Raw genomic sequence first — 72,089 nt, 5'->3', positions numbered from 1 at the left:
CTACAATGCTGATCTGAAAACTTTCCGCAAACAACGCAAAGTTTTCCTATCGTTGCCGCCAAGCATACAACTTGTATCTCTGTATTTTAGATTTTTTTAAATTAGCCTACTGATTCATCATGCAAGAGTGTGACACACAAATATTGGAAAACAGGTGATCTATAAGCTCAAGTCACCTGTAACATGCATTGTGATGTGTTGTGATCTTGTAGATCCTCTAATTTCACTATCTTAACCTATTCAAACCGTGAAAGTGATTTTTGCGTTATAAAAAAAGCAGATGTACAAGCTCACAGCCGCTAAAAATAAAAAAAAATTGAAAGTGTTTGAAAAATGTTTGAATTACGAAGACGTTTGAGAACTACTGATTTAGAAGGCATTCATAGAATCGGCCTCAGGCCTTAAAGGAGCAGTTCACCCCCAGAATGACTTTCTTTCTATTGATTACTCACGCCATGGAGACTTGAGTTCAATAATATTTTGGGTTCTTTGTTGCATTCCTAAGACAATAATTTGATTACAATAAATTTACCCCCATTGACACCCGGAATCAATGGGGGTGAATTAACTTTTTTTGTTTTTGGAATGCGACAAAAAACAAAAAAATATGAATGAACTCAAGTCTCCATGGCGTGAGTAATCAATAGAAAAAAAGTCACTTTGAGGGTGAACTACTCCTTTATGTGTTTTAAATAATGATAAAGTTTACAGTTTACAGTTTAGGCATTTAGCAGACGCTTTTAATCCAAAGCGACTTACAATAAGCAGATAAAACCTCACAATAATAAACAAGATAATATGTCAGTACATCAACAGCAATATAACAAATGCAAATGAATATCTATCTAGAAAACAAAATTAATCAGTCAATACTAAAAATTCTAAAAAAACTAATCCTAACTAGCTTCATGTATGGTCATTGAGTGTTTCAGTAGTGCTAAGGGTTTAGGTGGAGTCTGAAAAGGTGAGTCTTCAGTCCACTCCATAAAGAGTTACGGTTTTGGACATACAAGGTTTCCGCCCGACTAGCGACTATAATATAAAACAAACAGAGAGAGGACCAACTAGCAGCATGTGTTGTTGTGATGGATGTGTGTAGAAACGTCAGGGCTGTGATGGTAGCCTGCAGAAGGTGCTATAGTGTGGACGGTACCAGGGACGTGCTGGGCCCCTGATTCAGCCCGGGAAAAAGAGTTGTAGAGGCCCTCGTTGCACGCTATGGAGAGAGATCTCTCTCTATAGCGCTGCTGCTACTCAAAGATTTGCCATTTCAGATCATGACAAGTGACAAGCCAGTGGGCCAATTACATGAGTTATATTTCGTCGTTGTCGGGTGGAAACCTTATGTCCAAAACCGTTTGTTTTGTATTTATCATTTTAAAAAATGATTTAAACTAGTGAAAACAGCCGATCTACAAGCACACAAAAAATGATTTAAACTAGTGAAAACAGCCGATCTACAAGCACACAACGCCTCGCACCGCGAGGCGTTGTGTGCTTGTAGATCTGCTGTTTTCACTACTTTTGTGCAAACAGTTTAATTTTTACTTTTGTGCAAACCTGGACCGGCCGGGAATGAACCGGCCGTTCGGGAGTTGTCCCGCTTTTCCCAATGGCCAGCACGTCCCTGGACGGTACTGTAGAGATAAGCTCTACTCTCCGCTGTTTGTTTTTCACAAGCGGCCCACTCACTCACCGCTGGTCAACTGTCTAATCTGCGGCAGCTGCAATGACTTTAATCTGTGTTTACTCTGGTAATTAGGGGCCCCTCCAATTGCCGTGGATGTTTACCTATTAAGTCCTCTGGAGAGCAAACAGTGATTACCAAGTTAAGGAGAGCGAAAACAAGCCCCGTTTTCACTTCGCCGAGACGCAGACCATGTTAGTGGGGATGTTTGATTGCCGTGTCATTAGATAAAGCATGAGGGGTCTGCAGCATTTCTTTTAGGCCAAGGTGCCCTTATAGCTCAGTGGTTCTCAAGCTGAGGGTCGGGGCCCCCAGGGGGGTCCTCAAATTATTCAAGGGGGGCCCCCCAGATGATTAGCTTAATGTGTAACAATGTTTTCTCATGCACTCAACAGTAAACAAACCAACATACAGTTTAAGTGTATACTATACAGGGTGTCTGCACATTTCTAAAGTGACAATTTAATGACCTTTAAGACCTTTTTAATTCAATTTGGCCAAATATTAATTCCAATATTTGGCCAAATTGTCAAATATTAGAGGCAGAAATTGTGAAAATTGCAGATCTCATGCTCACAACGCCTCACAACGCGTTGTAGATCTGCATGTAGAAAGTAGAAAGCATGTAGAGCTGCAATTTTCACAAAAGAACCGAGTTAACGAAATGTTATGCCTCAACTCTTACAACTCCAACTCAAATAAAAAATAGCCAATACTCTCAAAACGCATCGCACTGTGACACGTTTTGAGCTTGTAGGGCATTAATTTACCAAAAAAGTTAAAATACGGAGATATGTGCAACGTGGCCCTCTGGTGAGTATGGAAATATAGTGGCCCTGTCATCAAAGTTGCCCACCCCTGGTATAAATTGTCAAATATTAGAGGCAGAAATTTTGAAAATAGGCGATCTACATGCTCACAATGCCTCGTTGTGAGCTATATTCACAATAGAACCGTGTTATACAAAATGTAATGCCTCAACTCTTAGTGCTCGTCAGGGTGGGGGGGCAGTTAAAATATGGTTATTTTGGGGGTCGTGGCCTGAAAAGGTTGAGAACCACTGTTGTAGTCCATTGTTTGGGGACCAATGGCCTACAACACAGGTGTTCTGTCCGTCCTGCAGGTACACGCTGCCTCCTGAAGGGGGCCCCACCCCATCACAATGCCCCATGTCACCTTTCATTTGATAGGCATCAGTGGTGGAAATTAACCTTCACTCAATATTGTACTGAAGCACTTTAACTTTATCTGATTTACATTTTCCACATCGATATGCAGCCTTCAAATCTAGTCTTATATTTAACTGATCACCCAGAGCCATGTTCAGTGAGTTAAGGCCATTTCAAGTGTTAAACAGTGCTTTATGCACTGCTGTAGTTCACCCCCAAAATTACTTTGTTTTCCATTGATTCCTCACACCATGAAGATGTGAGTTGAATAGTATTTTTGTCACAATCCTATATATTCATTACAATAAATGTACCACCATTGATTCCGCATGCATTTGGGTCCTCATCTGGAATCAAAGGGGGGCACATTTACTTGTCTTAGGAATGCAATAAATACAACAAAATATTATTGAACTTGAAAGTCCCCATGGTGTGTAATCAATAGGGGATTTTTTTCATTTTGGGGGTACTTTTTCTTATTTCCAACTCAAAGGTATATTAATGACATAGTTCAATGCTGAAAATAGGTGGTTCTCCCCTTTAACTTTTGGTAATTAAGTATAGGTATATTTTGATGCTAACACTTTTGTACTTCATATATTTGAATATACATTTTGACTTTTACTTTGTCACAAAGATTTTCCACACCGCATGTTGCTACATTCTCTTTAGTTAAACAAGTTAAACAAGCACCTTCTCCCCTCACTGCGTATACGTGTGCTAATCATTGACCCGGCGGTGAAACAAAAGCAACACCTCGAGTGTTGGACTTGTTACAGACGAGACAAAAGCTTCCAAACGTGTCTTCTATCAGAGAAACCCCAGAACGCTGCTACCTCACACAGATCCCGTTACTGATTAACAGGGCCTTAGAAAAGAGCTCTGCGACCTGGAACTTTCCAGAGCAAACAAAACAATTCAAAGTCTTTTATCTTGTTTACATATCTAGATAAGGATTTTCTTTTTTTCATTCATGTGGAGTAAATATGTTCCCTATTGAGTGAAGGTGTGAGGTGGAGTGGAGGACTGCTATTACATGATCGGGGGGTCATTAATAAATATTGAGTTTTAAACCACAAGCTCACGTTTCCACACTTAGACGAACACATGGAAAAGTACTGCATTCAACCGGTGCAATAAGGCACCTTATTGATACGCAGACCACCATCCTTATAATGTAGTTTTATTTGATTTAATACAAAAAACCCACATGATTTTGTTTGGTTTGCAGATGGATAGATAGACTATGCAAGGCGTTGTGAGCATGTAGATTGGCCGTTCACCTCTCACAGGTCACAGACAAGGTCAGAGAGAGAAGGATGAGGCTGGCAGGACACTGTGTCAGGCACCCGGAACCGTCTGGTGGAGAGCAAACTGACACTGTAGGAGCCAACCCAGTGCATAGATCGATCGTCTATTTTGCGATAAACGCTTTCCCCAGAATATGTACGCTATGGTTCAAGTGATGGCTCGTTAGGATGAGTCTGGTACGAATCTATTCTCTTTCACCGCAAGAACCAAAAGTTTGTTGTACACACATTCACATATATACATTCACATACACCCTACGCACGCATGGACACATAACACGCACCCCACAACATGGACGTGCAGAGAATGTTAGAGAGGCAGGGGCTGAACTTCCTAAAAGGGCCTTTTGGGGAAAATAGCAGACCTCCAAGCTCACAACACGTCGCAGCGCTGCGACGTGTTGTGAGCTTGGAGGTCGCCTATTTTGGATGCTTGATATCTACACATTTCTTGATTTCAACATAAGACGCTGCATTCAAGTTCAGGAGAGTTTGGACAAGGCAATTCTCTTGAATGCTGCCTTCAGGTATGGCATGGAAAGAGGGGCATTTGCATTTCTTTCACCATATGTAACTTGTGGTCTGGAGAGGGCACTTTTTACAGAAGGATAAAAGGGCAGGGGCTCAAGCCCCCTCTGATGTCTATGAGTGTACGTGCCTGCACCACGCACGCACGCACGCACGCACGCACGCACGCACGCACGCACGCACGCACGCACGCAACACACACACACACACACACACACACACACACACACACACACACACACACACACACACACACACACACACACACACACACCCTGGGAACGGCCTTCACGGTGCGTCCCATCTGCCAACAGAGCACAAAGTGAAAACAGTCTTGAATCACAGATGATTGTGATGATGACAAAAAAAATGTTCATTTCTTAAAAACCTTCCCCTCCTCCGTGGAACACAGATAATTAGTGCATTAAAACCATCCCACAACAAAGCTCAATGTCCTTCCTAGCGACTAGAAACACCACCCAAGAATGTGTTTGAGCCATGCCAGACTCACTAACCGCTGGACAAAGTACTCACTAACCGCTGGACAAAGTACTCACTAACCGCTGGACAAAGTACTCAAAGCCATGCAGTTTAGTCAAATGATTACTCCACTACCAGTGACAGTTAGGCTATACTCAGTCAGTTACATACATGTGTACTTGAGTTAAAGTGCTGCAGTAGTACTTGCTTTAAAAAGGTACTTAAGTATTCAAACATTAAAGGGACTACACCATGATTTTTTCCAATTTTTATGTATTTCTTTGGTGTCCCACCAGCACTTTCTATCCTCACAAAGTCCTATTTCTGACCATTGTGTCTTTCTCAGTTTACGGGCAGATCTATGTAAGCAGGTCTCAGAACGGGCTGTCTGATTTTAGGTCCGATTTTGCCATCTCAATCGTGACCTACTGCTAGCTACTGCTCTGCTGAGTGGGGGTTGGGGAGGGGTGGGCAGGCCTGAGAAGGAGGCAGGAGGAGCTGGGAGGGGGTTGGGGAGGGGTGGGCAGGCCTGAGGAGTGTTTGATTGATTGAAGACTTTATTAGAAGTTTGCATAGAAAAAGGTACAGTTTCATGACAGTACAGTTCACTGGTACAAGGTCAACTAAAAGGAGATCCTAGAAAAGCACTTGGCTTATTTCCACAGGAAACCATTGAAGTGTGGGGCCAAAACTGGCTCAATAGCGCAGTCCTCCCACTCAGGACAAGGTGGTGCTGCAGCTGAAAATGCTCTGAAAGCCAGGCAGAAATGACAGGGGCTCATCTGTATTCAGGAGTGGTAATTTAGCATCAAACCTTTTGAAAAAAACGTTTTTTTTTGGGACACAAACAATGTTATTTTTAAATGCATGGTGTAGAACCTTTAAGTCACAGTTTGCATTGCAGAATTACGGCCCTTTCCCACTGGATGCGATAACCTTAACGATTATGTTGTCGACGGCGTTCACATCAATTATGACTGCTTTATCTTCGTGGTGTGGACTCTACCATCCACTTCAATTGAAAAGCAATATTTTCTATCGTTATCGCGTCCAGTGGGAAAGTGCCATTAGACTATTATCACAAAACAGCCATGAACCAATCTAGCACTCGAGAATAGCAGATCTACAAGCTCACAATGCGTCACATCACAACGCGCTGTGACTGAGCTACTGTGTTTGTGAGCTATTTGTGAGGGAAAGAAATTAACTATTTTAAATATAAATGAGCTTTGTAACATTTTGAATACAGCCCTTTTACAGTCTCTGTCGGGTGTAAACCTCATATGTCCAAAATAGTTACTTTTCAAGTCTCAACAGTAGCAGATCTACAAGCTCAAAACACCTTGCTTTGGGCCATGTTCAAGCTTTTGGATCTGCTACTTTTGATGCTTTTGTGTGACAGTGACACTCAAGTAGGGCTTATATTATGAAAAACACAAAACAATTGAGATAATAGGATTCTGCTGACCAACAACTATTTCTACCTTGTGACGTTGCTACTGATACTTAACCCATTTAGGGCTCCATCCTTGGCATCAAAAGTGTTTTTTGGAGAATGGACATCAAAGATGAGAAAGACCGTTGGCTTCCATGTTAAGGGATCACTATTGTGTTGCACGTGGATGGGCAATGATGATGAATCGGCGAGTCCACCCGTGCCAGCACTTTCCAACGGACGGTACGTAGCCCTTGCCAGCTTTACTGTATATACAGTAAATATCGCGCGTATACTCGGGATCGGCACTATAAATACTCGAGTATATAGTGCCATGCATTTGGGTCCCCATCCAGAATAAATGGAGGTAAATTTATCATAATCACATTGTTGTCTTTGACAAATACAACAAAAAATATATATATATTATTGAACTCAAGTCTCCATGGCATGAGTAATCAATAGAAAAAAAGTCATTTTGGGGTGAACTACTCCTTTAAGTAAAAAAGGACAAATAAAAGTACTTCTTGTGCCACTAAAACATCTCAGTGAAAGGGTGGAGCTCTCATGAACTGCCTTACATCACTGCTAAAGGATTTGGGAGCTTTTTTCTTCATGTGATCTGGCAATTTGATACGGCACAGCCAGGGCTGCGGGAAGAAGCCAGCTTTCTATCATGTTGTTGAAAAGGCCAGGGTTTTCACTGTGAGAAGAAGAACATTCACACGAGACACAGAGAGAGAGAGAGAGAAAGTTCCTCAGAAACACAGCCTAGATGTACTGTACAGGGGAGGGAGGGAGGGAGGGATGGATGGATGGATGGATGGAGGGAGGGAGGGAGGGATGGATGGAGGGAGGGAGGGAGGGAGGGAGGGATGGAGGGATGGATGGATGGATGGATGGATGGAGGGAGGGAGGGAGGGATGGATGGATGGAGGGAGGGAGGGAGGGAGGGAGGGATGGATGGATGGATGGATGGATGGGTACTAGGTAGGGATCGAACGATAAGCGATATTATCATTTATCGTGAAAAAAAAAACCCACTCACGATAATCGTATCGTGGAGATTTAATTTATCATGATTTCATGCACTGGGATCAATTCACCTTTTATTTGCCGAGCTACGTATCCGGTACCACTTAAACCCTCTATTGGTAAAACGTACTTATAATATACCGTCCGTACGTACTTGATACAGTCTTTTTTTCACTCTCTACCAAATCTCTTTTGCCAAAAATAGCCGATCTACACGCTCACGACGCGTTGTGAGCTTGTAGATCTGCTATTTTTTGGCAAATGTTCTGCCCCAGGATAATGGATGTTGGGGATATTTCCATTATCGTGATAATATCGTAAATCCCAATTTCTTTGGTCACAACAATCGTGATATGACATTTTCATATCGTCCCATCCCTAGTAGTAGTATAGGTGTGTAACGATATAGTAACTGCATCGAAAAATTAAGGCAGACAAGCGGGCAAGTAGTCAGGTGGGCAGACAGGACAGGTAGGCAGGTGGGCAAGCGGGCAGGCAGGCAGACACGGACGGCTGGACGGACGGAGACGGAAGCAAGTGGTTTTCTATTGTCGTAGATATAGAGTTTATCATGATTGAGTATGTGTGACGTTATAGAGTAGATCATGTGTTCATTGATTATATTAACATCTATGTCTGTATGATGATACTAATACTTGATAGTTAGGAGTAGAGAGGCCTTCAGTAGGCCTCAGTAACTGTTGTTTTGGTAAAGCCTATCTTGTTATGGTACAGCTCGTTCCAGAGGCATTGAAGCCAAAGTATAACTCTAGTGTCTGACCATTGTTCTTGGCAGAACTACCTAGAGTGATAATTGTACTTCTGTCCATGATATCATGTTACATAAACTTGACCACACCACCACCTAATATAATTGTCTTGTCTCCTCTGTTTCTCATGATTATTGATTGATCTGAATTCCACCACACTATCATGCTGTTGAAAAGGCCAGAGTGTCAGGGTTTTTGTGTGAGAAACAACAGTTTCAAACGACATTCATTGGAAAACATCCTGCGTTGTTGAGGGAGGGAGAGAGCCTGGTCCATGCATGGTGACTGATGCTTGTGGGCGTTCAGAGGAAAAGCATGATGATGATACACAGGATGGGAGATCTACTGATGTCATCATCATTACGAAACCACACATCTCCATATTTCAAAAGATATTTTGTTTCATACGTCTACTTAAAATGTGCTGATCTACAAGCTGACAGCATTTTTCTTTTTTGTGAATAAGTGTATCTTGTGGGTTTTATACATATATCAAACCAATGGCAATAAGTATTACCAAGAGCTTGAGACTAAACATCTAGATTTGGATCCTTTGGAAACAGAGGTTCTTTCTTCCATTTCCTGAAGGGTTTTCGTCAGGGACGTGCAGAGAATGTTAGAGAGGCAGGTAGGGTGACCAGATCCAAACTGTTCATTTGAGGGACAGAAGTACCACTTGTGGGGGACAATGTGGGACGGGCGTGCGGGGGGACTGTCCCTCACAAATTATTAATTTGCTAATAAATGCTTTGATGTCATATTCGACCATAGGCCTAATAGTAATACTGCCTATTAATTTGTTATTTACCCCCCTATATGGGATATTTCTCATGTTATTTTATTAACAGGCTTAAAGGAGTAGTTCACCCCCAAAATGACTTTTTTTCTATTGATTACTCATGCCATGGAGAGTAGAGTTCAATAATATTTTTAGTTTTTTGTCACATTCCTAAGACATAAATTTGATAACAATAAATTTACCCCCATTCATTTCGGATGGTGACCCGTTTCGAAACGGGTCACCATCCGGAATCAATGGGGGTAAATTTACTCAAATCAAATTGTCTTAGGAATGTGACAAAAACAAATATTATTGAACTCTACTCTCCATGGCATGAGTAATCAATGGAAAAAAGTCATTTTGGGGTGAACTACTCCTTTAAAACATATCTTGCAGGGAAAAGAGACAATGAGAGAGATTTACATTACAATGGAATACTCTGCCCTATAATGTATTCCAGTAGTCCAGTGTGGTCCAGTCTAGCTTGCTGTGAGCTCACGTTAAGAGCTTCAGCAACAATCAGTGCACCTATATCAACACCTGCCAGTCACAATGTGGGACAGAGTCTCAATTTGGGGGACGCCTGAAAAGTCATTGAAATGAGGGACTGTCCCTCACAAAGGGGGACATCTGGTCACCCTAGAGGCAGGGGCTGACATTTCTAAAAGGGACTTTTGGTGAAAATATCGAAAATAGCAGACCTCCAAGCTCACAACGCATCGTAGCGCGACGCGTTGTGAGCATGGAGGTCGGCTATTTTCGGTACTTGATACCACACTAAATTAAGTATAAAAAGGCAATACTGGAGAGGTGGCGAACAGCGAGGGCAATTATTTTAACATAAGACGCTGTATTCAAGTTCAGGAAAGTTTGGACAAGGCGATTCTCTTGAACGCTGCCATCAGGTATGGCATGGAAAGAGGGGGCATATGCATTTCTTTCACCATAGTAAAAACTGCATTCATGGTCTGGAGAGGGCACTTTTTACAGACGGGTAAAAAGATGTTTGATGTCTATGTGTGCACGTGCCTGGTTTTTGCACATACAAGGTTTCCATCTGACAGCCACAGTGAGCTGTTCAGGATGAGAAGCCTACAGTACAGGATGGGAGAAGGGGAAGAGTGGGCTTGATGATGAGGGCTGATTTTCAAGTGCTTACCTCCTATTATTACAACATGTTTAGGACACGTTGTTCTCTGGTGAGCCTGCTGTCATCAGGCTGATAATCACATTATAGAAGCTGTCATAAGAGCAGCGCAGTGGCCTTGTGGGTAGAGTGTCCGCCCTGAAGCCCTGGGACTGGGAGGTCACAGGGTTCGATTCCCCCATTACGAATCATCACACCAAAGACTGTAAACAACATGTAATCCAATGACTCCCCGCTTGGCCCTCAGCATCAAGGGTTGGATTGGGTGTAAGGCTGGGCAATACATCGAAAATGTACCTTCATCTAGGTATCAGCATGCACGATATACATACCGACGAAGACGGCTTGAAATTAGGTATTAGTGTATGTGTCAAATTAATTAACAGACACACCATGCACCTGTAACCAGGTGTGGTTATTTCAATAAAACCATTGTTGGAAAATGGAAATAAGGCATTTCATGTCTTTATTCTATGTGTACTGTGTGTGCAGTGTGCATGCATGGATAAGCTATTCATTATTTGCGTTAGGCAGGTGGTGGACCTGAAGCAGAAAAAACTATATAACTATATATATATACTTGTTTTTTCTTGTTGTTGTTTTTTTTGTTGTTGTTTCTTCTTCTCTTTTTCTTTGTTCCTTTTTTCTTTCTTTTGTTTTCTTTTTATGTGTGATGTTATCAAGTTGTGCTTTACAATACAAACCCCAAAATCAATCCTCCAGTTCTAGGCAACACAGAAGGGGGGGAACTTTTTTTCTATTTCCACACAACTCCTCTAAGGTATATTAACCAGTAAGACTCCCTAATCGGGAGGCCAAAAGTTTGTTTTACCAATTATCAAGACATACGGACAGTTGACAGTTTGCCATGGTTACTCATTGAAGTTGAATCTCCATATATGGAGATAACCTACGCATCACACTAAGTCTAACCTCACCAGCCCATATTTGGGCATGAGCAACTTATGTCTCCATATATGGAGATATGATGACATCACACAGTCCTCAGCCGATGATGTGGCGTGATGTCATACAATACACAAACGAGCCCTACAGTATAAAGGGGCAATTCTTGCCAGGAAAGAAGCATTTCTTCGACTCAGACCTTATCGCCAGGGTTGGCTTATAGCAGCTGTCGGTAGATAATGCCGGTCTTATATAAGGGTCATTTGTGTACGGTGTGATGTCATACTGATGTCAGCAGTGTGATGTCATACTGATGCGGAGATATGAGCAGGGCAAAGGTGTGACGTGTGACCGACGGACGGACGGACGGCCGGTGGAGGTTTTGATACTAAACTGCGACCTGACGGTCGCAATGACACAGTTCAATATTGAAAATGGGTGGTCTTCTCCTTTAATGACTCCACTGCAAGGCCTGTACGCACAGCAAATGGTCATCATCCAAAACAACTGGCTGTACAATGACCATCAGCTAGTTACGGAGACTGAGTGTGTGTGGTAGAGAGAGACAGACAGACAGACAGACAGACAGACAGACAGACAGACAGACAGACAGACAGACAGACAGACAGACAGACAGACAGGCAGGCAGGCAGGCAGACAGACAGACAGACAGACAGACAGACAGACAGACAGACAGACAGACCTCGCCGTTGCAATTATATCAAGTTAACCTAAGAGCTGGCACAACACAGACGCAATTATTTTATGGAACACTAAACTGCTGCCAAAAAGAACTTCATGTTTAATATCAAAGTCAATGTTGCAGACATCCCCCCATCTCATCTCCCGTCTGTGGCCTAGTACAGGGGTCTTCAACGCTTTCAGGGCAAGGACCCCTTAGTTGAGAGAGAGCTGAAGCAGGGACCACCAGATTCCATATAGTTTCATTGTTTGACAGCACAATCATCAGTGTATTTTGGATTAATGTCGATTTGTGTTGTCAGATATTTAAAGCTATACTGTGTAAGATGCTCAACTAGTGGTCAGTAGCCCTATAGCAAACCGCGGTCGCGTTCGCGTCTTTCGGCCGTTTTTCGTACCTTCACACCCCCGCGTCTGCCTCCACCTCGCCGAGAGCTATCTTTAGAGGGGTCCCTGGTTCCTGTGCGTTCAGGCATTCCGGAGAAACGGACTCCTTCACCCTGCCTGGTAGGCGAGATTACCTTTTGAGTATAGAGACACACGGGCGACTACAAATATGGCCGCCATAGCGACCCCACTTCAAGATGCGCTGTGATTGGCCGGCAGTGTATAACCCTCGCTGTGATTGGCCGGTAGTGTGATGACGTAATTTTGCCGCAAAATCAGGTCCCCGGTCAGAATCATAGAAAACATATTTACAGAAGGCTTTAGGGGATGAAATTTACGGAGTTGGTGTTCTAAAACTTTAGCGATTTAACAGTTAGGACAATTTTATGATTTGTTTTATAAAAAAAGTTACATGGTATAACTTACTTACGTACTTTGTCTGCTCTTTTCACCCTACACCAAACCTCTTTGCCGAAAATAGCCGATCTACAATACAAGCTCACAACGCCTCGCAAAAAAATATTTCATAAATTAATGAAACAATCAATTAATAATCACTATTTTGGGGCCTGTCATTATAGGTGAAACGTTTCCAAACATTCCAAACAAAATAGCCGATCTATAAGCTCACAATGGTGGCGCCATCCAACATGTTGTGATCCTTTAGTTGGGCAATTTTCACACTGCTGCGTGACAAAGTAGCCTTTAAGTGGCTAATCCATTTGTTTCTCTGTTATTCATTGACCAGAAATAAAAAGTAATCGATAGACTAATGGCTACGAGAAGAATTAACAGTTACAGACCTACACTGATGACTTTCAGCGTAATTTAGTTTCCTCAGCTTAAAAAAACAATGGCTGACTTTTTGGCTGCCAATCCTCTGTAAGAAACCTGAATGGGATTTTGATGGCTGGTTGATAGCTGCGATTTATAAAGTAATAACATTAATGTGTAATGGAATGAGCTGCTGGCCACAAGAGTTGGCCCAATGCAGTCTAGTACCAGGCAGATAGCTACCAGTTGTACACGCATGCTATATTATAGCATACCGTCGTTGTCGAGTGGAAACATTGTATGTCCAAAACCGTCCGTTTTGTATTTATCATTTAAAAAGATGACCTAAACTAGTGAAACTAGCCGATCTACAAGCACACAACATGTGTGCTTTTAGATCTGCTATTTTCATTAGTTTTGTACGACAGTTCAATCAGGTAACTCACGATATATTGAACAATGTTTATTATTAATGAGTATACAAGTGTGTATGTCACATTTAATTTGGCGTTTGGCTCTGCTACATTTTCTCCCTGCTCAGCAGCAGCACAGAAGAAGATCATCATTAACCTTTAGGAGCAGGGACATATATAGATAAACAACCCCCCCCCCCCAGAATTAGCAGAGGCTACTGGTGGTGCTGGGGAGGCGGTGGGGGCAAGCAAACACAAGAAACAGTCCGGGCAAGAGCAGCAGGAAGAATGACAGACTGGGCGGGCTTAACTCATCCAGTGCCAGGAATCTCCACTAGAGGGTGCCCAATGGCCAGAGAATCCACCATAGACATATGCTGTATATGCACAAGCCGTGCGCAGCCATGTCGCGCCTGAACACTTTCCTTTGGGTCATGAACAGGAACAGGATGAAGTTAGCTTGAAGTTAGCTATTGGCTACCAAGCATTTTAGAAGCCCTATTTTCGGGGGGATTTAGCCGTGATTAAACCTTGCGCACCTCATGGATATGCATGGAACAAAGAAAATGAGCTCCAAAGATCCTGGATTGCATTGGAGTGGACGGCAAATATCGGCGGCGCGATGCTCTCGCGGGCCGATGTAAACAGATCGCGGCCGGCTCAAAAATTTAGCCCGGTGCTTCGGTAAGGCCTCTGGATGTTTTTTTTTCTTTTTATATAAAAAGCCGGACTAGTTCGGGATCGGCACCCCGAACCCTGAAAACGCAGAAATAAAGCCGAACTAGTTCGGGATAGGCACAGTAAGAGTTAAGTAGTTGGCAAATGATCAGCTGACTGCCATGTTAGCGAATGACGTACTGTAGGGTCTGGCTTAATAGTAAGTATTAGTGTCCTTATACAACTGCAACGCAGTGTAACCTCTCGAGTATACCTGCCTGAACTAACTTTGCAGGCTTCGCATGCTACGTATCATTCTTGCATGGTGAAGCAGGGCTTTACCTTACGAAAAAAAAAAAATTGAAACTTGGAGAGACAGTACGAGGTTTCTACCCGACCGTGGCGATATGTTTACAACTGGTCCTCAACCTGTGGTCCGGGGACCACTAGTGGGACAAAAAGCCAGGGTACAGAGGCTGCTTGTGTCTTATAGCGTTATCCTAATAGCACAATTGGCCGAGTCGTATTTTTAAGGTTTTCAGAAAAGAAGAAAAGAAAAATGGCTATCAGCATTCCATTCTGGACAAGCATGTAACAAGCATGCTGAGGGCACAGGCAATAAGGCACAATGAAGCTAGCCTGACTGCAAGCGTCAGACTCAACACACCACACTACGTGGGGGAGAGAGTCTGAGATTTCGAGCAGACATTCTACTTCAGCGGGGGCGGGCTAAAGCCTATTGACGTCACACACACACACACACACACACACACACACATACACACACACACACACACACGCTTAGAGCCTCCGACGGCGACGTGGCGTGTCATTGCAAAAATACGTTATTTCTCATAACATATTTATATGACTGCATGTTTACGTTAGTGCAAAATGGTATTAAAACGTAATGAAACGGCACAATTGTATAGTTTATTAAAATAATTCGAGTCGAGTCTGACTCCGCCATGACAGTTTTCACGGACCAATCAGAGTCCACTAGACTCTCACGTGGGCAGAGGACACCAATCAGAGTCCACTAGTGAATCTCACGTGGGCCTACACTGCTCTGACGTGGGCAGAAGAGCTCTGTTTGGAGGGGGCTGAGACCGGAGCAGCCAAACCACGTGCCCCAAGCATACAACCCTGATTGGCCCATTCAATTCGCCCGCTCTTCAGGCGAGCCTGAAATAAAATAAAATATATGCGGGTTCAGTCCACACTACACACCACCCACCAACAGGGGGTGGTGATGTGCGGACTGAAGTATCAGGCTACAATGAAGCAGCAGCGTTAGGACGGAGTATAGAGTTACCGTGGGCAGAAATCTCAATTTGGTCAAAAACACTTATAGGCAATTATGCTATGAGGCTAACAATAGATAACTAAGGTCACAGATATTCTGATGTCATAGATATCTATCTATCTGGTGTCAAGAAGAAGAAAAAAAAACTATATGAATAAATCATATTATTATTATATTGCTGGATAATGGTTTTCTTAACCACTGAACCATGGATGGAGACGTAAGAGATTCATTTGGACGTGGGTGGGTGACGTGACGTAACGTTTTCGCTGTCCTCGGTGTCAAACATGTATAAATAAAAAATATATTTGTCAAAAACCTTCTGAATATTGTGCAGGACATTAAGCTTTATGTGAACTTACTCAAGATTAAAACATTTCATTCCTCATTTCTTCAGAATCTTCAACCAAACATGGCAAAACTCATATGGTGTGACTGTCCTGACCTTGTTTCTCAAAGTGGGAACTTGAATAAAACTAAGAAAAAGAATTGCTAAAAATCATTTGAAAATGAATTTAGGCTAAAAAAAAATGTCTATTTTGAGCCTATATCTTTTCAAAGTCAAAGCATAATGTTTTCAGTCATTTCTGATCAAAAACATTTTGTCCCCCAACCCAAAATCATTTGGTGTGACACTAGTTTGGAAAAATTAAACAGGCAATTATTTGGACACCTATTGGCTAGAGAGGTCCTTCTTCTGTAAGGCTATTCAGCACTCCCAGCACAACTGCAAGACAGGTGTCTGAGGTGAGTTATGATTTTAACATTTTCATGAAATGCCATCTTGTTGAAACGTTCACAAACTCACCATTCTGGATGTCTTTTGGTGTGACACCTTTTCTTTAAAAAAAGCTTAAGTTATTTGAAGTTTTGGTCATATTTCCATGTAGATCTAGGCTGCTTTGTTATAGCTAGCATGCTGTTAGCATGCTAATGTGTACATAGTAGCCTCAAGGTAAACCTAAATGCAGAAAACAGTAATATGGTGTGACACTTAATCATATGGTGTGACAGGTCTGCTTGTCACGCCATATGACTTGATTGTCACACCATATGATTTATACTGTATTTAACTACAGATATAACAATAAATAACAAAGTTCCATGTTTCTTTTGTACATTTAAACATTTGTTTTAAACATTTTTACATAAAATGTAATTTAGCTTCATTCAGTGATACTTCAAATTCATCAGACAGAGCAGAAACCCCTTCACAGAAACCTTAACATATTGTTTCAATCTAAACAATATTTTCTCTTTGTCTTAAACTATACATTCCATTTTCTTTTGTCAGCTGGGAAATGACAAGTGCTGAGAGAACGAGAAAGTACAGGGAGAAACTAAACAATGACCCAGCAAGGAGAGAGGAGCCAAAGGGGCGAGACTGCATTTTCTAAGAAGAGCAGGAGGTTGTCTGTGGCATAGCAGAACCACAACAAGGCAGCCGGTTTGCTACCCTCACCAAATACGACTGGCTGATGTACAATACAGTCTAAATGTATAATCTAATCTGATCTAATACTTTTGTACTTTCACTCACTGGACTGGACAGTGGACAGTGTTAAGGTAGGACCCGAGACAAAACTAGCGAAAATAGCTGATCTACAAGCGCTCAACACGTTGTGCTTGTAGATCAGCTATTTTTGGAGTTGCGCAACCCAGCACTCTTTAGCTAGTGGAGATGTGGTGTAATGTCATGATTCCTAATTACATTTGTTCAACACAAAATGCTGTGTTCAAGTTCAGGAGACTTCGGAAAAAAGCAATTTACCTGAATGCTGAGTTCTGTTTCCACTAATTGGTGTTAATAAAATGTTGCCTTGGCTCCAAGTGTGGCTATGCGCCTTATTGTCTCTTTAGGATCCTTCTGCCGTGGGCCGGCAGAAGACTTAGGTGTGTGTAGCATTCCTGTGCACATCCTCATCATCCATCTACTACTACAATTCTTTCTTATCCCATGTTAAAGCCCTACAATAATATCCTGTTCAGAAATATTAAGGCCATGTTATCCTGGGTAATTGTTTAATCAATCAGTAAAGTTCAGTACTCACTAATAGGTAGGTTAAACACAGTTTGTTTTGACACATGAAGATATGATCATACGGTGTGACACTAAATCATTTGGTGTGACATTCCAAATAGTGAAAAATCATACCTTTATTAATGATTAAACCAAAAAAATGTTTATGCATTACATAGAGAATATTATCAGGAAGAGTCACAAATATTTGTGTAATTTTAGAGAAAGTTTTGACAGAATACATTTAAAATATGTTGTAAGATCATGAACATGGGCCTCACACAGAGTGTCGATTATGAAAAAAACATACAGATATAATTAATTTTCAAAAAACTATAGTGGATCACTGGTTAGTTATGATAAAGGACTTTGATAAAGTGAGTAACTTAAGAAAGATGTACTCCATTTTCATTTTATGAACAATTATTTTCATGTCACACCATATGACGATTTTAGGCACAAGTACAACAAACTGCTGAATAAAGTCTGATTCCAATAAAATATCTAAAAACAGAATGTATTTCCATAAGGTTGAGAGTGAGTAGAACAAAAGTAAATAACTTTTATGCCTGCAATTTAAAGTTTTTTTAAAAACACATTTTTTGGGGCGTCACGTCACTGACCCACATATTTTGTGGTTCAATATTTGGAGCAGTGACCTCAGAGCAGAGGTTATAGAGAGGTCTGTTTCTGAATACTGGAGTTTCTCACAGAGTATCATGAAATGCACTTCATCCTGTGATCTAATGCAGTGGTTCTCAACCTTTTCAGGCCGGGACCCCCAAATAATCAGATTTTAACTGGAACCTCCCAAGCCCACTGTGCTTGTAGATTGGCTGTTTTCAAAACATACATTAAACATTTTGAAAATGAACTATTTAAATGCTAAAACCTATACAGGTCTTTTACTTCTAACAGAGTATAGCACTACATTGTGGTATTGCTACTTTTACCAAAGTAAAAGCATGCTGAGTACTTCTTCCATCAGTGCAACACATTCATCTGCAGTAGTAAAAAGTGTGCGGGCGGTCAGGGTAAAGCTAACTGCAGAGGGCGGTCAGGGTAAAGCTAACTGCAGAGGGCGGTCAGGGTAAAGCTAACTGCAGAGGGCGGTCAGGGTAAAGCTAACTGCAGAGGGCGGTCAGGGTAAAGCTAACTGCAGAGGGCGGTCAGGGTAAAGCTAACTGCAGAGGGCGGTCAGGGTAAAGCTAACTGCAGAGGGCGGTCAGGGTAAAGCTAACTGCAGAGGGCGGTCAGGGTAAAGCTAACTGCAGAGGGCGGTCAGGGTAAAGCTAACTGCAGAGGGCGGTCAGGGTAAAGCTAACTGCAGAGGGCGGTCAGGGTAAAGCTAACTGCAGAGGGCGGTCAGGGTAAAGCTAACTGCAGAGGGCGGTCAGGGTAAAGCTAACTGCAGAGCAGCAGTATTGTGTTTAAGCTCCAGCCTTTGGCAGGAAGGTCTGACATTGAAACCATGCTTCTAAACCCAGCTCTGTCATCATGTCCCATGGACTACCTCATCACTGCACCGCCAGCGCTGCACTGTTACCCAGTATATCGCAAACAAATATATACATAACCAAAGCTGATCGTGTTTCTCAACCTTTTTTCTGCATGGGCACACTTTTCATGTCCCAAGAATCCATGGGCACACCAACATAATACGGGGGTGTAAATATCGTCACTGTCGGGAAGAAACCTTGTATCTCCAAGTTTCAAATTTGTACGTTTCTTCGCAAAGTAAAGCACACAACGCCTCGCGGTGCGAGGCGTTGTGTGCTTGCAGATCGGCTGTTTTCAAAAGTTTAAATAATTTTTAAAATGATAAATACAATACTGGCTTTCAAGCAGTTTCAAGGGGCACACTTGACCCTTCTCAGGGGCACACCAAAGGTCCCCATGCACAGTGGTTGAGAAACACTGGTGTAGTTGGATACCAGTCTGTTCACGCTCCCGGCCGTTCGCTCCGGGCGTCTATCCGGCATAATAGTCTAGTAGCCAGCCCATAGAGCCCCATTGTGAACCCGGACATTTTGAGTACCCTAAGGTTTTATGTTAGAAATGTTGAGTATGGGTCCCCAGCATGTAGAAACTGCCGGATGCTAACTTGCATATGTTGAGCAATTTTCATAATTCGCATAATAAGCTTTAATTAGCATAATCACCTATAATAATGGATAATATGTCAAAAACTGATTGGCTGATTTGAACAATATTGGAGTGGTTTTGGGGGTTAATGAGGATGCTGAATCCATTTCTGACATTTTCTAAATTTAAAATGGCTGTTTTAAACCGGAAATGGCCATATACCAACTTAAATTGGGATGATTCAGCAGGGGCGAGATCCACTACCGACACTGACGCGGCAGTGACAGGTCAATGGCGCGTCAGTGACGGCCGTTTATTCTACCGACCGTCGGTCAATAAAACGACCGTCAATATTTTTACTGGCTGTCGGAAAATTAAATGACGGCCGGGAAAAAAAAACCGACGGAGGCAGTTTTTTTTTGCCAGCGTCGGTGAATTATTATTCGTGTGGCTTCAAACGCTTACCTGTAGTTCCATTGGAGAGCTGGATCGATGGAGCGTCTGGAGCAGTGCTTTTGCACTCTCCCGCACCCACGCATGCACGCACGCACGTGTGAAACAGTTTGTTTAATTTCAGGGAAGCAAATATATTCCCAACTAGGCTTATACTTCTCGAGATCAAATGGCTCCTGAGTCCTGGGCAATCATTATTTAATGCATTAATGAATGACAAGCCCAATATATATATATTAAATACTGTACATTCCCTCTCGGCCTGAGCCATGCACAGAGCTGGACATGTTTTCTTTTTTTTTTTTCATCATAACATTTACATATTAAAACAGCGAAATAAAACAAATGTGTTTAGCTAAGCATCAACTATTGACCTTCAGTTAACTTAGCATTTGTTTAATACCTTGGCAAAATTATAGTATTATCCATGAGGACATTTTTCTAGGGTAAATCTCTCTCCAAATGTCGGCTAAATAATTTGTGTGTCATCTTTCCTGCAGCTGGCAGCTGCTGATCTCTCTAAACACTTATTAACTTATTGTTCACTCCATTAACGTCAAGTACATTTGTTGTTCATAGTGTCCAAAGCTACAGGCTTAGTAAAAAATAAAATATTAAAATGAAATGACGACACGCCATGATGCGGTGCATTCACTGGTGTCCGTCTTTTTTTCTTTTTCTTCATTTATTAGGCTACACCCAACAAATTACATCTGTAGCTGTAATGCCCACCAGTGCTTCATTTGTTAATTATTAGGAGAAATGAATAAAATACATAGAGTAGGTCCATAATATGCCTTCTTAGGCTCTGCCAAATCACAATATAAGGGTCCCCGTGACATGGCTTATTTAATCAGATCTTATTTAATCAAAGCGTTATAGGCAGCTCACCGAAAATAGCAGATCTGTTGTGTAAATCTGTGCTTGTGGATCGGCTATTTTTCGCTGTTTGGCGACCAATCCCGGTGGGAACAGGCCTACCAATATCAGGTCTGATCTGTCTGTAGCCTATACATCCATCACGGATAGCGCATCTCCAACTTGTTAACCAGCTGGGAATCATCAAACAAAGAATTGACGATGGCCTATTAAGCTACACGCCTGTACCTATTGGCCAATTTAGACATCAAAGGAGTGGAGATTACCCAAGGGAGTCGCGTGGGCGGTGGTTTAAAAACTTGTGCAGACACAGTGCAGACACCAGACAGACATAAGTGACCATGCTTTGTCTTGGAATTATAATAACTGCATGCACTTATTGCACTATAGAGCCTTTTCAGCAGAACCATCTGGCACTGGACAACACACACAGCTGACCAGGCCGCTATAGAGGAAAACGTCTTCAAAGGGGTCCCGATACTTTTACTTCTACTCCACTACATCTCGGAGCTAAATATTCTACTTCAACTCCCTACAACTATTTGAAAACTTTACTAGGCCTAGTCACTTTGCAGATATAAATGATTAAGCCTATTTTAGGCTGTTTGAATCTACGGACTTTTATTTAGGCCTATAACAAACGATTTGTACATAAGTTAGCCTATACTGGACACTTACTTTGGGACAAAATGTACTTTTTTGTTTTTCACCACTGATTAAATGCACTATTTGAAGGAAACCGAAGCCTATAAAGACAGTCCATGTTTTTTGTCTTATCTGAGTTTTATTTTATTTTATTATATGGTGGTTAACGTCTTGTTTTATTGGGGGAGCGTGGGCTGCGTGGCTGCATCTGCACAAAGCACTCAAAGTTTGTTATAATGGGCTTCAGTAGGCTGAGGACTGAGTAAAACAAACAAACAATTATGTTACAAAAAAACCTAATGGTCCAATTATGACTTCAAAGGAATAGAATCCACCGCAGACAATAGCAGACACTCACTTTCTGTCTCTCTCTCTCTCTCTCTCTCTCTCTCTCTCTCTCTCTCTCCCTCTCCCCCCCTCTCTCTCTCTCTCTCTCTCTCTCTCTCTCTCTCTCTCTCTCTCTTTTGATGCGACGTTCGCGAACGAATCTTTTGAACGGCTCTTTGAAGTGAATGACTGTATTATGTCCATGTAAATATTTAAATGTTGGCTATTTTAAAATAGCCAACATTTAAATATTTATTTATTTGCTCACATGCCCACCCACATTGTGCCAGGCCTAGCCAGTTGGTAAATCCTGGCTATATACGCCGCTAGGGAGGAGCCTGCTTGCCTGCTTGTTAGGTGTTGCATGAATAACATTAAGGTAGCTTAATACACACATGTTTTATAAAAAGGGTAAATACAAAATTGTGATCTCAACTGTCAGCGATGCTTCTGCTTCTGTGTTATCCAATTCTCTCTCTGTGTTTGGCTCTCAGCAGCTGGTGTTGAGACGCGCATCGTAGCCAAAAGCCAATTTGCTAAACATAATTCACCCGGTGCGCCTAGAATATCTGACTTACAAGCTCACATCGCATTGCGGAGGCTATCGTTGTGAGCTTTGAAGTCTACCGTTCTCTGATTGAACAAAGTATTCATAGCTGTAGGAAATTATGGATCTTAATAATTGATCATAATTATGGATCATATCCATTATTATTATGACTGATATTAAATAATGTATTTATTTAACAAATATTTATATTCGGGTTGACGTCTCGAGAGCGTAACATGAAAGATGCTTAACAATAATTACACGCACGAACGCGCGCGCACACACACACACACACACACACACACACACACACACACACACACACACACACACACACACACACACACACACACACACACACACACACACACACACACAGAGAGAGAGAGAGAGAGAGAGAGAGAGAGAGAGAGAGGGGAGAGTAGGAGAGAGGGGGAGAGAGAGAGAGAGAAAAAACCGACTGTCAGAACTATTAGGCTACTGACGGTCTTTTGGGCAGTTGGTCAATAATAATTCACCGACGCTGGCAAAAAAAAACTGCCTCCGTCGGTTTTTTTTTTCCGGCCGTCATTTAATTTTCCGACAGCCAGTAAAAATATTGACGGTCGTTTTATTGACCGACGGTCGGTAGAATAAACGGCCGTCACTGACGCGCCATTGACCTGTCACTGCCGCGTCAGTGTCGGTAGTGGATCTCGCTGGCTCTCTGATTTTGATACTTTTTTGTTGATTTTCCAAATGATGAAGTGACTATTTTTGCTATAGGCTATTGTGGCAGTCATTGTTCTAATCATTTCGTGTGGATTGTCTATATTTGGCTTTTGAAATGCAGATAATGTACAAGCATATAAATAACCACATTTATAATTTAATTCATAATCAAAATCAACAAAAAAGTATCAAAATCATCCCAATTTAAGTTGGTATATGGCCATTTACGGTTTAAAGCGGCCATTTTGAATTTAGAAAATGTCAGAAATAGATTCAGCATCTTCAATAACCCCCAAAACCACTCCAATATTGTTCAAATCGTCCTATCAGTTTTTGACATATTATCCATATAGGTGATTATGCTAATTAAAGCTTATTATGCAAATTATGCAAATTGCTCAACATATACAAGTTAGCATCCGGCAGTTTCTACATGCTGGGGACCCATACTCAACATTTCTAACATAAAACTTTAGGGTACTCAAAATGTCCGGGTTCACATTTTGGCTACTAGACTATAATGGCACACGGTCTCTGAAACCTACGTTTTCAAATAATTGTAGTGTAGTAAGAGTACAATATTTGGATCCGAGATGTAGTGGAGTAGAAGCAAAAGTATTGGAAATTGGAAATACTCAAGTAAATTACAAAAATGCCACGAAATTGTACTTGGCACAGTGCTTCAGTAGACGTACTTAGTTACTTTACACCACTCTTCGTGTTATCTATTTTATATATAGTTACTTACTACTATCTATACTATATAGTTTAGGTCCTATTCTGCAGTGGCTGGCTGCCTGGCTCGCTTGGCTAGTAACTCTAAACCAGGGGTCTTCAATGTTTTCAGGCCAAGGACCCCTTAGCTGAGAGAGAGATGAAGCAGGGACCCCCACTACATATTGTAAAAATGTGTGATGCAGATTTTCATCGATTTCTTAGATAGATTCAATAGACTTGTTTGACAGCACTGTCATCAGTCTATGTTGGATTCATGTTAATGTGGGATGGCATAGCTCAGGGGTAGAGAAACCGCTATTAGAACACGAAGGATTCCCAAAGGGTTCCAAGTTCGAATCCGGGCTCCCCCTGAGTTAATGTCGAAGGGTCCTTGGGCAAGACTCTGAACCCCTAGTTGCTCCCGGTGAGCAGGTTGGTGCCTTGCATGGTTTCCTCTGCCATGAATGTGTGTGTGAATGGGTGAATGTAATACACAATCTATGTAAAGCGCCTTCGATAAAAGCGCTATATAAATGCACCATTTACAATGTGTATTTTCAGACATTTAACCACTTAAATCGTCAATATTGTGTAAACCTGACCTTTCACTATGTACTTGGTCTGCTTTTTTACCTCTACACCAAACCTATTTGCCAAAAATAGCTTATATATCTGCTATTTTTGGCTAAAGTTCTCCTCGGAATAGGGATGCGAAGGTTCAAGTTGTTAATCTAAAAGAATTATCCTATCACACAAGGATTTGGCTGCCCCCCTGTAGTAACTCTAAGGACCCCCTAGGGGTCTCGGACCACCTGTTTAAGACCCCTGCTCTAAATTGTCAAATAGCCAAAAACAAATAGCCTACAAGTATAGAAAAACCGCCCCACCGAGCGCTCAGCGCAGTGAGGTCGGCGGAAAGAATTAGGGCGAACAGCCGGGAGGGCGAACTTTAGGTCGACATACCATGTCGTACAATAGGCTAAAATGTAAACAAGAAAACCTAAAACGAGACAAAATCCTCACTTATCTGTCAGAAAACCTAACAGGGAAAAACAGAACCATCCCAGAACCTTGTGATTCCAACACACCTCTTTCCGTGACCACGATTCTTAGAAAACAAAAAAAAAACTAATTGGACTTTTTGTTATTTTTCTTTGCCGTATTTCAATTCAGATTTATGTCGCATACTGATGCGCTTGGTCGAGATTTCCACGACTGGACGGGCGAGGGAAAACACGGGAGCGGCCACCAAAACAAACTTTGAGGTCATTGTTGCTGTTGGATGCGGCGGCGGCGTCAGGAGCGCTTAATATACGGGATTATGAAGTGCTCCGCAAAGTGAGCTCCATGGTGGCGCTGGGTTGTCTTGTGCACAGGCTTAATTTATCATGGCCAGAACCTCGCTCTACACATGTCGTAAAACAAAGAGTGCTCCGTTTTCCATTTGTTTAAAAAGAGAACGGGGGGCAGATGCGCAAGGCTAGTGCCTTTTTTACAGCCCTAGGACACACACAGGCTACTCTGAATATATATTGGCCTATATATAGCCTACAGTTACTTCTTGTTACTTTTACTTTAATTATTGAGTTTTTTTTTTTTTTTTTCTTTTTTACATCTGGCATGCTTGTACTTGCAGCGACAATTCACCCTTTGTTAGCCTCTTGGTTGGTCCCTGACTGACCAACCAGCAGGCTCTATCTGCCTTGTCCCGCCCTGGTTCCGCCTTTTTTATGTTGAATTAGCTAAAACATAATTTTTGGAGAAATGAAAACATTTAAAAACATGCTGATTCACTATGCTGCCACTGAGCAGCTCCAATTGACTGAAACAAAGTTTGAAATTAGAATTGAGCACACAGAATAACAATATGAAGCAACTGAATTAACATGGCAGTGGATGGAATGTCCCACTGAATGTCCCACCATGACACAGCAACCAATGGGTGTGGAGAGAGGCAGGACAATGGGCGGGACTTGACAAAGGGTGAATTAAAACCCTTCTTGACTCTTGAATCTCCTGAATCAACCTAGTTGTTTGTGACACTATTGGAGCGCACAGGACGAACAAACAGCACACACACACACTTGAAATGTTCATTTATGTCCACATACTGTAAGCAGAAGTACAAGAATGCCTTGTACAAAGGACATAAACAATATCTGTGCAGTCAAATAATTAGGAGTTACAAAGTGCATGTAGGGCAAGAACATTGTTACATACAATACTGTTGGCATACAGTAGCCTGGCTCCAGCCAATAGACCCGCCCACTCTCTGAGTGAACTACTTCTCTTGGTCTGGATGTGTCATATGACGCGTCCCTTGATACGGTATCTTGGCTTACCGACCAATGAAATCAAAGCAATACGGAGGAGGGGTGCGTCTAACTTTTGAAAATCAACAGAAACAGTGGAGGGAGGGGTGGCTCACCAGCGTTCTTAATTGCCTCCTTTGATCTTCAGAAGAGCTGCAACTACAAGTGTCGATAGCTCGTTAGTGATTCTCTCTAATCAATGAAACATCAAAGACAATGACCTGTTTGGTGCATGTCATAGAGGGGAGGGGAGGAGGGAATGTTTTGTGTGCAAAAGTCAAACACAACCCCTCCCACTAGATCTCTTGTGATTGGGAATTTCAAATTTTAAATCCCCTCCCCTTTTCAATCAAATAGAATGGGGACAAGTTCAGACTCAAGCCCCCAGCGTAGAGTCTGAAATCAGGCTAGGCATACAGTTACATGTCAAACATAGCAGACAGAAATCATGGGTAAAGGAAAACAACGCCTCCTCCAAATGGAGCATCTTCCTATAATAGCTGATAGAGCAGTACCTTGCTAACTTTTTGAACCTCCTTTTGGAGAGGCCGGCCATGCATTTGAAGGCCCCTCACAACCAACTTGTGTACGTGCCCTAGGCTGCCTAGCAGCAATTTCAATACTGTATATACATCTGATGCAAGTTTGGGTTGATCATTTTCATTGTGACCAGCTGTATCAGTGGACAGTTTGACACCTCCAAACATGTGTCTTTGTGCCAGTGACTAAGAGGCTGAGCCCCCCCTTAATCGCTGGAACACCAGCATCCATCAAAGCTGATCTACAAGCTCACAACACGTCGCAACGCAACACGTTGTGAAGCTGCTACCGCTACTGTAGTTCAGACACGTGGTTGCTATGTCTGTCTTGTCTCCCTCGTCGGAGAGAGACGTAAAACTTAACGGACTGAAGCTTTAACAGCAAATCAATCTCTCACAGCCGACTCCGTGTCTCAAATTGACTGGAGGATCCAGGAGATTCCTTTGTTTCCTTAGTTCCAACCTTTCTCTCTCAGTTCATATCCACCTGCACATTATTATATTTTGATAATGCATCCTTCCTTAAAGGTCACTTTAGATTATCAATGGTCATTGTGAAGTTATCTACATCTCTGACTGAGATTAAAGAGATCAAATGTTGGAGTATCAGTAGTATCAGTGATGTCAGCATGCAGATGGTCAGACGGACGGACGGACGGACGGACAGACAGACATTCGCTAAATTAATAGTTAGATAACCTCACATCACCTCTTTCCACCTCGGAGGAAAGCCTGGTATTCGTTTGCAACAGGCCGTCTGAACCGGATGTCAGAAGAAGCGGCGTCGCTTTGTTTTGGTCTCCCCTGTTTGTTTCCCCAATCCCTGTTTAAATGCTAGAGAGGTGTAGTCTTGCCAGTCGCTGCGAGTTGGACTAAAAGATGGATATACCAAACAAACTTTTCAAAAAGCAAAACTACGCCTCAAGGGTTTTATTGGTTACGTAAAAGTATGTCGGGGAATTGTTTTGGGTCAAAACTGTTTCCGGTTTGGTAGTTCCGACCAAAGTGTTGTCCGTTTTGGCTACAAAATGACGTAGGACGCCATCCACTCCCGACCGGATCAGAAGCCCGACATTGGAAGTGATCCCATATCAAATAGCCTATCCTATTGGGGGTCCTTGACATGAACATGTTTGTTGTACAGCACCATGGTTTTGGCCAGGGGTCCCATACAGTAATGAGTGTGGCTGAACGATCATTAAAGCAACATTCATACCTTGCAGTGAAGGAGCTGCGCTGATGACATGTCCTTACGAGACCCTGGGCCATGGTAAGCACGAGGGGGTTAGAGAGAATTAAACCATTTAGGCAAGAATTATTCAATGCTTTAACTGTTGAAAAATAGCAGATATACAAGCTCACAGCGCGGCATATTCCAAGAACACAAACCGTGTTCTTGGAATATATCTTTTTAAAAGCGAACATTTGTAACTCAAATATTTGCTTCTGGGGGGTCCCTGGAACAACATGTTTTGAGATGTGGGGGTCCGCGACCAAACATATGTAATTTTGGGGGTCCTTGACATGAAAAAGTTTGAGAACCACTGATTTAGAAGAAGGATTCAGAAGACACATAGAATCGGGTCAAAAGTAAATAGCAGATATACAAGCTCGCAGTGGGGCACTCGGTGCCCGCGCTGCAAGCTTGTATATCTGCTATTTTTCAATAGCGAAATCATAAAATAATGGTTAAAGTGGTTTGAATCTAACGTGACACAGATTTGCGTTCCGGTCTAAACGCCTTAATGGGGTTCCCACATGCGTGCAACCAACCATCAAAAACACGGAAGGAACCATTTCTTTCCATTACTGAATCAAACGCCGGCGCTCTCATCGCTCTCTCTCTCTCTCTCTCTCTCTCTCTCTCTCTCTCTCTCCTCTCTCTCTCTCTCTCTCTCTCTCTCTGGCCCCATCCTCACGTGAATCTCACAAAAAAGACACACTTCATGGCACCGTGACTTTCACTCAGTGCTCCCATTCCAGTTTGCACTTTTCTCTCTCTCTCTCTCGCTCTCTCTCGCTATAGCGAGCAGAACGAGGGCGAGGAGAGGGAGAGAGAGAGAGACTACTGTAAAGGAGCCGCCGCTGTAAGGAACCCAAATTGGAAGCGCTTTAAATATTTGTCCTGCCAAAGACATTAGTGCTAATGTTGATGAGCATATTGGCCCCATGTGCAGCGCGCACACATTGCTCAGTTCCACACCATAGTGCTGGAGGTCTCCCACGTGTGTTGAGAGTAGCAATACTGTAATGTAGAAATACTAGTCCTGCATTAAGAGGAAAAGTGCAAACGTATCGCCACCGATATATAGGGAGGTATGCGTTGTGACATTGTCATCATACCCGGAGGTTATGCAGGAACGCCTACCGAGTGGCAAAAAAATACTTTCTGGCCTTGACAGCCTATACATCCAAACAGAAAAGTGTTTGCATGAAACAGCGTTTAAAGGACGTTAAACGACGTTAAACTCACTTTGCCCTCTATACCCTCTATTGTGCCAAAAGTAAAAGTACTTGTTAGGCAGACTATGTATCAGTTTCACAAGCTTTCAAAGGGTTTTCAAAATGTGTCAAAATCATTCAAACATAGCCGACCTACAATTATTGTACAGGCTCACAACGCAATGTGACGTTCGATTTGTGAACTTGTTGATCATCTATTTCAGAATAAAATTAAATAACATTTTGTTTTGTAATAATCCAAACTGGGAACCCATTCGTAAAAAACAAAAACGATGTTTTTTTTCTTTTTGCGTCCTTTCTCCCCACTCTCAGTCCTCCCGGGTGCTTCCGTGTTTATTCCCACTAACATGTTTAAGGCATGCGTGTGATGCCGTTAGCACAATCTGCCTTGAGAGATTAGTCATAATGTAACGCTACAACATAACTTGTATCTAAAGGAGTGGAAGTAGAGAATTCAATATAACATAAAGGAGTAGTTCACCCCAAAATGACTTTTTTCTATTCATTACTCCATGCCATGGAGACGTGAGTTCAATAATATGTTTTTGTCGTAAAATGTGATTATAGTAAATCTACCCCTATTGATTCTAGATGGGGGACCCAAATGCATGGCCCTGGACGATTTTTTTTTTTCTTTTTTTAATTGCGACAAAAACTAAAAAAATATGGAACTCAAGTCTCCATACATGAGTAATCAATAGAAAAAAAGTCATTTTGGGGTGAACTACTCCTTTACAGTACAGTAACTTGAGTAAATGTTAGTTTACTTTGCTCCTCTGCATGTTGGCTCCATCGTGTTCCACTCCAAATGACGACAGCGGCCGTCAGCCGTGATGGAGGCCAGCTCTGATCATCTCTGATCATCTCTGATCCCCATCGGAGGCAGAGCGACGCAGGCACCACAGCAGGGGTGTCGCACCAAATTCTGGGCCCTGGGTACAAGGATTCACTGCAATTATTTTGTGCTTTAACTATTGAAAAATAGCAGATATACAAGCTCACAGCGCGGCACCGAGTGCCGTGCTGCGAGCTTGTAGATCTGCTATTTTTGAAAAATTGTGAAAATGTGTGCAAGTCTTTGAATATTTCAAATCCGTTTTCTTTTTTTTTTTAAACCTGTTTCTATGTCAGTGGTGCTCAAACTTTTTCATGTGAAGGACCCCCAAAATGATATGGCCACGGACCCCCATCTCAAAATATTTAGTTCCAGGGACCCCCCAGAAGCAAAATTTGAGTTACAAATGTTTGCTTAAAAAATACATATATTCAAAGATTTGCACACATTTTCACAACTTTTTCAAAAATAGCAGATCTACAAGCTTGATTTCCGCGCTGTGAGCTTGTATATCTGCTATTTTTCAATAGCCAAAGTATAAAACAATTCCAGGCCCCTACACTTTGGGCCCTATAGTAACTCAGTCCCACTCCCCCCCCCCCCCCCCCCCCCCCCCCCCCCCGTGTGACGCCCCTGACAGTAAGACAATAATGGCAGTGTAATGATTACAACAGATATTACTGGGTTTGCTTTGCTGGAGATCCACGGCTTTAGGAGTGCATGGACTTGAACATAATAGCCTTGATGGCGACGGTAGCCAGAGATTCAATAAGCCAGCCATGATGAGCAGGGACGTGCTGGCCATTGGGAAAAGCTGGACAACTCCCGAACGGCCGGTTCATTCCCGGCCAGTCCAGGCCGGCCATTAGGAAAAAAATAAAAAATAAAATGTCGGCCTTCGTTCCATTTTGGGGGCTTGGGCGGCCAACAAAGTAAATCGTCACTGTCGAGCAGAAACCTTGTATCTCCAAGTTTCAAATTTATAATTTTTTTTCGCAAAGCAAATCCCTGCTTCATCATACAAGGCCGTTGCACAAACGTAGTGAAAACAGCAGATCTACAACGCCTTGCGGTGCGAGGCGTTGTGTGCTTGGAGATCGGCTGTTTTCACTAGTTTAAATCATTTTTAAAATGATAAATACAAAACAAACGGTTTTGGACACACAAGGTTTCCACCCGACAACGACGAAATATAACTCATGTAATTGGCCCACTGGCCACTTTGTCACAAATCTTTGAGTAGCAGCAGCGCTATAGAGAGAGATCTCTCTCTACAGCGCGCAATGAGGGCCTCTCCAACTCTTTTTCCCGGGCTGAATCAGGGGCCCAGCACGTCCCTGATGATGAGAATGACAGAATTGCAGGGTGATTTACCAGAGTCTGCAGAAAATAAAATAATAATAAATTGCCAACATTCTTTTACATTCCAGTTATAGCTTTGTGTTATTTCTAGAGATGGGACGTTCGTGAACGAATCCAGTCTTTTGAACGGCTCTTTGAAATGAACGATGGGATCCGGTTCGCAGTAGGGAGCCGTTCCTTTCTAAATAAACAGTTGTGGAAAAAGTACAAACATTCACACAGTAGAAGTTTGGAATTAAAATGTACTTGAGTAAATGTACAAAAGTATTGGTATCAAAATGCACTTAAAGTACCAATAGTAGAAAGTACTCATTATGCAGAATGTCCCATTTCACAAGTTTACCAATGAATGAATACAAATAAAATGTAAGGAAAAAAAAAAAAAAAAAACATTTGAAAATAGCAGATCTACAAGCTCCGAAATGAATAAATGGCCGAAATGTATATAGGGTTGAAGTAATTTGTAATTATAATCAAAATCTACAAAGTGACAAGTAACTAAAATTAGTCTTTTGAACGGCTCTTTGAAAGGAACGGATCCCAGGGATCTGGCTCACTTCAAAGAACGTTATAATTCCCATCTTTAGTTATTTCACAGCTGCAGTTGCATGTATTTTTGTGCAGTCAGGATGTAGTTTCTGGACCGAGAAGCGGACGGACACATCAGGTTCAAGGTTAAGCAGGGTTTTAATCGCTCATAGCAGGTAGAACAGCAGGTGGAAGCAAATAGTCCATGAACACTTTCTCAAAAACCCTGGCAAACACATCCAATAGGCCTGGCCTATCCAGCAGGCAGAAAGGGAGGTCAAAATTAGGGGTGTAACGATACATTTTAACAGTGATACGATGCATCACAATACGATACATAGATAGATAGATAGATAGATAGATAGATAGATAGATAGATAGATAGATAGATACCTTTATTATCCCAAGGGGGAAATTCAGTTTAACGATACGATACATGGACGATATTGGTTCATTCATGGCGACATCGCGCTGTGAGCTTGTATATCTGCTATTTTTCAATAGCTAAAGTATAAAATAATTAAGGCCCCTTCACCTTGGGCCCTAGTAACTCAGTCCCACTTCCCCCCTCCCCCCTTGTGACGCCCCTGCACAAGACAGACACAGCGTGTTCTAGCGGTAGAGAGACCGTTCTCTTGTCTTTCTGTCCGGATGCGTCCCATCACTCTTTAGTGGAAGAAAACCATTTCAAATGGAGCTTCCTGTGCTGGGTGACCCGATCCTGTAAATCTCCTCCGTCGCCGTGTTTAGACTGAAAACACGTTGGAAGGTTTGCAGCGCTGCGTCCGCGCCGAGGCTGACGCGCTGCGCTCTCTGCTACCGTCAGGACATACATCCTCCCTGAGCCACTGTCTCTGGCTTCTCTTAACCAGGCTCTCACTTATCATCACACAGAGAGACACTTCCTCCTTTCTGCTACCATTTGGCCTTTGTTTAAAAATAACCAGTGGCGGCGGAAGGAGAGCTCACATTTTTTGTACTTAAATAAATAACAAGTAGCAGTCCTGTAGATGTAGACATAGTCTGTACTCTGTGGTGAAAGTTCTGCATTCAAAGTTTGCATCCAGTCTGTATGGTAGGGCATTAACGACTCGTGATTTTTGCAAGTCGACTCAACTCAGTAAAAGAGTTGAAGTCGACTTTATGGTTTGATGACGTCATCACATTGACGGGGGAGTGTGTGAACGGGGGACATCCTAATCCAATACGATAATTGTCTGTTCATCCATTGAAGAAACACAGTTGGAAAAGGAGAGAATCATTATGTCTTTGGCAATAAGCAATCCTACTGTTTCAAGGCTATACACAAGCACACATGGAGCAAAAATTATTGAAGAAAATTTGAAGAGATTATTATTGTTATTATTATTTTTTTTCCAACTTTCGACTTTCCCTGGTCGGGGTCGACTTCATGTGTAATGAAGTCGACTGAGTCGATTTGTTGACTTTTTGGTTAATGCCCTAGTGTATGGTAGAGTATGTTAATACAACATACATAGGCCTACATAAAAACGAGTCTGCAACACAAAAATGGGTCCAGAACTAATGTTTGGGAACCACAAACCCTTGTCACATGAGCCCACGTGTCACAGATTTAAGGGCTTTGCAGAAAGGCGCGATTTTTCACACGGAAAAAAAGAAACCAAAGATTCTCTATGACCTACAGTAAAGAGCTTTGCACACAGGCCCGTTGTGTTTTTTCTTCTTCTTCCGTTTGCTGCATGATTAAAACGCATTGCATTTCATGTACAATGCTGTGGGGAATCCTCACTGCGGATCTGAAAAGGAGTCATAAAAGGAGACAATGAGTTTTTACCGCATGCGACAAGACGCAAGAAATCGAACTGGGTTTGATCGGGGAAAAAACGCACTACCGCAGCCAGCACAGCAAATTCGGAGCAGGTGTGCATGAGGTCATAGAGAATCATTGGTTTGTTTAAAAAAAATGAAATCGTCAGTCTTTTCCGTGCGAAAAATCGTGCCTGTCTGCAAAGCCTTTCATGCACACCTGCTCCAAATTTGCCGTGCGGCAGGTAGTTGCGGCAGTGCGTTCTTTTTTTTTCTCGACCGAACCCAGTGCGTTTTGTGCGTCTTTTCGCATGCGGTAAAAACATACTCCTTTTATGACTCCTTTTCAGTTCCACAGTGGAAAAGAAGGCAACAGGCCTGTGTGTGCAGCATCTGTCTCGGTGCTACCATGCATCATGATGTGTCCAATCAATTAGTGCACCGGGTGTCTGTGAGTGTTTACCATGCACTCATTGTCTCAGGTATAATGATCTAACTCGCCCTGCGGGGAAGAGAGAGAGAGAGAGAGAGAGAGAGAGAGAGGGAGAGGGAGAGAGACGCACAATGAAAACACAGGTGTGTTGGGACTCTTCCAGGTTCTCTCTCTCTCTCTCTCTCTCTCTCTCTCTCTCTCTCTCTGCTTTACCACTTAAAACACACACACACACACACACACACACACACACACACACACACACACACACACACACACACACACACACACACACACACACACACACACAGTTACTATACTCGTGGGGACACCAGTGTTTAGGACAGCATTGAAAATCGTGTAGAAAAGTAGCTGAAAATGAGCAGATCTACAAGCTCACAAGGCGTCGCAGTGCAACGCATCGTGAACTTTATAGATCTGCTGTTTTTCTGTGCGCGACATTGCCACACAACTATAGGAAAACAGGAATCCTAAACTCTACATGTATAATCCTATAATACCAGCACCTGCATGTCTGAATAATTTTCCAATTGAAAATCTGAACCATCATTTCAACCATAAAACAAGCATTTCAATTGGTCCTCATAATGTCCATTTATCAAATTCTACGCACGCACGCATGCACGCACGCACGCACGCACACACACACACACACACACACACACACACACACACACACACACACACACACACACACACACACACACACACACACACACACACACACTGGGGATCATTTAGGTACAAGGCTGTTTTCAGCTGGTCTAAGCCAGAGAGGACATTGAAACAGTGTTGCCGCTTTTATTAGGCGAGAGGATTGTGAAATGCAGCGAGGGGGCCGTTTTAACACAGCACGTAGTGCTTAACACATGGCCCAGTCTACGTAATAAGTTTAACACTAGCCTACGTAATGAGCTTAATGCTATAGCTTAACTCAGATCATCTAACACAGGGATGCTGACAGAACCTTCGCAAAAAAAAAAAAAAAAACGATCCACTAGTGACTCTTCACCCTCCTGGCCCCCAAACTGTGGAATAAACTCCCTGTTGCACTTAGAACTGCAGACTCACTCCCTATAGCTCCCTAGTGGTCTGATAGTCGGGGGATAACTTTAGAAATAGTGTCAAATCCTGGAATAAATTCCTTACCAAAAAAAATCTTCACCAATGTGTTTGTAAAGGTGTCTAGTAACACATCTCACAAAGACTGAAATTCAGTTTCCCTAGGAAAATCGTTGACAGCTAGGGTAATTCTGGGTTTCATTCACTCACTATATACACTATACTATAGGGGAAAAAATCACTCCCACAAAATATGCTTTAAGTGGGATGTGAGGGGTCTAACTAGGTGTTTTTAATTATTCTGAATCCATTGCAAGCATTTGTTTTGCACCAAAAACATTCCTTGGGCTAGAAATGGACCCCATACCACTGTGAAAAGTGATGACTCATCACTAAACCATCATTTTATGGGCTGTTTTTGGCCCAATGAATGTTTTTTGTGCAAAACAAATGCTTGCAATGGATTCAGAATAATTAAAAACACCTAGTTAGACCCCTCACATCCCACTTAAAGCATATTTTGTGGGAGTGATTTTTTCCCCTATAGTATAGTGTATATAGTGAGTGAATGAAACCCAGAATTACCCTAGCTGTCAACGATTTTCCTAGGGAAACTGAATTTCAGTCTTTGTGAGATGTGTTACTAGACACCTTTACAAACACATTGGTGAAGAAATGTTTTGGTAAGGAATTTATTCCAGGACTTTTTAAGATGTCCCCCGACTATGAAGACTCACCTATTCAAACTCCACCTTAGCCCATAGCACTTACTGCAGCACTTGCCTACCCTCAATGGCCATACATGTAATTTAGATAGCATTTTTAGGTTTTATTTTTTATGAACTTATTACTGAATATGTGCTTGATCTACCTATTTCTTTCCATTTGATGTATTGACGTTGATGAACTGATGTATTACCTTACTTATCTCTCAAATACCTGGAACGTTAGATTTGAACCACTTTAAGCATTATTTTTATGCTTTAACTATTGAAAAATAGCAGATATACAAGCTCACAGCACGGCACCGAGTGCCGCGCTGCGAGCTTGTAGATCTGCTATTTTTTTTAAATCGTGAAAATGTGTGCGAGTCTTTGAATATCTTTGACCCGATCTTTGACCCCGACTTCTAAATCCTTCCTCTAAATCAGCTGTTCTCAAACTTTTTCATGTCAAGGACACCCAAAATTACATGTATTCGGCCGCGGACCCCCATCTCAAAATATGTTGTTCCAGGGACCCCCCCCAGAAGCAGAGATTTGAGTTACAAAAGTCTGTTTTGAAAAATATATATTGAAAAATGTACACACATTTTCACGATTTTTCAAAAATAGCAGATCTACAAGCTTGCAGCGCGGCACTCGGTGCACTCGGTGCACTCAGCGCGGCACTCGGTGCCGCGCTGCGCTTGTATATCTGCTATTTTTCATTAGTTAAAGCATTCAATAATTGTAGGCCTAAATGGGTTAAGATAAATCGATCTGTCACACAAAAAAGTTCAAAACACGTTTTGAGCTTAGATCTTCTATTTTTGTGAATTTAGCAATCCTGAATAATTCTTTGCTATTTTTAATTGGAACCCTGAAAAGTAACATTATTTAATTTCAAATGCATTTAAAGACAATACAATTTGAATACTAGTCATAAAGCTACTAATATAAACTGAAGTAATGAACGATGCAGGGCTCATGTTTGGAATTGTGACAGAAAATCAACACTATATGAGTATTAACAGTTTTACTGCCAGATGTTATTATTTATTTATTGGGTCTTGTGCCAGCAAAAGCAGTTTACCTTTGCGAGGTTATAGACAAAGATCTATTCGTTTTTTTGTTTTTTTTTCTCATTACATAGTGCACTTTGGTCATTGCGACCGTAAGGTCGCAGTTTAGTTGCGACCGTAAGGTCGCAGTTTAGTATCAAAACCTCCACCGGCCGTCCGTCCCTGAGTCACACGTCACACGTCACACGTCACACCTTTGCCCTGCTCATATCTCCGCATCAGTATGACATAACACTGCTGACATCAGTATGACATCACACCGTACACAAATGACCCCTATATAAGACCGGCATTGTCTGTCGTACATTTCGGTCAATTCCAGTGGGGATGCCATTGAAAAGTTAATCTAGTTGTACAAAGTAATCAAAGAATGGGTTGACTGGTAGGCTGGTTGACTGCTTTATTGTGGAGAGTGTATGTCACTGAGAGTCCTTTTATAGCGATTTAAATCATGATGAGGTCACGATGAGTCATCTATGCCCAAATATAGATTTCTAGGTCAGATGGCCCATGGAGTTTGTGATGTCAAAACTAGCAACCCAATATAAACAAACCTGATGTCAGACCTGAAGTATCCTTTTATACCCATATATGGAGATACAGAGATCTCCATATATGGGCATATTAGAAAGCCCATATATGGGCATATACGGATGACATCAGGGATATCCATATATGGGCATAAAAGGGACAAGGGCTTACAGTTAAGAGATCTCCATATATGGGCATATCAGAAAGGCAAGCCCATATATGTTCATATACTGATGACATCAGGAATATCCATATATGGGCATAAAAGGGACAAGGACTTACAGTTAAGAGATCTCCATCTATGGGCATAAAGGGACAAGGACTGTTACAGTAGATATAGAGATGTCCATATATGGGCATACATGAACAAGGACTGACAAACACTGAGATCTCCATATAACCTATGGGAATATAAGGGACGAGGACAATGCGTAGCATTGTGAGCTTGTAGATCTATTTTCTAAATATTGTTGTACATTAAAAACTTGAAATGGGTCGTTCTGCATAGTACTTGGGATTTATTGATGTAAATGTTCACATAGAGTGTAATAATTGGTAAAACAAACTTTTGGCCTATTTGTGGAGATAAGCGACCAACGGTCGCTTATCTCCCGATTAGGGAGTCTTACTGGTACTAGCAGTAGAGGGCAGCCTCATGCAAGAATTAATGTGAAATGGCCGCGGCCGGCTGCCGTCCGTCAAGACAGCTCAATCGCTACAGAGCAATAGACCCAGAGAAAATAACAAGGAAGTGTTTTGTTACTCCATTGATGCTAACGTCCAGTGGGTTTTCGAGAGCACTTTTACGGGAGATGTGTTAACGGTACACACCCACGTGATCCCTCATCAGTTTACAGACATCAAAACAAAACAAAACAACGAGCCAAAGAACGTACAATTGGCATCGCGCCGCCGTGAAAAATGGGGCGAACGGGAACGTCCAAAGCGGTAAAAGAGTTAATGAACCTGAGGGCCGCATTAAGTTAACACCCGTTGCTCATGTATGCTCTACACAGGTATGCTCTACTGTAAATGTCAGGGGACGTCATGCAGCTGTACAACGCTGATTATTATTATTCATTCACCAGGGACATTAATTAATCATCAACATTTCAGTTCATACACATACCGTATAACTGACCTGGGTTCTCTGGTCACACTCACTGACATTCATGGAAACCAAAGTCCTTTGAAAATCACTGTGAGCTTTTTAAGAGACGTGTGCATGTGTAACCATCACATGAAACAACAACTACATCATCTGTGTTGAATGCAGAGTGTGGCCTAGTAAATACCCAGAGAGAGAGAGAGAGAGAGAGAGAGACTCTGAGAGAGAGAGAGAGAGAGAGAGACCCTCAAAAACAACAACACCCTAAAATGTGACTCCACAGCAACTTGATCCAATGAAAATAGCTCTGCACTCAGCAATATGCCCCCCCCCCCCCTCCCTCCAGCAGTGTGGAAAGTAATAAGTACATTTACTCAAGTGCTGTAGCCTACATAACTATAATTCAGTACTTAAACTCTTTGATTTACCATACTCTCAGAGAGACTCCAATTAGGTTATCATTTAGAAACATTACGTTCACCAATTAAGCTCTGTTTTATTTTTGAGAATAGCCAAAATACATCAAGTATGTTTTAAGCCAATAAATGTGTATTCAAGTAACATACTTGTAACAAAGCATTTCTATAATTATTTGTGGTACTGTATATTGCTACTTTTACTTAAGTAAAAAGAAAAAAAGAAAATCAAACACTGCCTGGGAGCTTGTAAATACTACTTTGCAGGAGTGATGATGGGGCGAAGAGTGGGCGAGAGAGAGAGAGAGAGAGAGAGAGAGAGAGAGAGAGAGAGAGAGAGAGAGAGAGAGAGAGAGAGAGACTAGCGGTGTTTGCCACAGAGAGTCAGAGAGAGAGAGAGAGAGACTGTGGCAGGCACGTGCACACACAGACACCAAAAGGGGCTTGAGCCCCTGCCCTTTTATCTGTCTGTAAAAAAGTGCCCTTTCCAGACCATGAATGCAGTTTTCACTATGGTGAAAGAAATGCAAATTCCTCCCTCTTTCCATGCCATACCTGAAGGCAGCATTCAAGAGAATTGCCTTGTCCAAACTCTCCTGAACTTGAATACAGCATCTCATGTTGAAAGAATTGCCCTCTGTGTGTATAAATCAAGCATTGAGCAGGGAGACACGGTGGTGCAGTTGGTAGTGCTGTCCCCTCACAGCTAGAAGGTCCTAGGTTCGATTCGCGCCAGGGGATGCTGTGGGCGCTGGGGGCGTGTTCTCTCCTCCGCGTCATCAGCACCCTCACCCTAGGTGGGGTTGGCAATAGGGCCTTTTTGTGTGGATTTTGCATGTTCTCCCTGTGTCTACTAGGGTTGATACCCTCACAAAAACATGCAGTAATCCTGGTCTCTATAATGCCTCCCCCGTGGCCAGCCGGGGCGCCTGATGGAGGGGAAAGGAACTGGTTGGAATAACGTGTTCCTTCCACGTGCTATGTCCTAACCGGGGAAATCCCCCGTCAGGTGAAAAGAAGCAACTTGGACTCCTCATGCACTGAAGGAAGCATGAGGTCAGTCCGTTGTCTCCCCAGACGCAGCAGAGGGACAGCAGAGCCCAGGATTACATAGGCATTTGGCACTGGGTGAAAAAATGGGTTACAAAATCGTGGGATAAAAATTATATTAAAATAAATAAAAAATAAATAAATCAAGCATCGAAAATAGCCGTTGTGAGCTTTGAGGTCTGCTATTTTCCATATTTTCACCAAAAGGCCCTTTTAGAGATTTCAGCCCCTGCCTCTCTAACATTCCCTGCCCGTCCCTGGGCTGTGGTGAACAGCAGTGTTCAGCACATGCTGCTCAGCTCTCTGTGCTCCAGCTTGCAGCTCCAGTCATAAAGCAGTGTTCAGCACATGCTGCTCAGCTCTCTGTGCTCCAGCTTGCAGCTCCAGTCATAAAGCAGTGTTCAGCACATGCTGCTCAGCTCTCTGTGCTCCAGCTTGCAGCTCCAGTCATAAAGCAGTGTTCAGCACATGCTGCTCAGCTCTCTGTGCTCCAGCTTGCAGCTCCAGTCATAAAGCAGTGTTCAGCACATGCTGCTCAGCTCTCTGTGCTCCAGCTTGCAGCTCCAGTCATAAAGCAGTGTTCAGCACATGCTGCTCAGCTCTCTGTGCTCCAGCTTGCAGCTCCAGTCATAAAGCAGTGTTCAGCACATGCTGCTCAGCTCTCTGTGCTCCAGCTTGCAGCTCCAGTCATAAAGCAGTGTTCAGCACATGCTGCTCAGCTCTCTGTGCTCCAGCTTGCAGCTCCAGTCATAAAGCAGTGTTCAGCACATGCTGCTCAGCTCTCTGTGCTCCAGCTTGCAGCTCCAGTCATAAAGCAGTGTTCAGCACATGCTGCTCAGCTCTCTGTGCTCCAGCTTGCAGCTCCAGTCATAAAGCAGTGTTCAGCACATGCTGCTCAGCTCTCTGTGCTCCAGCTTGCAGCTCCAGTCATAAAGCAGTGTTCAGCACATGCTGCTCAGCTCTCTGTGCTCCAGCTTGCAGCTCCAGTCATAAAGCAGTGTTCAGCACATGCTGCTCAGCTCTCTGTGCTCCAGCTTGCAGCTCCAGTCATAAAGCAGTGTTCAGCACATGCTGCTCAGCTCTCTGTGCTCCAGCTTGCAGCTCCAGTCATAAAGCAGTGTTCAGCACATGCTGCTCAGCTCTCTGTGCTCCAGCTTGCAGCTCCAGTCATAAAGCAGTGTTCAGCACATGCTGCTCAGCTCTCTGTGCTCCAGCTTGCAGCTCCAGTCATAAAGCAGTGTTCAGCACATGCTGCTCAGCTCTCTGTGCTCCAGCTTGCAGCTCCAGTCATAAAGCAGTGTTCAGCACATGCTGCTCAGCTCTCTGTGCTCCAGCTTGCAGCTCCAGTCATAAAGCAGTGTTCAGCACATGCTGCTCAGCTCTCTGTGCTCCAGCTTGCAGCTCCAGTCATAAAGCAGTGTTCAGCACATGCTGCTCAGCTCTCTGTGCTCCAGCTTGCAGCTCCAGTCATAAAGCAGTGTTCAGCACATGCTGCTCAGCTCTCTGTGCTCCAGCTTGCAGCTCCAGTCATAAAGCAGTGTTCAGCACATGCTGCTCAGCTCTCTGTGCTCCAGCTTGCAGCTCCAGTCATAAAGCAGTGTTCAGCACATGCTGCTCAGCTCTCTGTGCTCCAGCTTGCAGCTCCAGTCATAAAGCAGTGTTCAGCACATGCTGCTCAGCTCTCTATGCTCCAGCTTGCTGCTCCAGTCATAAAGCAGTGTTCAGCACATGCTGCTCAGCTCTCTATGCTCCAGCTTGCAGCTCCGAGTCATAAAGGCTCAGAGCTCTGCCGTCCATCTGGAGCGTCTGGCAGCGAGCAGCGCTGCTGCCTCGTTTACTGCCCGCCTTACAAGACAGGTGCTTGTTTATGGCACACGTTCACCATCCTCCTGCCGTCAGATTAATGTCCTGCTCTCTGCTAGCCCACAGCGCTGGGATAAAGGCCTCCCATTTGTCTTGTATTTTAATGGGACCACTTCAATTACAACCCCTTTTCAACAGACCTGTCTTCATACTGTCGGTCCTCACCGGTGCTCATTGCAGGATGGTACCGTTTATGTCTGCTCACTCTGGGCGCTTTTCCACCGGCAAAAGAACCGGTTCTGGTTCTTTCTCTCCCGTCTATGGGATGAACCAGAGGTGAGCTTTTCCACCGAGAACTCAGTTTATTCTGAACCGTAAAAGTTGGTTCGGAACGGGAACCACAAAATCCTTGGTTCCTCTGGTTCAATCTGGTTCAATCTGGTGGAAACGCAAAGTGGAAACGTCCGGTTTTCAAGAACGAACCAAGGTTCCAAGAACAAGAACAAGATGAACAGCACTGGTTCTTGAACCACGTTTCTTCGTTTCTTTTGGGGGAATTGTTGTTCATGTGTGCTCCATATTTGAGACTAGCGTTACGGGAGCTGCTACTACTGTACACACCCGCACCACTCCTCATCTGCTTACAGTGCTCAGACAGGTAAAAGAACGAACGCTCGATGGTGCGGCGGACACGTGAAACAAAGAAGGTGCACTCTTTCTGCTGTAAAAGCGTTAATAATAATATTACATATAAAAATGTTGATGCCCCAAGATTTTCCAGAAATCTTCCAAAGCTATCAATAATAGTGAAAATAGCAGGTCTACAAACTCACAACGCAGCTTGTACACCTGCTAAATTAATATAGGATGTACTTTTTCCAAGTCAAAAAGTACACAATGAGAGGAAAAGGCATTTAATTACCGTAAGGCAACCTCGCGTTTTAATCTCGGAAAAATGTACGCAATATTTTAAAAGCAGTGGAGTGAGAGTCATAAAATTATCAAAAAAAAGTACTCAAGTAACAGTACTCAGATGAGCCCCAGACAACGGCAGCTACAGTGCGTGTGTGTGTGCGTGCGTGCGTGCGTGTGTGCGTGCGTGCGTGCGTGCGTGTGTGTGTGTGTGTGTGTGTGTTTCCTCCCTTCTTCTTCTCTTTGGTCTTTGATGTTTATGGAGGGGGGGGGGACGGGGGAAGCGTTGGGATTTAGGAGAAGGGGGAGACGGGAGGGGGGAGGGGGGGGGGGGGTTCTGTCAAACACAGCGGAACATAAAAAGGGGAATCCTTCCTGACATGACATGAAACACACAGAAGCTCTGCTGGACAGGAACTCCAACTCCAGCACAGTACATTTACTGGAGTACTGAACTTAAAGCTGTACTGTGGAAGCTGCTCAACTAATGGTCAGTAGCGGTATTGCTTTTTTCGGCCGGAGTCGCCGCGGACCACCGGAACGGGGGTCCGCGGCCGTCACGAGCACCTCCGCCTCGCCGATACGCATCCGTAGAGCCGTCTCCCGTCATTTTTAGACCAGGATTGAGGGAGTAGCAAGCAAGATTCCTTCACCAATGTAAACACAGTTGCTGAGGGAAGCTACTTCCTTTAGAGACAGCAAGACTCGCTGTGATTGGCCGGTGGTGTATGATCTGCGCTGTGATTGGCCGGTAGTGTATCATGTGGGAGATGACATCATTTTGCCGGGAAATTCTCCCCCCCTCACAACTCATAGAAAACATATAAAGAGAAGGCTTCAGAAGCTGAAAATAACAGAGTGGGTGTTCTAAAACTTTAGCGATTTAACAGTTAGGACAATTTTAAGATTTGTTTTATAAAAAAAGTTACATGGTATAACTTTAAAGAGATAGTTCGGACCCAAAATGCCTTTTTTTGTTTTCGTCGTTTTGTCGTTTTTTGTCGCATTCCTAAGTCAATCATTTGAGGAGACTCTTTCACACATGTAACTTTTTTAAAGATTAAAATGTAATTTTGTGGGGGCACGGTGGCGCAGTCGGTAGCACTGTCACCTCACAGCTAGGGTTCGGTTCCTGGATTTGATTCCCGCTGGGGACGCTGTGGGTGCTGGGGGCGTGTTCTCTCCTCCATGTCATCAGTGCCCACACCCCAGGTGGGGTTGGAAAAATTAAGGGCCTTTCTGTGTGGAGTTTGCATGTTCTCCCCTTGTCTCCTAGTGTAGATACCCACACAAAAAAAACATGCAGTAATCCCTGGTCTCTATACTATGGAGGGGAAAGGAGCTGGTTGTGTTCCTTCCACACACTATGTCCAACCGGGGAAGCTCCCCCCTGTCAGGTGATAAGAAACAGCTTGCTCACTCCTCATGCACTGAAGGAAGCATGAGCTCAGTTCGGGGCTCTCCCTATAGGTTGGCAGAGGGAGAGCAGAGCCCAGGATTACAGCTTTAATAGGCAATTGGCACTGGGTGGAAAATGGTACCCCCATTGATTCTGAATGGGGACCCAGATGAATTCGGGTCCCCATCCGTAATCAATGGGGGTAAATTTACTATAATCACATTTTCGTCATAGGAATGCGACAAACACGAAAAAATATTATTTAACTCAAGTCTCCATGGCGTGAGTAGCGTAATCAATAGAAAAAAAGGCACTTTTGGGGTGAGCTATTCCTTTAAGCAAACCTTTCACAATCATTCACACACCAACAGCAGAGATAAGCAAGGCTCATGGGGAGCAGTCTGGGGGGTTCAGTCTGTGTGTTGCTCAAGGGCTCTTCAACACTAACCTCAGATGGAGCCCATGTGATCACTCTGAACAGGGGCGTCAACTGGGTATGGCAGGGGTATGCAGCTGCCATACCCTGGGTTCCGGGGGGGAAACTAAAAGTTACTTTTAAATATAAATCCATGAATGTCTCTTTGTCTATCTGTGCCGGCTATTATGTTGTTAAATTAAAATAACTACAAATGCAACATTTTACAAAATGGTCACTTTAACAAGGTATTATAATTATATTCTCCCCATCTTTGCAAATTGGTATATTCCCAGGTTCCGCAGGTCAGCTTCACAGGTGCAATTAATTATTGTTAATTGTGGTACGTTTACTAACATGCCAAGTTTATCTGCACTTGAACAACCGTTCCCAAACCGTAGAAACCTGGGTAAAAAAACTGACAAAACTCGTTTTTTGGCAGACATTGTGAAAATAGCAGATCTACATGCTCACTCACAACGCCTTGCAGCGCGAGGCGTTGTGAGCATGTAGATCTGCTATTTTCACAATAGAAGCGTGTAATCCAAAATGTAATGCCTCTTTTCTATGAGGACTCCCATCTTTGCCATACCCTAGCTTTGGCTGAACTGACACCACTGACCTCAGATGGAGCCCATGTGGTCACTCTGAACCTCCTGAGCCTCTGTGAGCTGCTGGTGGATGGACTATTCTCTCACAATGTTCCTCCATGTTCTGCAGAAATAAGAGTACCGATGATAAGAGACTCAAGTGTTTAACTATCAAGCAATACTGATTACACAGAGCGAGATAACGCTGATAACACAGTGATAACACAGACAGAGATAACACAGAGAGAGAGATTGGAAGAGATGACAAGAGACACAGAGAGAGAGAGAGAGAGAGAGAGAGAGAGAGAGAGAGAGAGAGTGAGAGAGAGAGAGAGAGAGAGAGAGAGAGAGAGAAAGAGAGAGAGAGAGATAGAGAGAGAGAGAGAGAGAGAGAGAGAGAGAGAGAGTACAATTTGACTGCACATTTTGATTTAGTTTTAAATTCCACTTAGTTTTAGACATATGTCATCTGAAATGTTTTCAGTCTACTAAAATGTATTTTGGCAGGCTGTGATTCCGTAAATAGCAGATCTACAAGCGTGTAGATCTGCTATTTTCAGAGCGCAACACTGGAGAGCAACCAAACTACTGTAACTTTGTTGACTAAACAAATGCCAATATATTAGTACAGCAAAGTGTCATTCATCCTAGCTTAGTACGTATTTAGTTTGCCAGTGAGAAGAGTTAGTCAAACTATCTTTCGTCCTATTTTTTAAGTCTACAAAATTCATTAAATTGATCATTTTCTCATATCTCCGCCACCGTTGCCCCTATCCATGCCAAACTTTGCACACACACTCCTTGGCTGCCAAACCACAACCTCCACAACCCCTCACATGGCCCTCTTCTAGCGCCACCATGAGGCCGATTCTTGCAAAACACATTTTTGGACACTGCTCCTATACAGATTTTGCTCTAAAATCACGCGAATCGGTACACAGTAGGTCTACACTCATGTCTTCAACATATTGATCTGTCCCATATAGTGCCACCATCAGGCCCATTTTTTCAAACACATTTTTGGACAGCGCTCCAACAGACGTTGCCCTAAAATCATGCAAAGTAGTACACAGTATCTCTACAGTCATGTCATCAACTGTCCCATTTCCCACATTCCCTCCTGATTGCCTACCATTGCCATCTAAAGTTTGTGTATGCGACATATCTCCCGATTTAGGGAGTCTACTGGTGTGGTGTGCGTGTGTGCGTGCGTGTGTGCGTGTGCGTGTGTGTGTATGTGTGTGTGTGGTTGAAGGAACAGCGTTGATACAGAGCAGGGACACGGTCTGTCCTGTAAAGGCTACTTTACCCATGCAGCCTCTGGGAGGGGCTGGACGGGACATGCTTAATACACATTATCTGGCTCATTCATCACCGGGGGAGGAGGGGGATGACAAGACCCCCCCCCCCCCCCACCCCCCCACACCACAACACAGACCACGCAGCAGCCTCCCCCCCCCTCCCCCTCCCAGGCAAGATGGAGAAGTTCCTTTATTAACCCTCGTAGGCCTGATGAGGCCCGTTCTAAAAAATACCTTCCTAATCCTGACCTACAGTATAGGTTTTCTGAAAAACCTAAAATATTTATTTAAACAAAATGACAAATAATAATAAATAAATAGAAAATGTTACTATATCACTGGTTCCCAAACACTTGGGTCAAGACCCATTTGTGGGTCACGGACAAACTTTTATGGGTCCCTTAATTTTTTGTTTCCTAATTTCATTTTTTCCTTCTTCAAAACGTGTTCAGAAGATTTTCATGAATAAAAGAAAAAAATTCAATGATTTTTTTCTAAGTAATTTTGTTAATAAATACGAGAAAAATCTAAGAAATTCCATGAATTAGAAAACAAATGTTTTAAGAATCAGTGAAAACAGCCGATCTACGAGCTCACAAGAGCTCACAACGCGTTGTGAGCTTGTAGATCTGCTGTTTTCATAGTTTGGGTCCCTGGCAAACGTCAAATTTCTCTTTTGGGGTCTCGACCTGAAAAGTTTGGGAACCACTGCTGTACACAAAGCAACAAGAACCCCAAAAGAAGGGGTTCCCCGTCCTAAAGAAGGGGTCCCCGTCCTAAAGAAGGGGTCGTCCGTCCTAAAGAAGGGGTCCCCCGTCCTAAAGAAGGGGTCCCCCGTCCTAGAGAAGGGGTCCCCCGTCCTAAAGAAGGGGTCCCCCCGTCCTGAATGGCTTAAAGCAAGCTCCCGAACAAACTTGTCTGCATCTTGTTGCCGAGCCTTAATTATGACAGCCTGTCAGGCCGGCCAAACTGAAAACATGCAGAGCGGAGCATGGAGGGAGCACTTAGTCTTCATTTCACATGCTTTTAGAGAGAGAGAGAGAGAGAGAGAGAGAGAGGGAGAGACGCAGGCAGAGGGAGAGCAGCGGAGCGGCCAAACAAGTGGCTTCAATAAACTGCAGAGAGAGCAGAGGGAGAGAGAGAGAGAGAGAGAGAGAGAGAGAGAGAGAGAGAGAGAGAGAGAGATTGAGTCTTTGGGTTCAATTGAACATCACAGATTGGTGATGTTCCGTATGTAATGTTTTTACATACGGAGAGATTCTCATCTCATGGCACGGCTTCAGTTCGGTCCGGCAGAGACTGTACTTTGAGTTAAAAAAAAAGAAAAGTATTGGCATTAAAATATCCGTCCAGTACCCAAGTATTATTATTTATTTTCTTCAAAACTACATAAAGTATAACATATATATCGTTGCTGTCGGGCAGAAACTACTTGATCATATACTGTACATGCGTCATGCAAAACCGTCAAAAGTAGCAGATCTGCATGCTCAAAACGCGGCGCAAAGGGATGCATTTTGAGCTTGTAGATCTGCTACTTTTGGCTACTTTTGAATTTGAATCCTAAAAAGTTTGTTTTTAACACAATGAGGTGTCCACCCGATATGTTTTGTAATGATATACAAATCTTCAAAGTAATCAACTGATAAATGAGAATAAGACAGAGTGGTGAGGCGCATGCACGCGCACACACACACACACACACACACACACACACACACACACACACACACACACACACACACACACACTCACACACACACACGCACGCACACACACAGAAACACATGCACGCACACACACACACACACACACACACAGAAACACATGCACGCACACACCCAACGCACACAACCAAGTGCCGCCCGTCGGGGCCCAAGGAAAACAAAAGAAGAAAAATAGTGCAACACTGATAATTGCACATTCCATTCCTGAAATAGCAGGCAGTTAATGGTTTTTCACTTATTTTATGGCTCTAGCATCTTTTATTTGCACAGATGTAGCATGACTAGCATCACAGTGATGTAAAAGCCAGGATTCATGGGCTGAGGGCCGCGGGCGCTGCTGGTTACCATGTATCACACATGAAGAGACGTTTAAGCTTTGTGTTCAGATGGAGCTGGCAGCTAACAGTATATTTAAAACCCATTTAGGCCTGGGATTATTGAATGCTTTAACTATTGAAAAATAGCAGATATACAAGCTCACAGCGCTGCGAGCTTGTAGATCTGCTATTTTTGAAAAAAAGTCGTGAAAATGTGTGCAAATCTTTGAATATATGCATTTTTAAAGTGAACGTTTGTAACTCAAATTCTGCTTCTGGGGGGGCCCTGGAACTAGATATTTTGAGATGGGGGTCCGTGGCCAAATACATATCATTTTGGGGGTCCTTCACATGAAAAAGAACCACTGACACAGTAGTCTCTCGAGAACAGACTAACTGAGCACCAGTTAAGTGAAAAGGACCTTTTCTTTGACGATGGCTGGCCAGATTGCTGACACAGAAACATAGGGTTTTTTTAAAAAAATCTTAGAAGGATTCAAAAGACACTTATAGAATCGGGTAAAAATTCAAATTTTTCACGATTTTTCTAAAATAGCAGATCTACAAGCTCGCAGCGTGGCACCGTGAGCTTGTATATCTGCTATTTTTCAATAGTTAAAGCATAAAATAATGATACAGAATAATGTGTACCTGTTCTGAATGGGTTAAGCTTTGTGTTCAGATGGAGCTGGCAGCTACAGTATATTTAAATGTAGGAGGGCATTTTTATAGCCATGCCTATCTATAGTAAATAATACCTTAAATCAGTGCTTCTTACAGACCTTTTTCTTGTCAAGGACCCCCAGAATTGATATGAATTTGGCCACGGACCCCCACCTGAAAAGATTTTGTGTCATTTATGTTTAAGAGGAATTAAACTAGCTCAGTGGCCTTGTGGTTAGAGTGTCCGCCCTGAGACTGGGAGGTTGGGGTTCTAGCCCCAGTCAGGCCATACCAAAGACAACAAATTTAGGACCATTGATGGGTCCCCATCCAGAATCAATGTGGGTAAACGTACTACTATTTTTGCCTTAGGAATGTGACAAATACAACAACATATTATGCGTTAGGCCGCAGGCGTGAGTAATCAATATAGGTAAAAAGTAATTTTGGAGGTGAACTACCATAATCCTTTAATGTTGCCTAGAGTTAAATCAAATTGCTTTATGTGCCATACAACCAGTAGCTGAGGAAACTCATCGGAGCAGTTAGGGGTTCACAGGTGAAACTGTCGCCCTACTGTATGACTGCACAACAGCATTATAATAGTCCAAGCAAGGCCCACATACTGTATGGCCCCCTGGGGCCCCCCAGGCACACTGTTGATCCAGCAGTGTTTACCACTTCAAAAGGACCAGGTTTGCATCTGTATTATGTAGTGCTGTCCTCCTCCTTCACTGAACAGGCTCCTACGCCTCATTTGAAATGATGAAAACTAAAGGTGATTCCAGGCCTGCCTGTGAGGATGTTAGCAGACACTGCATGGGCCAGAGCCAGGGCTGAGCAGACATTTACTGTCCTGTGTTCTCAACCTTTTCAGGCGACTACCCCCAAAATAATCACAGTTGAACTGGGGACGCCACCAACACCACCCTGACGAGTACTAAGAGTTGTAAGAGTTGAGGCATTACATTTTGTATAACACGGAGGCGTTGTGAGAATGTAGATCTGCTAGTTTCACAATTTCTGCCTCTAATATTTGACAATTTAGTCTGATTGCCGTGAAAGGCCCAAGAACACATGCCACCCTTTTCACTTTGGCCTGTTATAGCGCCACCAGGAGGCCACAATAACCTACCTGCCCTAGCAGAGACCTGTGCTCAGAAGAGCACTGCTTCTACTTTTTCTTCCCACTTTTCCTGCTTTCTTTTCCCTTGCCGCTTTCTTTTGCTTTATCCTGCTTGGCCACTTTATCGCTGCTTGCAGCTATATTTTCCATTTGAGATTTAAACAGTATATGTATATTTCTTTTTCATTCAACTATAGCATAATAAATAAATAAAAACAATAATAATAAAATATATATGTGTTTCCAGGCCATGTGTCCTATCAGATCCTATCATTCCTCCAAACTTGTTTCAACATCAGCAACAGAGCAGCGACAGCACCTGCTAGTGGCCATGCCTGTCAACACATGGACAGTAATGCTGTAAGGAGGAGAATTGTGGAAGAAACTAAAGACTTTGATTTGTTTTCCTTAATAAGTAATAGTAGCAATACAGCAACATAAAAACACTCACAATGTTACAATGCAAAAGTAAGAGTACTACGAAAAATAGCAGCTCTTCAAGATCACAGCTTGTAAATCTGCTATTATTTATAGTTGAGGTATAAAATAGGGCTTAAAGGTATACATTTCACTTTCAAATATGATAAACATTAAAATAAATGTATAAAAAATGCATTAAAAAAGTGATAGAAAAATCACAGCTCCCTCACACATTACAATGTCCTTCCAATGCGTAATACATTTTTCATTTATTTTTCAGATATGTTTTAATGTTTATTTTATTAGAAAGCGAAAGATCCCTTAAGTGGTTAATGTATGTCTTGTATTAACAATACAAATCTGTAAATTGACTTAAGATGTCAGATAATTGTCAGCACAATATCTGCCATGTAGCGGGTAGAAGCATATACCGATACATGTACAGGCTCAAGCAAGGTAAAAGTACCTAAAAAAAAGTTAGTTACTTGAGTAAATGTACTTAATTTACTTTCCAACACTGAAGAATAAGAAGGGGGGGGGGAAGAAAAAAGCTCCCCGATGTGCGTTGCTTGCTGGCCAGCGGCCAAGGAAAACTGATTGCATATTTTTTTATAATGGGCTGTGTTTTGGAAAGGGGGGGCTGAATGATACGAGCGCTCTGGCAGGGGCCAGGGAATGCCAAAAATCTCTAAATGCTTCTTTATTACAGCCAGGGCCATAAAACAAACAATCCGTTTTGTGCGTGGGCCATAAGGAGCGCTTGTTGTACGACAAGTAGTAGCTGTACTGGTCCTGAGCAACGCATGCAGGACCCAGAGAACCTGCAGTCAGGGGCGTCACACCAAATTCTGGGCCCTGGGTACAAGGATTCACTGCGGGCCCCCCATGAATGTTAACTATTGAAAAATAGCAGATATACAAGCTCACAGCGCGGCACCGAGTGCCGCGCTGCGAGCTCCGAGTGCCGCGCTGCGAGTATATCTGCTATTTTTGAAAAATCAGGAAAATATGTGCAAGAAACTTATGTCAAGGACCCCCAAGATGATATGTATTTGGCCACGGACCCCTATCTCAAAATATTTAGTTCCAGGGACCCCCAGAAGCAAAATTTGAGTTTGAAATGTTCACTTAAAAAATACATATATTCAAAGATTTTCACATATTTTCACAACTTTTCAAAAATAGCAGATCTACAAGCTCGCAGCGCGGCACTCGGTGCCGCGCTGTGAGCTTGTATATCTGCTATTTTTCAATAGATAAAGTTATTAGGGCCCCTCCACCTTGGGCCCCAGTAACTCAGTCCCACTTTCCTACCCCTTGTGACACCCCTGCCTGCAGTCATGAAAGCTTATGATTAGGAATACATTCTTATGCACTGTTTGACAACGCCGCTATGTTGGGGCGGAAAACTGTGCAAAACTGTTACCTTTTCCAGGATATGGAAAAAAAGGAGAACCCTGACTTCCAATCAGGGACGTGCAGAGAATGTTAGAGAGGCAGGGTCTGACATTTCTAAAAGGGCCTTTTGGTGGAAACATTGAAAATAGCAGACCTCCAAGCTCACAACGTGTCGCAGAGGTCGGCTATTTTCGGTGCTTGATACCACACTGAACTAAGCATAATCAAGTCAATACTAGTGGAGATGTGGCGTACATTATGGATTTCTACACATAGAGGGCAATTATTTCAACATAAGATGCTGCATTCAAGTTCAGGAGAGTTTGGACAAGACAATTCTCTTGAATGCTGCCTTCAGGTATGGCATGGAAAGAGGGGGCATTTGCATTTCTTTCACCATAGTATAAACTGCATTCATGGTCTGGATTGGAGAGGGCACTTTTTCACAGATGGATAAAAGGTCAGGGCCTCAAGCCCCCTTTGATGTCTGTGTGTGCACATGTCTTCTTCCAATGCACCTAGTGCATGTTAATTTCGACAGCACATTTTTAGAGAGAGGGCGAGATCATTTAACGACGGGTCGCGACGTGGTCGGTAGTTTTCAGCGACCGGGTCGCTAAATCGACCGACTGGGACGGTAAAACCACCGACCGGGACGCTAGAACCACCGACCGGGACGCTAAAACCACCGACCGGGACGCTAAAACACCAACCGGGTCGCTAAATCGACCGACCGGGGCGCTAAAACACCGACCGGGACGCTAAAACCATCGACCGGGTCTCTAATTCCACCGACCGGGACGCTAATTCCACCGACCGGGACGCTAATCCAGCGACCGGGTAGGTAAATCCACCGACCGCGTCGCTAAATCACCGACCGCGCCGCTAAAGCGAGCGACCGGGTCGCTAAATCGACTGACTGGGGCGCAAAATCTTCCGACCGGGTCACTAGATGTACCAACCGGGTCGCTAAATCTACCGACCTAAAACTGCAGGCAGGTCGGTAGATTTAGCGACCGGGTCGGTCGATTTAGCGGCGTGGTCGGTGATTTAGCGACCCGCAGCGACCCGGTCGCTGAAAACTACCGACCACGTCGCGACCCGGTTGTAGGTCGCTAAATGATCTCGCTCCTACTGCATTTTTATATATTTTTAGTCGTAACATTTAATTTAGTTTTTGTCATATTTTAGCTATCTGAAGTGTTTTACTTCTAGTCTAATATTAGTATTAACCCTATATGCAAGTCTCTCTATTGTTATGTGTACCCGACACCTCGGTCACAAAATGACATAGGTGATGATAACTTTGGGGATCTTTGACATGAAAACGTTTGAGAACCCATGAAGCAGCAAAGTGTGAATGAACTCATGAACACAGATATATAAGTAACAGGTGAAATCCTTCTCTCTCTCTCTCTCACACACACGCACACGCACACACACACACACACACACACACACACACACACACACACACACACACACACACACACACACACACACACACACACACACACAGTAACTTTGGCTACACTGTGCGTGACCCTCATTTGACTGCAATAAATACGTGAACCCTAACCCTGGCCTCACTACTCACTGTTTTAATCACTTAAACTCTCCGAGACTCAGTAAACTGGACCTGGATTGGCTGTGTACTTTTCTCAGTCTACACCAAATCTCTTTGCTTCACAACGTGATGCATTGTGAGCTTGTGGAGTGGCTATTTTGGGCTAACGATCCCTCCAGAATATGGATGCTGGGATCCAAGTGGTTAAGCTAACGCTAACCCTGACTACACTCACTGTTTTATAGCAGCACTGTGATCATTGTGTAATACAAGTATAGTAGTGGTTGTATTTTGTCTCCCAGATCTTATATTGAGACATTTAGGGTGCGTTCGGAAATGCGCACCGGGTGTGTGCTCAGTGTAGTGAGTGCAGTGGGCGTGACGTTGTAGAGTGTGTTCAGTGTGGCTTGTTTACGAACGACCAGTTAAGAGGCAGCTGTGCGCTTTTCCACTCTGAACTCTGAAGGTAAACTTTCTGAAAAGCAGCAGTTGCTAACGTAACATTGCATTGAGATGTAAAACATTGACATACCTGCTGTTAGTTTACACGTTGATGTGTGTGAACTATCAAGCCCAAACGACCAATTAAGCTGCAAATGCTGCATTTTGTGGTCATTTCCTCCATTGTTCACTGCTGAGAAGTGCTCGAGACATGGCCATGAAAACCAACCAATCAAAACACTGCACTGACGCACCACACCGTCAACCCAAACTTCTGAGTAGGGTTGGTCGGTGCGTGCACTCAGCACACCGGTGCGCCGCGCACTGGATTTCCAAACGACAACGCACCAAGTGCACCGAATAAACGAACGACAACATGGCACACCAGTGCGTTGAGTGCGCATTTCCGAACGCACCCTTAGATTGTGCCAAAGCTCATGTCTCTCCTAGACACTATAGGTCAATATTCAATTCATCCTGTGGGCAGGCAGGCAGGCTCTATTAGCTGCCTGAATAAAATAAAAAAATAAAAAAGTCAGCACTTGGAAAGCAGGTTCATATCTGGGGTAGAAAAGTTGCATAGTGCAGCTTTAAACCAAACGTGTTGTATATTAACAAGACCATTTGGGTTTCAGTGGAAGATGCTCCTGAACAGTATTACGTTGCTAGTTTAATCAATTCAAATACGCTTTAAAAGGTACAATTATTAAAGGGGCGGACCACCCATGTTCAACATTGAACTGTCATTAATATATCTTTGAGTTGTTTTGTGGAAATAAGAAAAAAAAGTCCCTTCTGTGTTGCCTGGAACTGGAGGATTGATTTTGGGTTTGGCTTGCAAAGTACACCGTCTGTGATGACATCATCACGGTTCGTTTTTCCACACAACAACTCACAGTTATATTAATGACATTCAGTTCAGTACTAACTGGTGTTATTAAAGGGGAGATATAATGGACCCAAGTTACGTTTCCTTACTTTTTGTGCGCAGTTTATTATGTCATGAGGATGCGTCACCTCTGCCTCTGTGGACATCCTGTGGACACACACAGACGCAAGCACGCACGCACGCACGCACGCACGCACGCACGCACGCACGCACGCACGCACGCACGCACGCACGCACGCACGCACACGCACACACGCACACACACACACACACACACACACACACACACACACATTGATGATTCATTCACAAAAAGGGTTAGGGTTTTACTGTATGTTAGTGGCCTTTATTAACACAATGATAACACCAGACCACACATGTTGACATCATGACTGGATCCGTGCTGAGTAATAAACAGTGACAAGTCATAGATATCAGGGTGGAATTAAAGACTATATGATGGATAATATTAATAAGTCATAGATATCAGGGTGGAATTAAAGACTATATGATGGATAATATTAATAAGTCATAGATATCAGGGTGGAATTAAAGACTATATGATGGATAATATTAATAAGTCATACTGTAGATATGAGGGTGGAATTAAAGACCATTCAGGTTCCTATAAAGGTCACAGGAAGCAGCTTGTCACTGCGTTCCATTTCCCCTCCACAGTAAAAGGCCTCTGGCAGGAAGCTCATAAAGATGAGCAGATCATTTCCTCACTGTTGTGAACTGTGAATGATACTGTAGGACCTACAGTGTAGGTACATGCACTGAATCCCTAATAGGCTAGTCAATCTAAGCCAAAATAAATTGCAATAGTAATGGTTCAAGATTTTTTATGATCCTTAGGGTCATCCAAATAACATAATAAAAGTTGGGAATCATATATTTAGTGGATCAAGGTAAATTTAGGGGATTCATGTTTGGGTCCATTCACTTACTATACAGGAAAAAAAGACCCCCCAAAAAATCTTCTTTAAGTAGCATGTGAGGGGTCTAACTAGGGGTTTTTCATGGTCCTGAATCCATTGCAAGCATTCGTTTTGCACAAAAAACATTCGTCAGGTTAAAAACGGACACCACAAAATGGAGATGACCCCATAAAAGTGATGACTCATCACTAAACCATAGTTCTATGGGTCCGTTCTTAGCCCAAGGAATGTTTTTTGTGCAAAACAAATGCTTGCAATGGATTCAAGTTTTTTTTGTTGTCACAAAACAGTAGCGAATACAGCAGATCTACAAGCACACAACGCCTCGCACCGCGAAGGCGATCGTCTGTTGAGTGTTGTGTGTAGATCGTCTGTTTTCACTAGTTTCAATAATTTTTAAAATGATAAATACAATACTGGCTTTCAAGCAGTTTCAAGGGGCACACTTGACCCTTCTCATGGGCACACCAAAGGTCCCCATGCAGGCACAGTGGTTGAGAAACACTGGTGTAAGGGATAAGGTCTTGCTCAGTGGTCATTATCGAGTGATGAAATCCCTTCAGGCTGATATGGCACCTGATACACGTCCGCTACTTAATAAATAAATGAATAGCTTGACTAAAAACTAAAAACAAAACAAAGTATGTCCTTGTACTGTATACAGTACTGAAAGTGTTCCACAAGTGTTGCGCTGGGCGTCCCGTCCCCCCCAGCGCAACGCGGTGCCTTGGAAAACAAGGAAGTGTTGATCGAGTATAATGCATTTTCTGTTACTGCATCGTCTAAAATCTAAATGCAATGGTGTAAATGATGACACTGTGTGTTTGATTACATGGCTGTCATGTTGGAGATGGCAAACATTCACACAGTGCAGCCTGAGTGCAGCAGGTGTTCTGAGCCTTCGGTCCGTTATAGAGCGGAGCTGTCATTATACAGATATAATTCACAGCTGATTTCAGCGATTGACATTCAACCAAGCTGTGTAATATAGCCAGGTACTAAAGCTAGAGCCCACCTCGGGGTCAGAGCCACTGAGGTGGGCTGACCAGTGGCTCCTGCTTGTGCCCAGAACTAAATACAACTCCAAACAGAGATGACAAGCCGGCCGGTCCCAGATCCTGGCTGGTACACTGCCGTATCCTGGCATACATACACCTTGCGCGAAGTTGCGCCTTCACATTCTCAGATGGAGACCCATCAGAGAGAGAGAGAGTGTGTGTGTGTGTGTGTGTGTGTGTGTGTGTGTGTGTGTGTGTGTGTGTGTGTGTGTGTGTGTGTGTGTGTGTGTGTGTGTGTGTGTGTGTGTGCGCGTGTGCGCGGCTGCGCGCGCGCGCGTGCGTGTGTCAAAGCCCTGTTCGGTGGTCAGAAGGGTCATGGGTGGTGCCGCACATGAACATATTTTCAAGTGCGCCCCGAATGTGATCCACAAAAGGTCGAGAAACCACTGGTTAAATGTGTCTTAACACTTGGGATGCCATCATTTTTGCAATCATTTGGCTACAGAGTGCCGCCACTCACTGCGTTGTAATGGCGAGCAGTATGTTTACTTCACACGGAAATGAAAAGTTCTAACCGCGGCCGACTGTTGCGGCCCAGTGTCCCAAAAAATAAAATAAAAAAATAAATGAGAAAGGTCATTGAAAAAACACGGCCTGGTCACTTATCCTGAGGGCAGTATGAGTCACCTCCAGAACCGAGGACGGGTGTTTTCTGTTTTCCATGAATCTATCAATCTACATGAATCTAATCGATCTACAAGCTTATGCTATGAGCTTGTAGATCTGCGATTTGAATAGCTAAAGTATAAAATAATGGTCGAATTGTTTAAAATCTAAAGTGACATAGAAGATCCCATTAATGTCTCATCATGATGCCAGGTAGGCTACAGTGAAACGGTAGCAGAGGGCCCGTCCTGTTGGCACCGTGCATGAAGTGGTGCCGGTGTGTCGGGTTTGGGCAGCCAGCGGTCACTGGCAGACCCGCTGCCCCCTGGCACGGCACTGACCACATCACACTGGATATCCACTTTAACTGGCCAAGTGGGCACATCACACTGGATATCCACTTTAACTGGCCAAGTGGGCATTACACTTTCAATAAGAGACGGCATTTCCTTTTCAGCTGACGGCATTGCGGGCTTTTCCAATGTTTTCGAGTCACGAACGCCTAAATGTCACGATTGGTATTAATAATAACATAAGATAATGGCTGCACCTTACATTAGCTGGTGCCCGTGGTTAGTGCTCTGTATTTTCCATCATGATTGACCTATGGCTATGGGCGTCCCTGGAGTCATGTTTAAATACCAATGATCTAAGAAGTCCATGACACTGTATCCTACATGTTACAGTCCAGGGGGGCACATTTTACCCACTTATTATTTTGTTCATACAGTGAAATAATAATCCAGTCGGATTTTGCATTAAATGGTTTTACTGTAATGATCCTCAAAAGCATGTGGCTCTCAAAGTGAGGTCCGGGGACCCCCAGGTTTCCTGGAGAGGGTCCCAGCAAAATGAGTTAACATGTCTTCCTAATCAACCCCATTACGCATTTTGAAAATAGCCAATGCATAAACTCACATGTCGCAATGTAATGTTGTGAGCTTGTAGGTTGACTATTTCTTAATGTAAATAAATTAAAAGTAGAATACGTTTTAAAGGTTAAAATACGTTTTAAACATTTTAACAACACATATTTTGTAATTTGGTGTCTTCAGATGGAGGTCTGCGACCAATTTCATATTCATTTGGTGGTCCTTGCCATGACAAAGATTGAGAATCACCCCGATTCTGGGGGAATAAAGTGCTTGCTCAAGGGCACTTCAGAAGAGCATACGGTGTGGGATTTCAACTTCCTCTGTTCAGTTTACAGTCTGCTGTCCCCACGTTGTGCCAGATATCAACTGATCATCAAGCCTCCGTCTGCGTCTCATCACTGGTTTCAGCAGGCTGTGTGTGTGTGTGTGTGTGCGTGTGTGCGTGTGTGCGTGCGTGTGCGCGTGTGCGTGTGCGCGCGCGTGCGTGCGCGTGCGCGTGCGTGTGCGTGTGCGTGTGCGTGTGTGTGCGCGCGCGCGCGTGCATGAGCCTCGCCTTGAATGGCGATCCACAACCAGTGGAGGACAAAGTATATATTCGTCCACATGACATTTCAGAAAACAGACACGTGACATCATATCTTACTAAGGTGCGGAGAGGCACAAACCTCTAGTATTTGGAATAGGGCTAAAGTTGTTAATTCACATAATTGTGTACGTATTTGGGTGAAATTAATCAACTTGCAAAAAAAAAAAAAAGTGAGCAGCGCTATTTATGAGTTAATTTCATTAACTCATACCTCGCGATCCCCGTAGAGCCCGTAGATTTCCCGCTGTACCGCGCTGCCATGCCCGTAGAGCCCGTAAAGTTTAATTAGCTTTAATCATTATGAAAGGATTAAAAGTATTAGCGCAGATTTTCGCTGATTCTGGCTCTTTAGGCCCGCCCCCCTAACTGTATCCGGTCATTTCCGGTCTGGACCGGATCCAGCTTTCCGTATCCAGTCTGAGCCTGGGCCATAGTCCCGCCTCCATTGGTTTACTGTGTAACAGAAGTGGAAGCTACTGGGCGATGGAACGTTCGTTTTTCAATCGGATTTTTGCGTTTGGAAACTTTGATCCAGTCTCTACACGCCTGGATTATGATCCCCGCACATATCGTGCGTTTTGTGCGCGAACGTGTCCACGTGTTACCATAGCGCACAGTTGGCTTTTTTCAATGCTTTTTCATGTAAACACTGGCTGATAAGCAGAGATACAGCGTGGCAACGGATATGTCTTTTTCAATGGGGTTTTTTGTATTCGAAAGCTTGTCACCGAGTCTACACGTCTACTAGATGAGTCGCGCACAGATTGTGCACGATGCGTGCGCGTGCCCACGCTAAAAGGTAAGGACAATTTGGCAGCTGCTTACTACAGCTATGTTTAAAATGGCAGAGAAAAAGTTAAGTGTCATAAGAAGCTTGGCCAATGTGACCCTGGGACGTACAACACACTTTGAGCACTTTGTGCCAAGATGTAGGGCCAGATGTAGGCCAGATGTAGACCAGATGTAGACCAGATGTAGGCCAGATGTAGACCAGATGAAGGCCAGATGTAGACCAGATGAAGGCCAGATGTAGGCCAGATGAAGGCCAGTTGTAGACCAGATGAAGGCCAGATGTAGGCCAGATGTAGGCCAGATGTACACCAGATGTAGACCAGATGTAGGCCAGATGTAGGCCAGATGTAGACCAGATGTAGACCCGATGTAGACCAGATGTAGACCAGATGTAGACCAGATGAAGGCCAGATGTAGACCAGATGAAGGCCAGATGTAGACCAGATGTAGACCAGATGTAGGCCAGATGTAGGCCAGATGTAGACCAGATGTAGGCCAGATGTAGACCAGATGTAGACCAGATGTAGACCAGATGTAGGCCAGATGTAGGCCAGATGTAGACCAGATGTAGACCAGATGTAGACCAGATGTAGGCCAGATGTAGACCAGATGTAGACCAGATGTAGACTAGATGTAGGCCAGATGTAGACCAGATGTAGACCAGATGTAGGACAGATGTAGACCAGATGTAGACCAGATAGACCAGATGTAGAACAGATGTAGACCAGATGTAGACCAGATGTAGGCCAGGTGTAGAGCAGATGTAGGCCAGATGTAGACCACGCTTCAGAGCCCGGACAAAGCCAGATGTTGGAGCTTTAGCTCCTTCCAGGAGCACCACTCAAAAGCAAACACTCAAAAAATACAGCGCTACGCTTCAGTACTCCACTGAGGTGGATGGGCGAGGGGCAGCCCCGTCTCGGCCATAGACTGTAAAAAATATATGGACAAAGCGAAGCCATTGGTTTCTATGCAGCGCAAATGACACATTTTGGGTCCTTGGCATGGGTGTCGCCATCATAGATTGTAAAGGCACCAGAGGATGCTATTGGCTGCCAACGGTCACGTGCAAGCGCAAGGATACTTGGGAGAATGTGGTCGGAGCCTCCCGAAATACAACACACGAAGAAGAACACAGCCGGCTGGTATCAGCTTAGTTGTCCACGCCCCCCGCAACATTATCATCAATTTTAACACAAATGGGACCGTATTTTCACAAAATGCATATCATGGTGATTGAAAGGCATTTTTTTTACTAGCGATAGGAACCATAAAGTATTTATGAAAATGTTAATTTAGGTTAGAAAAGGAAAAGGGGAAAATGAATGGGGTCCAATGGAGAACAATTCTCCATTGGGGGACAGCGCAACTAGCGGCAACTAGCGGCCAATCATAGGAAGTTTTAGTACCATATTGGAATCATTTTAAATCGGCGGAACTATGCCCCTGGTCTCGGCGTTGTCTGAAGAAGACAGGGAGAGACCTGGGATGGAGGGAGGCAGGGGAGGGAGGGGGGGCCACGGAGAGAGGAGGAGAGAGCAGGAGGAACAGCCGACCTCTCCATGTGCTGCTGCTGCTGCCTATCGTCCCCGCGTCCCCCTCCGTCTAGACAAGCACCTCCTTATCAGCTCTTTGGAGCGCTAATCAGCCGGCGTTTCCCCTCCCGTCCTCCTCTCCTCTCCTTTCAGAGGGAGCCCCCCAGTCCACAGGCAGAGAGAGAGGAGCAGGGGAAGGGGCAGACTGTATACGCCCTGGGCTGGGGGAGGGGAGGGGAGGGGAGGGGGGTGGAGGGTTGGGGAGGATAGGGAAAGGCCTGGTGCCTTTTCTCAACATCCAGGTCTGACACTCGACAGTGTGATGAGAGAGACCAGGGGAGCACCGATGTCTGCTTCACTCTGCAGGCCGTTTCATGATGTCTGCTTAACTCTGCAGGCCGTTCCATGACTGTCACTGGGATTTAGTGCAGGGCCTTCTGGACAGGAGGAGCAGCAGCCATGCAGTGACCTTCAGCCCAGACTTCTGTGTTTTTATCAGTAGCTCAGCTGTGTCACGCGGTACATACAGTACAACAGTGGTTCTCAAACCTTTTTAAAGTTCTTCCTGTTAGCCAGTCCCCAATCTGCACTGCAAAACCCACAGTCTTCGCTTAAAGTGTGAGCAAACGGATGCTTTGGTTCTGGAACAAAGCGGTTCCACTGCTGCGCTTCACTCCACATTCAGGCTGGTCCGGATGGTGCATCTCAGGAGCAGGACTGGTATGTGTACCCGGACCCCACTTTGAGAACCATTACTGTACAGTATGTGTAGTCCAAACATGATTGGACGTGCAATCATTGTACATTACGGAGATTCAGGGCAGCAAAATCATTACCACATGAATCTCCAATCAAATACCTAAACCGATTTGTTTCATGTTATAAGAATTAGCATTGCAGAGTTTAAGTTTAACCAGGACTATACGGTATGTCTATTATCTGCCATTGTAAGGCAATGTTATGGTAAATTATTGTTCTTACTGTGGTTTGCATGAGGGCTAATATACTAATAAGTTTGAAATCTAACATCAATTGGCAAACAATTCCTTTTGATTGCAGTTGTATAGATGCTTTGTACTTTATGGTAGTACAACAATACCTGGCACAAAATATTTTCAGATACGGGCCGTGGCAAAATACCTATTAATGTGGGGGGTCCTTGACATGAAAAAGTTTGACACCACTGTTGAATATTCATTCATACAAATGAATTAATGGAACACGTGTGGTCAGCTATCAAACAGGATCATTTGCTTACGCTGTATCATGTAATACAAGATAAGATGTGAGATTATAACAGCGGCAGGTTCAACTCTGGCCAAAAGCAACATGGATAAACTGCCACCACATTGTCACCTGTTGACCCGTGTCAACAGTGAAGGAACACTACATTTAGTACATTTACTCAAGTACTGTAGCCTATGTTTAAAGATTGATTTTAATCGAGTGTGTCCATTGTTTAATAAGTTCTACTCCACTGCATCTCAGTCGAATATTGTATTTTTATCCCACTATATCTTTAGTTACAAGTTAGATTATTATTAGGAAACATATACCAATTATAGGAGTAGGTCACCCCCAAAATGACTTTTTTTCCCATTGATTACTCACTCCATGGAGACTTGAGTTCAATAATATTTTTTGTATTTGTTGCAAAAAAATGGATTGTCGCATTGATGCATTTGGGTACCCCGGAATCAATAGGGTTAGATTTATTGTAATCAAATTATTGTCTTAGCAATGTGAGCATAAAATAAAAATGGGGTGAAATGGGGGGTGAACTACTCCTTTAAGCTTAAATACTGTAAAATAGCTAATGGTGGTCACAGTAACATGTGTTTTAAGTACTAAAGCAGTGCTTCTCAATGTGGGCCCAGGGGGTCCTTGAGGGGGGAGGGGTTCCAGGGGGTCCCCAGCAAAAAAGTAGTTAAGATAGCATCACAATCATGTTCACCACAATCCATTTATACAGTATGGTGGAAAAATCTAAAAAATAAAAATGGAAAACCTTTGAACAATTTTGAATTCTCTTCTGGGGGGGTCCCTGGCACAACATCTCTTCTGGGGGGTCCCCAGTCAAATACATACCAGTTTGAGGGTCCAAGGCATGAAAAAAGACTAGTTACTTTGTAGATGTTGATTATAATTACAAATCACTTCAACCCTTTACACTGTATACATTTCGGCCATAGGTATATAGGCTACATTTCTGCCATTTGAAAATAGACAATCTACAAGCTGAGTTTGTAGATCGGCTATTTTCAAAATGATTTTCTACATTTTATTCATTGGAAAACTTGTGAAATGGCACATTGTGCATGAGTACTTTCTACAATTGATACTTTTTGATACCAATACTTTTGTACTTTTACTCAAGTACATTTTAATTCCGAACTTCTACTTGTAGCACATTGCAGTATTGATACTTTTACTAAAGAGTTAGGAAGCCGTCCCTCCAAAAAAGAAAACGGATCCCATCGTTCATTTCAAAGAGCCGTTCAATCAACTCGATTCGCAGTCAAAGCTTGGCTATTGACAGAGCATCAAAGCAGTCCCCCGTGGCTGAGTAAACCTGTGATTCCAGCGTATTGACTCAGTGTTGACACAGTGCCACTGAAAGGACAACATCACAGGGTGAAGTGTTGAACGCCGCCGCTCTGCCCACGCCCTAACGACGCCCCTAATGACGCCCCGCCACAATGCCCTGCCATGACTCAAAGCCTGACGCCGTGAAAAGGTCGAGGAGGCCGCCGTGCCGCCGTGCCGCCAGGGCACATCAAGGGCCGCTCCGCTGGGGCGTTGGCAAGCATGGAAGGACTGCTCACGTTTCTTTTGGAGCGGTGCTAATCGCTGCAATACGGGACTTTGTGTGTATGTCCAGGGACGTGCAGAGAATGTTAGGGAGGCATGGGCTGACATTTCTAAAAGGGCCTTTTGGTGAAAATATTGAAAATAGCTGACCTCCAAGCTCACAACACGTCAGGCTGCGACGGGTTGTGAGCTTGGAGGTCTGCTATTTTCAGTGCTTGATACCACACTGAACTAAGCATAATCAAGTCAGTACTGGAGATGTGGCGTAACGGCATGGGTTTCTACACAGAGAGGGCAATTCTTTCAACATAAGATTCTGCATTCAAGTTCAGGAGAGTTTGGACAAGGCAATTCACTCGAACCTGCGACAAACAGGGGCTCTGGTTCCCCAAGCAGGCTCATTAACACCCATGGGGCCAAACTCGTTCAGTAACGAGACAAGGCCACTGGAGGTCGCTGTGCCAAAACTCAGTTGTCTCGTTGAGAGACGAGACAAAGAGTTAACTTTGCAGCGTGCAGCTACGCGCATGTTGTGTGCCCTGTGAAAGACCCTGGTCCATACGTCATAACGTGACTCGCACAGAAGCAAAATGGAGCGTCTATGCTGCATACACTTCCATTCTATGCTGAAACATAAAAACAGCTTTATCTATGAATAAGGTGCAAAGAACGCCAGGGAAGCAGAGATCTGCTTGTTTTCACGGCGACACTTTACCGCGATGGTCGGCCGCGGTTTGGATTTTAGTTTCGTGAGCTTTTGTAAAAAAATGGATTATCTTCCTGCAATCATCAGCGGACGCTCACGTGCACACGCACGAAGCTTCCGAGGCTCTTCAAAATAAAGCGTAAGTGAACGGCGGCACCAGCAACAGCTAGAAATGTTAGAAACCATGGCTCCCATTGTGTTAACCACTCAGCTATGGCTGTCCAAAATGTAAAATGTAAATCAAGGACACACACACATGCATGCACGTGCGCGCGCACACACACACACACCGGTTACAAACAGTGGAGTCAGTGGAGACACCGCCCCGGTCCGTCCGTCCGCCCCGCGATGGGAAAACCCGAGGAAGCAATTAGTGATGTCACCACTAATAAACATGAAGGATACACAGTAATAGTAGTAATAGTAATAATAATAAAGTCATTGAGAAACAGATTGATGGAAAGTCCTGATGTTGGGTAGAAAGTCATGGGGCATTAACCCACTACGAACAGGAACACATTATTTATGCATTATAACACTTTAACCATTATTTTATGCTTTATCTATTGAAAAATAGCAGATATGGGGCTGTTAAAGGGATATAACACTTTCAAAACTTTTTTATCGTCTAATCAGGCTTTTATGAACAGCATGAACAGTTTTTAATTTACTTGATTCAATATTTAGATATTTGATGTAAATGTTACCAGGCCTCCTCCTCCAGGGCCTCTCCCCACACACACACATTGTAACTTCAAACTCCATTTTAACCATGATAGATTCATTAAAAACACCCATTATTTTTTCTGGTGACTCATAATACCATCCTAATACGTGAGCAGGCCGTGTTTTTTCAAAAACCTTTTTCATTGTGGTAGTGGTAGAATTATACTTTAGGCGTTATTTTTGTCTCTGATCTGTTGAAATAGCGAGGGACAGATATTGACAATAAATCTGCTTGGAGGTCTGACTACAAAATGATGTCACGGCTTAAAAGCCCCATACAAGCTTGCGCTGTGAGCTTGTGGATCTATTATTTTTGGAAAAATCGTGGCATTCTTCGCAAATCTTTGAATATAAATATTTCAAAGCAAAGTTTTGTAACTCAACAACATATTTTGAGATAGGGTCCGCAGCCAAATGCATGTCATTTTGAGGGGTCCTTGACATGAAAAAGTTAGAGAACCACTGATTTAAGGTTCATTCCCACCGGATGCGATAAAGATAACAATAACGATATATCGGCATTCACATCAATTATGACGGCTTTATCGTTGTGGTGTGGACGCTTTCATCCACATCAATTGAAAACTATATTTTTTATCGTTATCGTGCCCATTCAGGAGAAGGATTTAGAAGACATAATAGAATAGTGTCAAAATATTCAAAGACTTGCACAAGTTTTCACGACTTTTCAAAAATAGCAGATCTACAAGCTTGTATATGTGCTATTTTTTAATAGTTAAAGCATAAAATAATGGTTAAAAAGTAATATAATGCAGAATAATGCGTTCCCGGTTTAACTGGTTTAAAGCCAGGCCGCTGGCACACACCCACAGGCCTGACCCCAGCAGCAACACATGCAGACACAAAGCAATCTGGGCTGTTTGGATGGGAATGTTCCTTTATTGGACCCCGGGGGTCCTTAACTAACAGGGTGAAGATTGGATTTCCTCTCTGCCCACAGACTCTGCCAATGTATAACGGATAGGCCTATAGAATAATAGGGTGGAGAACACATTCACTAATTGCGCTATTCCCGATTTGCAGCGTTCCTGAGTAGGCCTGTCTGTGCCCAACAGGTCTAGTTGACTGTATTCCCTATTTGTGCCCATACATGGAGATCCCTATCTGAACCAGCCACACAGATACGCGCCATGTCTTGGCCATCTGGCCAGTGATAATAGGGCATAAAAGGGATTCTGGGGAATACCCATATATGGACTTTTAAATAGGTGATGTCACCTGTGATATCACCTGTGATGTCACAGTGACAAGGGAACCAACCCATAGACTGTAAAAATGTGTACACACATGGCTTCACGGCTTCATGTCTACACGCAGACAAGCTGTGACATTTCTCATGGTAAACTGCGACCTTCGGTCACAATAAAAACCATCACATCAGTAATGTCAGAGGGTAACGACCTCAATCTCTATAGCTGACCTATGACATCACATTCCATCCTCGTCCCTTGTATGCCCATATGGAGATCCCTGATGTCATCAATATTAAGCCCATAGCTTGGAAAGCCCATATATGGACATTGGACATATATTGTGTGAGTCTCATGTGGTCTATAACATAAGACATCTATGATGTCAGACGTCAGTCATATCCATATTTGGGAAAATATTTTGTCCACAAACGAATTTCGTCCTGTGCGACCTCACCCTTTAGCGTGTCCTACAGGTTACTGTTACTGTCAGTGGTGCACTGCTGATTCAATGTTTGGGGGAACGCAATTTTAATGATGTCACGCGCACGTCGCAACACCCCATCTACAGGAGTTAACAGGTCAGACAATGGTGTATTCATATGCATACAGGCTCATCTCTTTGTTAAATCACCCTGTTGTGACACTAAAGCGTTTGTAAACGTTGTGGAGGAGTGAACTTGGAGGTTGTTTTACATCGACGCATGTCCGTGCGCGTGAGCCGACGTCAGCAAAGAAGACGACTGCAGCCCACCTCATGGCCTCCCCTAAGTAACAAGGAATCTTGTGAAATAAAATGTTGTCAACCAATCATCAAGGATTATGATACACGAAAGAAGAAGAGGTGTGACACTTCTCAGGGAAGATGCAGGTATGGATGGCGTATCACTCGTGAGCAGACCAAAGCAACACTGTCTTACTGTCATTATAGTCAGTGGTGGACAGACAGTAACAAAGCACATTTACTTTAGTATATCGTCGCTGTCGGGTGGAAACCTTGTATCTCCGAGTTTCAATTGTGTACGTTCTTTCGCAAAGTAAAGCCCTGCTTCATCGTGTAAGGCCGTCGCACAGATCTACAAGCACACAACGCCTCGCAGTGCGAGGCGTTGTGTGTTTGTAGATCGGCTGTTTTCACTGGTTTAAATCATTTCTAAAATGATAAATGCAAAACGAACGGTTTTGGACATACAAGGTTTCCACCCGACAACGGCGATATACTCAAGTCCTGGGAGTTGAGTACTTTGTCCACCGACTGGCGGGGGGTCTGATTTGGATCCATGCCAGGTTCCCATCAGGAGAGGTGTAAATGTGGAAGTGTTCCCCTACTCTCCTCTGGAGGGGGTGGAGGGGAGGGGGTGAGGGGGGAGAGGGGGGTGAGGGGGGTGGAGGGGGCATATTACAATTGCAAAGCTATTTTAACATTTCTCTGATTCACATAAAAGTGAAACGGTTCTGACAGGCTCGCTGCGGGACATTAGAAAACACTGCTACACTCTCCAAAATACACCTCCCCAAAGTACACTACAAATACACACTGCTACACTCTCCAAAATACACCTCCCCAAAGTACACTACAAGTACACACTGCTACACTCTCCAAAATACACCTCCCCAAAGTACACTACAAGTACACACTGCTACACTCTCCAAAATACACTTCCCCAAAGTACACTAAGTACACTGACTTAAGTACGGCACTGCAGATGCAAACATTATTCTTTTTACTCTACTACAATTACTTAGTTACGAGTTACTTTGTAGGTTTAGATCAGGGGTCTATGGAAGGACCCCTTAGTTGAGAGAGAGATGAAGCAGGGACCCCCCACAACCTGTTCATAGATTCCATAATAGTTTCATTGTTTGACAGCACGATCATCAGAGTATTTTGGATTCATGTCAATTTGTGTTTTCAGATATTTAACCACTTGAACCGTCAATACTTAATAAACTTGACCTTTCACTCTGTACTTAGTCTGTTCTTTTTCCCCTCTACACCAAACCTCTTTGCCGAAAATAGCCGATCTACAAGCTCACAATGCCTCGCGCTGTGAGGCGTTGTGTTTTTTTTTTGTTTTTTTTTGCCACCTGTTGATCCATGGTTCAGATTGTTAACTCATCTGGTGCCGATCCCGAACTAGTTCGGCTTTATTTCAATCCAATACAATCTTTTTTTTATTAATTCACTTACCCCGAGCTGCTTGTAGAGTCGTGGGTGGTCCTGGCTCGCTAGCCGCTAGCCAGCTAGCCATTCTACTCTGTCCGACGATATATTCCATTAAAAATGGTTTAAAATACATTTTTGAGCTCCCCAATGTTCACCCGATGTTCGGCGCCGCTTCCGATGAGTACACGAGTGTACCGATCCCGAAGTAGTTCGGCTTTATTTAATTAAATGAATAAAATGATAAGAGGCCTTCTGAAGCCTGGCTTGATTTTTGTAGCTACTAGCCGAAAGCTAACAACGTCCCGGCCGGCCGTAATTTGCGAACGCAATCGCCAATCTCCGCCTAATCCAATGAAAGGCCGCATCTTTAAAGGCTTATATCTCTTTTTTGTGTTTTAGGAAAGCGGCGCGAGGTTTATTTACGGCGAAATCGCCCAAAAATGATCTTTTAGATGACAAAATGGGAATAGCCAATCTGTTAGCATCTTCATCCGGGACATTTCCATGCCGTGCAGGAACGTGAGCACGTCAGGTCCTGGAAGCTGAAGTCCTGGAAGCTAAAGCGCTTGCCTATGAGAGATGCGCTGGCATTCCTTGGCCCCTAGAGGGCGCTGGCGCTCAAAGAGTTAATACAAAACGTGCATGAACAAAATCAAGCCTTATTTTGTTTGTTCACAATTATCCGGTCCACAGCTAGTATAGCTCGAACAAAAAGTCAACATTTATACTTCAACTCAAGTAAAAACGTTGAATGCGGTCATTTTACTTACGTACCAGAGCATTTGTATATTGTGGTATCATTATTCTACTTATAAGTAAAAGTACCCCTGCTGCCTGAAATAATGTCTCAAATTACCTTTTATATTTTTATTGTAAGGACCCTTGTCTTGTGGAAGCGGGGAGCGGACCCAGAGTTGAACCAGTGGAGTACCACAAATCACTGCCATGATGTGTTATTAATGCACATAAAATACAAGCTAACTATGACTGTTTAAACCCATTTATAACGGGTACACATAGTGTATCATTATGTTATGCTTTAACTATTGAAAAATAGCACATATACAAGCTCACAGCGCGGCACCGAGTGCCACGCTGCGAGCTTGTAGATCTGCTATTTTTGAAAAATTGTGAAAATTTGAATTTTGACCCGATTCTATGAGTGTCTTTTGAATCCTTCTAAGGTTTTTTGAAAAAACCTATGTTTCTATGTCAGCAATCTGGCTCTAGCCATCGTCAAAGAAAAGGTCCTTTTCACTTCAACTGGAGCTCAGTTAGTCTTTTCTTGAGAGACTGTGTCAGTGGTTCTCAAACCTTTTCATGTGAAGGGCCCCCAAACTGATATTTATTTGGCCACGGACCCCCATCTCAAAATATTCAGTTCCAGGGACCTCCCAGAAGCAAAATTTGAGTTACAAACGTTTCAAAGATTTGCACACATTTTCACGACTTTTTCCAAAAATAGCAGATCTACAAGCTCACAGCGCGGCACTCGGTGCCGCGCTGTGAGCTTGTATATCTGCTATTTATAATTATTGAAAGCATTCAATAATTCTAGGCCTGATTGGGTTAAACTAACATCTGACCGTGGGCTGCCAGTTCCCACACTGGTCACAACCATTCGTCCTGAAAAACTCTTGTCTGCTTTTTTTTCCCCCTCCGTGATTACGAAGCTGAAAACTATGAAAGCCATGAATTTAAAAAAAAGACGTGAGTTGAGTTTTTGACTTTATACAGTATAGGTATTCTTGGGCTGCAGTGGCTCAGGGGTAGAGAAACCGTCATTAGATCACGGAGGGTTCCCAGTTCGATCCCGGGCTCCCCCAGAGTTAGTGTGGAAGAGTCCTTGAGCAAGACTCTGAACCACTAGTTGCTCCCGGTGAGCAGGTTGGTGCCTTGCATGGAGACCCAAAAAGAGACATTATTAGACCTTTGACTGGGAGCCAAACTAGAAAACAGCAGATCTACAAGCTCACAACGCCATTTTCATTACTTCTTAAATATTTATTTTCCAATTAATTCGATTTTTCTTTTGTTTATTAATGAAATTACTTGTAAAAAAAATTATTTTATTCATGAAAATCTTAGTTTTTTTTTTAAACTTTTTGAAATAATCATTTAAAAAACAATGTAAGAAACAAAAAAACTAAGGGACACATAGAAATGTGCCCATCACCCATAAACAGGTCCCGAACCAGTGATGTACAGTAGGTTATATAGCAACATATTATTATTAGTCAATAAATATTTAAAGTTCTTCAAAAAACTTTAACTCAGGATTTAAGGGCGATTTTATGAATCGACCTTAGGCCTAAACGGGTAAAAGTAAAACATAAATCAAAGTACTTCTTCCGTCCACTGCAAGTGACTCTTAGGTATGCTCCACACACACACACACACACACACACACACACACACACGCACACGCACACGCACACGCACACGCACACGCACACACACACACACACACACACACACACACACACACACACACGGCTCTGGGCACAGCTGCGGTCCTGTTTCTTACACAAGCCATGGTGGATATATGAGGTGTTATGTAAAAATAATGTATTCCTCCACCTCATCCAAATAAAACGCAAGGGTTACAAATCCACCCCGGACCACACAAACCATATGCTGACCCTCCTGGTTCCAATTAACAGCCCTCGCTCGTACCCAGGGGCGTCACAAGGGGGGGAGGTGGGACTGAGTTACCAGGGCCCAAGGTGGAGGGCCCTTAATTATTTTATACTTTAGCTATTGAAAAATAGCAGATATACAAGCTCACAGCGCGGCACCGAGTGCCGCGCTGCGAGCTTGTAGATCTGCTATTTCTTTTTTGAAAAGTTGTTAAATGTGTGCAAATCTTTGAATATATGTATTTTTTTAAGCGAACATTTGTAACTGAAATTTTGCTTCTGGGGGGTCCCTGGAACTAAATATTTTGAGATGGGGGTCCGTGGCAGAATGCATCATTTTGGGGGTCCTTCACATGAAAAGTT

This window comes from Nannobrachium achirus (genome assembly GCF_963921795.1).
Source record: "Nannobrachium achirus genome assembly, chromosome: 20".
Lineage (NCBI taxonomy): Eukaryota > Metazoa > Chordata > Actinopteri > Myctophiformes > Myctophidae > Nannobrachium > Nannobrachium achirus.
Note: the sequence above shows the minus strand (reverse complement) of the source record.